Here is a 72,089-nt window from a genome sequence, read left to right as displayed (position 1 = left end):
TTATCTACAATAGACCTCTCCCCTTTTCTAAGAAGTCTGTAAGGGGCGTGCATAAGTGCACTTATGTGTCTAATGTCCCTGTCCTACTGTCTTATTATCCTTTCTATTACTACGTTCTACTTATGTTATGTTAATATGTACTATAATACTAAACTTGTTTGACAAATAAATAAATAAATAAATAAATAAATAAATAAATAAATAAATAAATAAATAAATAAAAAACTCCCAGAATTATCCAGCCAGCATCCCCACAGTACATAAATTGCAACCTGGGCACTTGGAAACTGGCTTGCACTTATGACAGTTGCAGCATCTTGCAGTCACATGATCATCATGTGTGACCTTTCCAATGGAGGAGGGGGGCAATAAGCAAAGTCAAGGGGGAAGCTGTTAAATATTCATGACGAAGGTTCCAGAGTTCAGAATCTGCATGGAGCCTCCTGAGCCATCCTGATTGGTTGCTTCGTTTGGCAGGAGACTTGTTACCATGTCAGATAGAGTTTGTTACATGGGATCCCTCTAAATACAAAAGCTGCCGCACTTTTTTTAGAGCGATTTTAACTGTAACCCGTTTGCGTTAACCCTGTCAGCTCTAGCCGAATAAACAACTGCTAATTTTACCAGTTAACTCTCCGAGTATTTTTCAGAAGCCATTAGGGAAGACTGGAAGCCGTGGGTGTGTAACTGTTCTGCCCCAGCTATAGACCAAAGAAAATGTAGCGCATCACCTCATGGTCTCATCACAGACGGGATCCGCTACCAGCTGCACAGGCTGCTGGCAGGTCACAGTACTAACGTCTCGCTTAACAATCATGGCAAAAGTATATATATATTATATATTGTAAAATTGGGACCAATCATGTGGTGCCCCACTTAATGACCACAAACTTAACAATGGATTTCCCAGTCCCAGTAGCGGTCATAAATCAACCTATACCAGTGATGGCAAATCTTTTTTGGTTTCCATGCCAAAAGGGTGTGTGTGCATGTGTTAGCCCATGCTCATGTGCCCGCACCCATTCCCTCCCCCACACGCACCCACGCTGCCACTGCTCACGCACACAATCTCCCCCCCCCCCCCCATCCATGTATAAATGCCTCACTTAAACCTGGGGCGATGAGAAAAACGGACAAATGGGGAAACCAGAAGTTCAGAAAAACAGACTTCCTGTTTTCCTGTTTTTTTATCCCGGTAGGAGTTGGGCCGCTTAGAAATCTAACAACAAACATACATACATACATACATACATACATACGTACATACATACATAAAGTCCCTTTTTTCAGTAACTCTGAATGGTCACTAATTAAACTGTTGTAAGTCAAGTCCTTGACTACCTATATAACCATAAGGGTATTAATCATTCAGATGATTCCATGTCTTAGGTAATTTGAGCGGTTGCAAATCTCCACTGCTCCGTTGATTTTTTTTTAAATTGTTTTAATTGTTAGTCACACAAGAGTCACTATGTATGCTCCATATACTGTACTAGTAATAACAACAACAACAACAATAACAGAGTTGGAAGGGACCTTGGAGGTCTTCTAGTCCAACCCCTTGCTTAGGCAGGAAACCCTGCACCACTTCAGACAAATGGTTATCCAACATCAAGATACATACATACATACATACATACATACATACATACATACATACATACATAAAGATAACTTCCAGTGTTGGAGCATTCACAATTTCTGGAGGCAAGCTGTTCCATTGATTAATTGTTCTAATTGTCAGGAAATTTCTCCTTAGTTCTAAGTTGCTTCTCTCCTTGTTCAGTTTCCACCCATTGTTTCTTGTTCTATAGTCAGGTGCTTTGGAAAATAGCTTGACTCCTTCAATAAATATCCTAACTTCAATAAATAGCCCAAATAACCAAATTTGGAGCTCTTGCCTCACAATCAGGAAGTTGTGAGTTTGATCCTAGGCAGAGGCAGATGTAAGGGTTTTCTGCTTGGGCAGGGGGTTGGACTAGATGACCTGCAAGATCCTTTTCCAATTCTGTTAATCTATAGAGCGCTGGTGAGACCACATTTGGAATACTGTGTTCAGTTCTGGAGACCTCACCTACAAAAAGATATTGATAAAATTTAAATATATGAGCACAAGAACAAGGGGCCACAATCTGAGGTTAGGGGTTAAGGGGCGCACATAAGTGCACCAGAGTGCCTACCGTCCCCTGTCCTATTGTCTCTCCTATATCTCCTATACCTTCTCTTCTAAACCTATATCTTTTCCTGCTATTCTCTCATAGTTATATTTAACTCCTTTATTTTCTCCTCTATTCCCCCTTTAATACATTCTACCTGATTATATCCTCTATTGTGTATTATTGTGTATTGGACAAAACAAATAAACAAATAAACAAACAAACAAATAAATAAATAGTTGGGGGAAAGATCAGAAGCAACGAGACAAAATATTATTTTACTGAAAAAGTAGTAGATGCTTGGAACAAACTTCCAGCAGACGTAGTTGGAAAATCCACAGTAACTGAATTTAAACATGCCTGGGATAAACATATAGCCATCCTAAAATAAAATACAGGAAATGGTATAAGGGCAGACTAGATGGACCATGAGGTCTTTTTCTGCCGTCAATCTTCTATGAGGCAGCGAAGATAATAAGTATATATTTAATAAATAATATAATAAATAAATAAATATTAAAAACTGCCTTTGTCGAATACCTTCAATTCTTTATCCTTTACGTTTATCCTCCTTTTTTCATTTTAATTCTTAATTTCTCCCAACACTACAGCAATTAAAACAAAACAAAACCTGATTTTGCATTCACGCAAGAGCCTCACTGCGGAGACGAAGGCATTGCAGGCGACAGGCTCCGCCTCCCGGTCCTGCCCTCTGAATGTCGGGAGAGCCATTGAGCGACCTCGGCGCATCCAACCAATGAGAGGAAGGAGAGAAAAAATTCGGGGCCCGGGCGCGCATTCCCGGCAGGCTTTGCGCGAGCGCATGTGAGCTCGACGGCGCAGAGTGGCGGAAGGCTGGCTGTGTCCGTCGGTATCGCCTCGAGTGGCACGCGTCTGGGGCTCGGCGGGCAGGCGAAGCGTCGGGACGGGCGTTTGAGGGGAAGGCGAGTGCCGGGCTTCTCCGAAAAGCCTGTCCGCGCGGGAGGCTCGTTCAGCCGGTAGACCCGCCGGCGCTTCCCCCTCCCGCAGTCCGTGCAATGCGCCGGCTGTCTGGGAGAAAGCGGTGAAACCAGCCGGGTAAGCTCCGTCCGCGTCGGCTGCCCCCGATGTGTGGAGGGGGGGCAAGCGGGGGGGATTCCCATCCATGTTTGGTGAGAAGCTGTCCTGGATCTCTGGCGGGGGATGATGGGATCGGTAGTTCAGCGCCTTGCATAGAATAGCAATAGAATAAAAATAGCAATAATTTGCAATATAATAGAAATAGCAATAACAGCAATAGAATATTGCTTTTATTGTAAGATGGCCTGAATCAGTTGAGAAAGGCAGCATAGAAATATAAATAAATAATAGCTATAGAATAGAAATAGCAATAATTTGCAATAGAATAGAAATAGCAATAATAGCAATAGAATATTGCTTTTATTGTAAGCTGGCCCGAATCAGTTGAGAAGAGCAGCATAGAAATATAAATAAATAATAGCAATAGAATAGAAATAGCGATAATAGCAATAGAATAGAAATAATAGCAATAGAATAAAAATACTAATAGAATTGCAATAGTAATAGAATAGAAATATAATATTGCTTTTATTATAAGCTGCCCTGAATCAGTTGAGAAGGGCAGTATAGAAATCTAAATAAATAAAGAGCAATATAATAGAAATAGAAATAATAGTAATAGAATAACATTCTTTATTGGCCAAGTGTGATTGGACACACAAGGAATTTGTCTTGGTGCAGATGCTCTCAGTGTACATAAAAAGATACATTTGTCAAGAATCATGAGGTACAACACTTAATAATTGTCATAGGGGGTCAAATAAGCAATCAGGAAACAATATTAATGAAAATCCTAAGGATACAAGCAACAAGATACAGCCATAAGTGGGAGGAGGTGGGTGAGAGGAATGATGAGAAAAACTAGAGGCCAAATATGGGATAAAGAGAACAAAATGATGATTACTGAGTTTACTGGGGCGGGGGGGGGGTGTTCCCTTGGGAGGTGGCTTTGCTGTCACCCGATGTCCCCTCTGCATTGTGGCATGGGATATTCAAAAAGGTCTGGAGATGGACTTTGGAGTAGTTTATTTTTTAGGCAATGACCAAACATGAGGACCCAGATTGTGGGGGCAACAGGCAGGCTCTGTTAAAAAGTGGTATTGCTAACATGTTGTAAGCCGCCCTGAGTCTAAGGAGAAGGGTAGCATAAAAATTGAATTATTAATAATAATAATAATAATAATGAATAGGTCTTGCAAACATACCTAGATTTTTTTGGGGGGGAGGGGCTTCCCACGGCAAGGAAGAACACACGTGCTCCTGATGTCCTTGCAACTCTGGAAAAGACTCTTGTCTCAAATATGTGAAATAGCAGATGAACAGAGTGTGAAGGGACCTTGTAGGTCATCTAGTCCAGCCCCCCTGCCCAAGCAGGAAATCCTTAACACCAGGGGTAGGCAAAGTTGGCTCTTTTACGACTTGTGGACTTCTGGTCAGCTTAAGGACTTCATTTTATCACCTGATTAGGACTGAAAAAAACATTTCTTTAATGAGGGAATAGCAATGAAAAGGAGCCTGCAAAGTCTTAGGGCTAGGGGGAAAAAAACCTTTGGTATAGCAATGATTAGGGCTGGAAAAAAATCTTCAAAAAAGCTACATTCAGAGTATAAGATGCACCCAAATTTTCTTTTAGGGAGGAAAAAGATGCATCTTACAGTCTGAAAATCCCTCCCCGTTTCCCAACTTGAATAAGTTGGCAAACGGAACACTTAGAAAGGATGTGAAGCCTGGAGGAGTAAAAAAAAAAACCCGGAACTTCTGGTTCAACTAGGCTACGGGTAGGCAAAGTTGGCTCTTCTGGGACTTGTGGACTTCAACTCCCAGAATTCCTGAGCCAATCATGCTACCTCAGGAATTCTGGGAGTTGAAGTCCACAAGTCATAGAAGAGCCAACTTTGCCTACTGTTTTTGGCCTTCAGAGGGTTCTGCGGGGAGTAGGCCGTTTTCGGGGGGGGCGACCCCTCAGAGGCTCCTAGAAAGCCTGGGGGAGCAAGACCAAAAATGGAACTTCTGGTTCAGTGGGAACTTGGCAAACAGGCCATTTGGGGCCTCCGGGGTTTTTGCCCTCCCCAGGCTCCTCTGAAGCGAGTGAAAAACGGGCGTGCCAGGAGCAAGTGTGTATGTCAGTGTTTCCCAACCTTGGCCACTTGAAGATATCTGGACTTCAACTCCCAGAATTCCCCAGCCAGAATTCTGAGAGTTGAAGTCCAAATATCTTCAAGTGACCAAGGTTGGGAAACACTGGTGTATGTTATGCATGTATGCGCGGGGAGGCCTGCATGGAATTATGGGTGTGGGTACACACACGCCACACACCCCTTTTGGCACACGAACCAAAAATGGTTCACCATTACTGGTATATATAGGAAGGTTATAGAGATAACTTTATACAAATGTACTTCACAACCACATATTTATAGGAGAGACATTTTGGGCGTTTGCCTTCATTGTAGCCTTGGCAACCGTAATTTAACAAGACTGGGGAGTTTGAGTTTACCCAAGATTTTTGTTGTGTTGTGTATGCTTTGATTTGTGGAAATGTTTTTTAAATTCCAGGTTGTCCTTTTGGTAACTGGAGTAGGCTCTTTTTAGAAGCTATTCACAGAAAACGAATCTTGATATGGAAAGTGCTGTCAATGTATAGCTGGGTTTCCTTTTGTTATCCAAGTGTGAGGTTAGAAGGCCCTTGAGAGCACATGATACTGAATTTTTTTAAAAAAAAAAATTGTGTGTGTGTGGCCAAAAGTGACAGGCCATTCCGTCGAGCTATATTAAGAATAAAATGGAGGGTTTGGTTTATAGCTGTGATCTAGCACAGAGGTCTCCAAACTTGGGAACTTTAAGACTTGTAGACTTCAACTCCCAGAATTTGCTGGCTGAGGAATTCTGGAAGTTGAAGTCCACAAGTTGCCAAGGTTGGAGATCTCTGATCATCTAGCAGGTCGTTTCATGACTGTCTACCCTACATTTAGGCGCTTCCCAGAAGCACCTGAGGACTTTCAGATAGTCATTGACTTACACACAGGGTGTCCAGAAAAACTGAAAAACAGGGAAATCAGGGAATCATCACGGAAATCAGCGGTTTGGGAACTATCGGAATTATCAGGGAATTCGTGAAAAAAACAGAATAAATCAGGGGGGGAAACTGTAGTAAAATATTTAAAAGTTGGGGGGGAAATCATGTTTAAAAAGCACAGATCGCGCTGCCTGGCAGAGTCAAGCAAAAATGACCATAACTGGCTACCGATATTTCTCCACGGCTTAGCTGTTTGGCATGACATCATCTACGACCACGCCTTAACTAGATTGCAAGTTGCAGGGAAATGTCAGGGAAATATCCGAGAATTTCAAAATGCTTTCCCCCTGGACACCCTGCTTACAACAGTTCATTTAGTGACTGTTTTTCAGCTACAACAGCATTTAAAAAGAGGGATTTGTGATGCTTTTTCACACTTATGACCATGGCAGCATCGCCATGGTCACGTGATTTACATTTGGATGCTTGACAACTAGTTCATATTTATGACAGTTGCTGTGTCCCGGAGTTATGCGGTCGCCTTTTGTGACCTGACAAGTAAAGTCAATGGGGAAGCTAAGTTCCCTTAACAAAGGTTGCTGAGGTAACAACTTCAGTAAATTCACTTAAGAGCTTTGGCAATAAAGTTTGTAAAGTGGGCCAGACTAACTTAACAACCGTCTCACTTAGCAACATAAATTTTGATCTCAATTGTGGCAAGTTGACCAATTCAGGAATTCCGGAAGGTTCCTAAATTTTGTTATCAGTTCTCAGGCAGATTAAAAATAAGGTATTTGTGTCATGATACAAATACCTCTAATATGGATCGCAAAACTGCAGATAGTTCTCAATGTATGACCACAATTGAGCCCAAAGTTTATGTTGCTAAGCAGACAGTTGAGTCATGCTCCATTTTATGGACTTTATTGCCATAATTCTTTTGTGAATCCTTGCGGTTGGTTAAGTTAGTAACAGGGTTGTTAAGCGAATCTCACTTCCCCACTGACTTTGCTTGTCGGAAGGACACAAAATGGCCGGCTGGGGAATTCTGGGAATTGAAGTCTGCACACCTTAAAGCTGCCAATCTAGAGAAACAACAATACAAAGGCTCTGGCATACTATATGGCAGAGGTATCAAACTTGATTTCATTGAGGGCAAGCATCAGAATTGCATTTGACCTTGGGGATGGGGGCTGAGGGGGTGTGGTCATGGTAGGCGTGGCCAGCTTGACATCACATCTCAGGGGAGCCTGTGGTGGCCTGGGTACTCTGCCAGCAAAAACGGGCTCCCGAGCTCCATTTTTGGCTGCGACGGCCTCCTGCAATCTTCTGCCATGAAAACAGAGTTTGGTAGGGCTTCATGCAGCCCTCTGGAGCTCCATTTTCTCTAGCAGACGCGCTGCAGGCCGGTCCTTTGCTGTTTCCTGGGCGGCCCCTGTGGGCCAAATTTAAGCACCCTAGGGGCCACATTCGGCCCCCAGGCCTTGAGTTTGACACCCCTGCTACATAACATTGTAAAATTGAAATCTGTTAGGAAGGAAGAGTGAATTTGTTCGGTTTCTGACATTTTGGTACTACATTTAATTTACCTCAGAGTGACCTTATTTATTTGTTTGTTCGTTTGTTTATCCTACTTCTATGCCGCCCAACTCCTAAAGGACTCTGGGCAGCTTACAACAGAGGAAAAACAGCATTTAAAAACAATTAAAATACATTAATTAAAACCCTAATAAAAACATACATATCTCTCAATATCATAAATACTAATAACTCTGAAGCAAATCAGTTGCCAGCCCACCGTGTTTCCCCGAAAATAAGACACTGTCTTATTTATTTATTATTATTTATTTATTATTTAGATTTGTATGCCGCCCCTCTCCGAAGACTTATATTAATTTTTGCTCCAAAAGTTGTGCTACGTCTTATTTTCGGGGGGGTGCCTCATATTTCTCAAATAAGGCAAATTCACAGGCAGAAAAGCTGACACCCCCAAAGAAAGTGTACCGTAGTGTGCACTGATTACGGTACGGTACCTGTCAGTATGGCACCCACACACACAAACGACAGCACTTATATGGTACAACAGTATACTCCCGCTATTGCAGCTTCCGGCCACCAGAGGAACTATAGTCTACGCACTGTAGTGGAGACTGTAATGGCGGTGAGACAGCAGCAGACTGTGTCTGCTGTACTGGACAGTACAAAGCGATGGAAGGGACCAGCAGGGGACGCCACATTATTACGGTACCGCTATGAACAGCTTTGAATGGTACCGTATCTTTTTCCACCGTACCGTATGTAAACTTGACTACGCCTTATTTTTGGGGGGGTGCCTTATATTAGCAAATTCTGCAAAACCTCTGACATGCCTTACTTTTGGGGTACGTCTTATTTTCGGGGAAACAGAGTATCCGGAACTTAGCACTTCCTGCTACGTCGAGTCCAAGCTATGAGCTTTAACCAGAACTTGAATGCAATGGGTCGCTACCTCAAATCCCTCTTAACCCAAATTGGCCGGTGCTTCTCATGAGCCGGCTAAGGGCCGGGGGTCAAAATGATGGGGAAACCTACGGCTGGGGTTACTTTTTTTTTGCCACCGTGACTTCGGTATACACTAACCCCAACATGGCAGTGGGCGCGACTTTCCTTCCCTCTCTGCTGACATGTTCTCTTTTCTTCTTCCTGTCCTGTCCAAATGTTCTTCTGGTTTCCGTGCCGCCACCCCTGGGGAACTCATGCCTTTTGCTTCTCCCCCAGCCGTCCAAGGACCTGCTTCAGAAACGTCTCTGCTTTGTGTAGCCTAAATGTCCCTCACGCCCAGCCCTGCCGATACCCTACAGGCAAGCTTCTCAATGTGATACTCCTTGCACTCCACCTCCTGGGAATGTTCGGGCCCTGTCGGAGCATTTCATGCGCATGGCTCTTTGTCTCTCCTTTCGCAGCGCCCACTCCTGTCCGAACGAACGCCTCTTGCCTCCTTTCATTTATTTATTTTCGGTGGTCGTACATGTGTTGGTTGCGCTCGCCATCAAGCGATAAGCTTCTCCCATGCTGTGCCACCCTTCCTTCCTGGCCAAATCAATTCTCTTTGCGCATCCTCTGGTTTTCCGTCCTGTTTGGGAGCGCTCGGGAAAGTCCAAATGAAAGTTGCCCCCTTGCCTTTCCCTGCGCCTCAGTCCGCACAAGTAAACAGATGTCATCGCTCGTGGGCTGCATGCAAAACGATGGTGCTCTCTACACGAGAATATTTTGACGATTGGAATGGGGTAAGTGACGTCCTTAGTTGTCCATACCAGGGCAACTTTAAGCCTGGTTGCACGAATCCCAGCAACCGATTTGGTCCCACAAAGTGGGCCTTCTCCGGGTCCCGTCAACTAAACAATGTCGGTTGGCGGGCCCCAGGGGAAGAGCCTTCTCTGTGGTGGCCCCAACTCTCTGGAACCAGTTCCCCCCAGAGATTAGAACTGCCCCTACCCTCCTTGCCTTTCGTAAACTCCTCAAAACCCACCTTTGTCGTCAGGCATGGGGGAACTGGGATATCTCCCCTGGGCCTATACAATTTATGTATGGTATGCTTGTATGTATGTATGCTTAATAATGGGTTTTTTTAAATATTTTAAATTGTAAATTATTAGATTTGTCATGAACTGTTTTTATTGTGTTGTGAGCCGCCCCAAGTCTAAGGAGAGGGGCGACATACAAATCTAATTAATTAATTAATAAATAAATAAAATAAATTCCCAGAATTCCCCAACCAGCAAAGCCAGGAGTTTGAAAGTCCACAAGCCTTAAAGCAGTGGTTCTCAACCTAGGGGTCGAATGACCGTTTCACAGGGGTCGCCTAAGACCCTGGGAAAAGACAAATTTCCCATGGTATTAGGAATTAATTCTATTCTGGCGCCTTGGAACATATTTTTACAATCCGACCAATCAGGCGTTTACATTGGGGGTGTTCCTCTGACCTTCCTGCCAATCAGCTTAAAGCTCTGTTGGGAGAATTGGCGCTAGACTTATGGTTGGGGGTCACCGCAACAAGAGGAACTGTAGGGGTCGCGACATTAGAAAGGTTGAGAACCACTGCCTTAAAGTGTTGGTAATGATCTATAAAGCCCTACATGGCATCGGACCTGATTACTTGCAGGACCGCTTTCTGCCATATGAGTCCCAGCGACCGCTTAGGTCCCACAGAGTTGGCCTTCTCCAGGTCCCGTCAACTAGACAATGTCGCTTGGTGGGGCCTAGGGGAAGAGTCTTCTCTGTGGGGGCCCCGGTCCTCCGGAATCAGCTCCCCCTCGGAGATTCACACTGCCCCCATCCTCCTTGCCTTCTGTAAGAGTCTTAAGACTCATTTATGCCGCCAGGTTTGGCGCGATTAGACTCTAGCCCCCTGGCCAACTAATGTTACGTACAGTGTTTCCTCTAATTTTTTGGGGGGGTGGGGGGGTGGCGGAAAAGTATAGTGTCTGAGCGGCAGTCCCTTCGGGACTGGGCAGCACAGAAATAATAATAAAATTTCCCTCGGCTTCTGGGCAGATTTGGAAAACTCTGAATTGATGATGATTTTTAAGTGAGCGATTGCTCACTGCTCAGCTTAGAGGGAACTATGGTTACATATGTTTATTGTTTGATGGGAATGATTGGACTTTTAATGTAACTGGGGTTTTTAGATTAGTTAATCTAAATTAATTGGATTTAGCATACTTGTATTAGATTTTGGCCCCCTGGCCGACAAATGTTTTGTATGATTGCTGTTTGAGTGGATACAATAGATTTTTAATGCTATTGGGGATTTTAGATTAGTTGCTTAGTTTAATTAATTGGATTTAGACACTGTATTTTATTGTCCTTTTTATACGCTGTAAAGCAGCCCCGAGACCTCGGAGAGGGGCGGCATTACAAATCTAATAAATAAATAAATCCAATTAATAAATAAAGTGGCCAAGGTTAGAGACCCCTGGTCTACACTGTTGATCTCTAATAAGACCAGTGCCAAGGTTCCAGGTAACATCCAAATGAAATCAGAGTCTGAGTCAAAGTGCTCCTCTAAGTGCTCCTCAAAAGCAAGATGAGAAAATATTATTTTACTGAAAGAGTGGTAGATGCTTGGAACAAACTTCCAGCAGACGTGGTTGGTAAATCCACAGTAACTGAATTTAAACATGCCTGGGATAAACATAGATCCATCCTAAGATAAAATACAAAAAATAGTTTAAGGGCAGACTAGATGGATCATGAGGTCTTTTTCTGCCGTCAGTCTTCTATGTTTCTAAGTTCCAATTTATTGCCGGAGCTATCCTGGCACCCACACCGGGAAACCTGAATCGGAATTTTCCACTCAAGGTTCACACCCCTTGTCCCCCACCCACCCACAAACTTGTCACGTTGCCCACTCAGATTGTGCCAGCGTGGCAAGTCCTTCCTCCGCTTCCCCCCAGGTGGGTGGGCATAGGATGTCCTTGAACCACTGGAAATAATGCTTTTTGGCTACATCTGCTCCCTCATGAAAATCACCCCTCCCTTAAATATCAGGCCTTCCATCAGGCTGTTAATTTATCACCAATTTCTGCACCGGCTTGATAACCAGAAGAAGAAAAAGTCTCAAGAAATTTTACGGTTATTATGCACACCAGGGTCTAGCAACCGAAGGGGTGCTTCCTCAGAAGTAAGTCCGGTTGATCTAAATGGGGCTCCTTTGCTTGTAAGCATGGCTTGGAGGGCAACCTCAGTCTTGTGTCCAAAGCAGAGTTCCTTCTTCTCGTTTTTTTCCTTCTGCTCAGGTGCGACACCCGTCGTGGGGGCCTTGTCGTTTTGAAATACAGTGCTAGGAGGTGCTGCCTGAGTCTTCCGGAAAGGTAATAATGTTTCTCCTAAGATAGCGATGCGCGGGTAGTCCTCAACTTACAGTGGTTCATTTAGTGACCGTTCAAAATGGCATTAGAAAAGAAAAAAATGACTGGCGGCAGTTTTTCTATTTAAATATTTTTATTAATTTTCCACTTTTGAAAAAGAAAACACAATAGTAAGTACAGAGGAATGTTCTTAAATAGTAAGTATAGAATGGGGCCTCTAGCTGGCCCCATTCTGTACTTACTGTTATGGGCCCAGCTAGAGATGGTATTTGCCGGTTCTTCAAACTACTCAAAATTTCCGCTAGCGGTTCTCCAGAATTTCACCTCTGAGTTAGACATTTTGAAGCAGAAAATATCGTTAGCGAGATTTGGTAGCAAATTATTGTTGGAGTAACGTTTTGCAGAAGCTAGCCCACCCAGATAGCCAGAACAGCTAAGCAGCCTGCCTCACACCAGGATATCAGGAACCTTTATCTTGAAGATAATTGAAGAACGTACTGCAGAGTTTCTTAGGAAAATATTTACTTCTTTTGTAGAAAACCTACACTAACTATTTACACTGTAGCTCCCTAGTAGCTCATATACAAAGTACTCACAATTCTCTACCTACTTATCTCAGTTATATTTAGCTACAATTCTTCATCCACAGTATATTTAGATACAATTTAGTATATTTAGATACAATTCTTCATCCATCACAAGCCACCTAATCTACAAGCCATACTAAGCCACAATACCTTCAAGCCAAGCCACACCAACACCTATGCAAAGGTGCATTGTGTACTTTTGTCAGCCAATCAGGTTACATTACAATTTGCATATTCACAGTGACTGGGCAGTTTGCAATTTTGAATATTCTCTCAGGTAGGCCTGATCCTGACAATTACCTCCATACAAAGGCGTGCTTTTACTTCCCGTGTAGAGGCACGTAAGAAAAGGAGGCAGATTACACGGAATAAGAGACAAGGGCACTGCTGGTTTTTGGACCCCGTGCTATGATCTTCAGTCCTACATGAGATCGGAGTTGATGGGATGGGAAAGTGAACAAGGAATCCTCGAGTTACAACCCATAAGGCAGAGTGCCATGGTGGTTGTAAAATAAGTGAGCCATGTGACCAGTCTAGTTTTACCACCGCTGTGCAGTCACTGTTAAGCAAATCATTAGTTTACTGTGGGCTCAGTTTTGCCAAAAACCTATAAATGAGTGCCAAACCTTTGTAAAACAGTCATGCGGGACTCTACAAACAGTTGCAAATGCAGTTCATGTTGCCAAGTGCCTGAACTTCAGTCATGTGACCACCAGGGGGCTCCCCGACGCGCTGAGCTGCACATCTGTATAGTAAATAGCCCCATGGTAGATCCATCATAATTTTGAACAATTGTTATGCGACCAGTTGTAAGTCTACAGACTACCTGTATTCTCTGATACTCAGTCCCTTCTACAGAAGTCTTCTCAGACTGTCCACTTTCTCTGGACAAAAATTTCCCCAAAAAATACATCCCATCCTAAGTACAGTGGTACCTCTACTTACGAACTTAATTCGTTCTGTGACCAGGTTCATGAGTAGAAAAGTTTGTAAGAAGCAGCAATTTTTCCCATAGGAATAAATGTAAAAGCAAATAATGGCTGCGATTGGGGAAACCACAGGGAGGGTGGAGGCCCTGTTTCCTCCCAGGAGATTCCTAGAGAGGCCCCACAGAGCCTTCTCCATGCCTTTTCCGGCCGTTTTCTCCCAGGAGATTCCTAGAGAGGCCCTATGGAGGCTTCTCCCCACCTTTTCCGGCCCTGTTTCCCCCCCAGGGGATTCCTAGAGAGGTCCCACGGAGGCTTCTCCCTGCCTTTTCCGGTTACAGTTTCGGAGGCTCGGGTTTGTAAGTGGAAAATGGTTCTTGAGAAGAGGGGGGGGGGAAATCTTGAACACCCCGTTCTTATCTAGAAAAGTTCGTAAATAGAGGTGTTCTTAGGTAGAGATACCACTGTATATGGGTAGAAGTAAATCCCATGTTTTGAACCTTTACATACTGGAAGGTTGGCCTATGGACTGATAAGGGTTTACACAATTTACATTACTTTTTTTTATTCTGAAAATGCCTTATTTTTCTTTCTTCCACCTCTTGGGCAGGTCTTCTCTCCCAGATGGCACTGTAATCCCAGGATTCCTTAGCCCGAAGAACAGAAATGTGACTCCGAAGAGCTAATTCAGTAGGTCTTCTTAAGATGCAAAACCTTGCCCTCTTGATTATTACCGAGGATATATTTGTATGTGTTTAAAAAAGAAAAGGCAGCTAGAAAAATGTTTTCTGCTTGGTTGGTTTTAAAATCCATCAGTCTGCTCACGTGTTGAATCTTGAATGTAGATCTTTTCCAAAAATGAAGCGGGGGGGGGGGGGGGATCCACAGAAATATTTATCCTCCAAGCTGTGGACTTTATGATGATTAATATTAGAGATTGGAAGGGGAGATGAAGAATAAAAAATAGTGCTTCTGTTATGCTGGTACAGATCAAGCTTTCCAACAAGCTCCTGGGAGTTTGGACTACGATGACCATTGTCCCCAGTTTGAGATCCTGTATATAGGGTATGATAGGAATAGTAGTCCAGCATAGTTGTTCTGTCGGGGTCTCTGGAAGACTCCTCCCAAAAATTCACAGGTACAAATTTCAGACACACACACGTTTGAAAAGTCAAAGCAATGTTCTTTATAATGAAAATTCACTTAAACCAAGCCCTCTTTTGGTATAGCAAAGAGCACTGGTCTCCAAACAAACTGGTAATTTGTACAAGTCCCTTATCAGTTCTGTGATACTTAGCTTACAGCTGTGAGGCAATTCACAGTCCTTCTTTCACAAAGTGAAACACACTTTGCCCTGGTTTAGTTTCAAAGCGGGGGGGAAAATCAGCACACAAAAGGTCAAAGTCAGTAAACCAGTCACGAAACACAAAGATCAGATAATCCTCCACAATGGCCAAACCCACAGGCTGCTATTTATAGCAGCCTCACTAATTACCACAGCCCCACCCAACCACAGGTGGCCTCATTTTCTTTGATAATAATCTCTCAGCTGTTGTTATTGCCTATGCATCGCTCTCCGCATGCGTGGCTGTATCATTAACTCTTGTTCTGAATCCAAGGAGGAGCTAGATAATTTATCTCCTTCTGAGCTGTCTGCCACACTCTCCTCCTCCCTGTCACTCATGTCTTCTTGGTCAGAGGAGCCTTCATCAGCAGATTCCACCGGGGGCAAAACAGGCCTGCAGCATGTGGATGTCTCCCTCACATCCACAGTTCTTGGGGCAGGAGCTGGGCCAGAGCCAACCACAACAATAGTGAGATTGCCAGTGGTTGGTTTGGTACATTGAAGTGAGCAAGACTTAAAATTCGGGGGTCCTTGTGAAGATTATAGGAAAGGTCCAAATGTTTGAGGTTGGTAAAGTTAGCAAAAAAAAAAAAAAAAAGTTTATTTGTTTATTTATTTATTTATTTGTTTTGGCAAGCTAAGCCATTTTTTGTACATGAACAAAACAAATTAAAAACATTTAAATTCTGCCAGCAGTCGTTTGACCAGTTATTTTGAATCTCTCTTTTTAATCCTTATCATTTCCCGCAATAAGCATACATCATGGTGGGTCTCTATCATGGTGTGAATTCCAACCTGGCTGGATAATTCTGGGAGTTGAAGTCCACACATCTTAAATGTTGCCAAGATTGGGAAACGCTGGCCTAGAATGTCCTGGGCTTTGCAAATGTTCTCTCTCTTCATTTACAATGGATGTTGAGTCTACAGAGAGGGGCGGCATACAAATCTAATAAATAATAATAATGTTGTAACCTTTAGCATTCTGATCTTTTCCATCTTTCAAGAATACGTGGAAAATGTGGTATGACATCACAGCAGGTTGTCCGAGCAAGGACTGTCCGCAGATCTGTTCTAATAACTAATGACTGAAAAGTTTGCAATTGTAGCCTCCCACAAAGGCGTGCCTATTATATGTTATGTGAATGGGCACGTAAGAAATGGAGGCAGAAGAACTGGACTGGCGACGTTACACAAAATAGACAACTTTCTTTGCTATTTGTAGATCTCCAGTCCTACATGTCTTGTAGAGCAGAGGTCTTCAACCGTGGCAACTTTTATTTGTGGACTTCAACTCCCAGAATTCTCCAGCCAGCATAGCAGGATGGAGAATTCTGGGAGTTGAAGTACATAAGTCTTAAAAGTTGCCAAATTTGGGGACCCCTTCTGTAAAGAATGTAAAGGATTTAGATCCCTGTTTGATTAAAAATGAATTTAGACCTACTTGTTTAATTAAAAATGTTCTAATATCTTATTTGAAGACTTTACATTTTGAGAGCAATAGGACAGCTGGTTGTTGCTTTTTTTTTGTTGTTTAAAGATAGCTCCACAGTTAGTTCTTTCATAAATCAATTTCATGAAGCTGTGTGTTTTTTCCCCCAACAGTTGCTGTTTTTGTTGCGGGTGACTGAATTACATTAAACCATAAATAATACTTCAACATGGTTCTTGATTATTATTTTTTTGGTTAGTTTAAGAATTGTTTTCTACAGTCTACCCAGTCAGGGGATAGTAAGGAAAAACCAGGATGAAAGACAATGATAAATCAAGCACATACAAATATCCACAAGACGCGTGTTATTTGTTACACAGAGGACCAAGATTGTTGGGGGCAATAGGTTGACTCTAAAGCGCTTAGAGGGGCCGTAAAGCACTGTGAAGCTGTATATAAGTGCTATTGCTGTGTGGAACCGCAGGACATCCATGCCAGTGATGCCAAACGGAGCCATATCTGCTGGCACGTAAGCCATTGCCCTAGCTCAGCTCCAACATGCACTTCCCTTATGAAACCAGGTTGCAACGCCTTGGTCTCTTCCGCCTTGAAAGACGGCATTTAAGGGGTGACTTGATCGAAGTATATGAAATCATGCATGGGATAGAAAAGGGGGATAGAGAAAAAATATTTTCTCTATCACACAATACTAGGGCGAGGGGGCACTCCCTGAAGCTCGTAGGTAAGTGAGGACATATAAAGGGAAATATTTCTTCACCCAGAGGGTCCTTGGTTTAAGGAATTCACTTCCAGAAGAGGTCGTGACAGCTGTCAGCCTTCATAGCTTCAATACAGGATTAGACAGATTCACGGATGCCAAGTGTATCGGTGGTTATTGAAACGGATGTCCATGTGCCGCCTCTTTGTTGGTTGAGGCAGGCAGGATTCCCTTGAGTACCATTTGTTGGGGGTCAAGGGAAAGGGAGTGTCTTGCCTTCTCTTTCTGCTCAAGATCAATTGGTGGGACACAGAATGCTGGACTCGATGAGCTTTGGCCTGATTCAGCGTGGTTCTCCTTATGTTCTTATGTTTGTGCTGGACAGCTGATTTTTGGCTCACACAGAGGCTCTGGGAGGGCGTTTGTGGCTTCCAGAGAGCATGAGAGGGGATGGGGAACGGCATTTTTACCCTCCCTGGGCTCCAGGGAAGCCTTTGGAACCCGAGGAGGGCGAAACACGAAACAGGCTGTTTCCAGCCTCCATAGAACCTCCGGGGGGCTGAAAGAAGCTGTTTTCGCCCTTCAGGTATTGAATTATGAGTGTGGGCACTCACACATGCACGATAGCGCGCACACCCGCTCTTTCGCCACCCAAGGAAAAAAAGGTTTGCCATCACTGTCCTATGTATTCCATCCTAAAGACCACACACACATACACACCTCCTGATCACATCAACCTAAAGCATCTATTGAGGATTTGGAAAGGCAGAAAATGAAATTCCCCCAACCGAAGCCTGAAATAAGTAAAAAATGGGAGATTTAAAGAATTTTGGCTCCAGATTTTTGTTCTATACCAGTCATCCAATGCTGCAGCTCATAAATGCACCCCCAAGATTCAAGAGACTTCTTCAGCTGGGTGAGAAATGCTTGTCCTTGCTGAAATTTAAACAGCTGGCATCAGAAATTTTTTGCCAATCTGCTAAAAATCAATAAAAAGGCTCAACGCTTATCAAGGCAAGATTGTGCTAGAAGCTGTGGTTTAATGTAGTGATTATCTCAGATCCAAAGAAATAAGCGACTTGGTCCATGGTTTTACCGGAATCTAACACAACTGACAGGGAAACCTTTACCTTAAGTCCTATTTTATTTTATTTTTACAAAATTACAAATAAAGCTTTTTTTAAAAAAAACAAAACTCTTCTGTGTTCTTTTTTAGGCATTGCACCCCAATTCTGCCCACTATTTTTTTTTAAAATTCAGTCTTTGACAGGCTATTTCAAGGTTGTAGCAGCTTTGAAGCTGACTTAACTGCCCATTTTATGGGCACATATGTTTATTTTGGCATTGTGATTCCAGTGGGTCACTCTTAACAAAAAAAAAAAAGACATAGAAACCGCTGCCCCAAGGGGTTATCTTTAGTTCCTATAATTATATATCAGAAAGGGGGGGGGGGCTGATGTCTAAATAAAACCAATTAAATTTTAAGTTTCTAAAACTAAATTAAACCTTTTAAACCAGGGATGTCCAACCTTGGTCATTTTAAGACCATTTTATGACCTGTGGACTTCCAATTCCCAGAATTGCCCAGAATCTTGGGAGTTGGAACTCCACAGGTTTGAAAGCTACCAGGGTTGGGTTGCCCAACTTAAATCTAAGTTTCAAAACAGAAAATTAAAACATTCCTGATTTCGAAGGCTTTTTCCTCCACTTAGCACCCAGTCCAACTGCTAAGACCCCATTCCAAAATCATCAGCCTTTTCATACCATTTATTGGCAGCAGGAAACAAAAAAAACCCCATATATACAATTTTAAGGCACTTCTGCCCTTGGTTTTTTGGCGGGGGAATCAGCGTCGTCTCTTAGCTGTGCTGGGCGGAGCTGATGCCATCTCCGTGGCTGCCCGCCTCTTGCTGGTTCTGGTAGAGGGAGCAAGGGGGCTGGAAGCAGGAGACGAATCCGCACTTCCCTCCAGGCGGTGAGCCTCCAAGTCCACCCTCTGCTGCAGAATACCCGACAGGATGAACTCCGCGTTGGTGATGGGGACTCCCGCCTCCTGAGCTGGTTTGCAGCGCGACAGGTCCTCGGGGCAGGACACTACTATACGTTTCTCCTGAAATCGGTTACAAAAAAAAATGGTCAGATTGTCCCCTTTCCCCGTTTCTAGACCGGAGTCACATGTTTCTTGCATCTCAGTTTGCCTGTCTGCTGGAAAAACCCTATATCCTATTTTTCAGAGTATAACACGCACTTTAGTTTTTGGGGAGGAAAATATAGTGGTACCTCCGCTTACGAACTTAATTCATTCTGTGACCAGGTTCTTAAGTAGAAAGGTTTGTAAGAAGAAGCAATTTTTCCCATAGGAATCGGGAAAGGTTGTAAAGTGGTCCAAAACTCACTTAATAACTCTCGCTTAGCAACAATTGGGTTCAATTGTGGATATAAGTCGAGGATTGCCTATAATTTAGTTAACCGGGGTCATGGTAAAAGTGTTGGATCAGGAATAGAGAGACCCAGTTGCAGTCCTTAGACGTGAAAGTTCCCTGCTAGGCTCTGGGCCAGCCGCCTTCTCTTTCAGCCCAATGTATAAACTCGGTGTAGTAATAAACAAAAAATCAACAAAATAACAGCCTCCGACTCACTTTAAAGGCCCGCGGCATTCTTGGTAATAAGGTCCCACCGCTGCATTTAACAATGTCTTTCATGTGTTCTGGTTCCGGCTTCACGTTAGGAGTGACATGGATCTCATAGCCCTGGAAAGAAAGACAAGACTCTGGGTTACTACCACAAGATGTCCTCACTTAATGACCAGTCACAAAGCACCAATTTGAAGTTACAACACACACCCCAACCATGGTAGTTAAATACCCCGATTTTGAAATTCTGATGGCCGTAACACTTTTGGTCATGTGATCATGGGGGGGGGGGCCCTATTTGCAGCGTCCTACAGTCACGTGACCACTATTTTTTTTTCTTTTTTAACTTCCAGTTAAACCCCAAACATGTCTGATACATTGGATTTTCTTGAGGAATCGCCCCGAGTTCTCAGCATATAAATAATAAATAGATCGATAGATAGATCGAGAGAGAGACAGACAGATAGATTGAGAGATATGGATGGATGGATAGAAAGAAAGAAAAAGATAGGTGGGTGGGTAGGTAGGTAGGTAGGTAGGTAGATAGATAGATAGATAGATAGATAGATAGATAGATAGATAGATAGATAGATAGATAGATAGATAGATAGATAGAAAGAAAGATAGATAGATAGATAGAAAGATAGAAAGATATAGATAGATAGATAGATAGATAGATAGATAGGAGAGATTGAGAGATATGGATGGATGGATGGATAGATAGAAAGAAAAAGAGAGAGAGAGAGAGAGAAATGGATGGATAGAAAGAAAGAAAAAGATAGATAGATAGATAGATAGATAGATAGATAGATAGATAGATAGATAGATAGATAGATAGATAGATAGATAGTGTTCTGTCTGGGTGCCCCCAGACTTCAACACCAACTGGAAAAAGCAGCCAGACACGCCTGGTAAAAGCAAAAGCACTTTATAGTTTGAAAAATAAACACAGGCAGGCTATGAGGCTTCACAGCAAAGTCCTGGCGGCCAGACAATACAGCAGACTTCTTGCTGGCACACACACCACTGTAGAGAATAAGCCCCCACGCCTTTTTCCCCAAGGTTTCAGCCTTCAAGGCCACAAGTCAGAATCAGAGACGCCAAAGATCACAGCCAGGTCCCAGGACTCCCAAAGATACTACAGTACTCCACAAGACAGGAAGGGTGGGTCTGCCTTTTCAGCCTTTCTGGGGAGAACCACACCCAAACCCAGCTGTTACCTATTTAGGACTGGAAGTACCTGGCTAATTGTCCCCTTCGTTGTTCTGCTCTTCTCTGCTTGTGATCAATGATGGCTTGAGCATTTTCATCTAAGGACTCCAGGCTGCTTGCTGGGGAGAGCTCCACCCCGGGGGACTCTGGCTGTTCTCCCTCTCCCTTGGCCTGATATTCCTCCTCCCCTTCTGCCTGGGCCTCCTCCTCCTCCTCCTGTTCCTCATCCTCCCCCTCTGAGCTGGGAGCCGGCAGAGGTTCAGCCGTTCCCTGAGGAGCCTCAGACGGAATCACGACAGACAGACAGACAGACAGACAGACAGACAGACAGACAGACAGACAGACAGACAGACAGATAGATAGATAGATAGATAGATAGATAGAGAGAAATGGATGGATAGAAAGAAAGAAAAAGAGAGAGAAATGGATGGATAGAAAGAAAGAAAAAGATAGATAGATAGATAGATAGATAGATAGATAGATAGATAGATAGAGAGAAATGGATGGATAGAAAGAAAGAAAAAGAGAGAGAGAGAGAGAAATGGATGGATAGAAAGAAAGAAAAAGATAGAGAGAGAGATGGATGGATGGATAGATAGAAAGAAAAAGATAGATAAATAGATAGAGATAGATAGACAGACAGACAGAGAGATATGGATGGATGGATAGAAAGAAAGAAAAAGATAGATGATAGATAGATTATCTATAGATAGATATAGATAGATAATTTATATCTATCTATCATATATCTATCTATCTATCCATCTATCTACTGTATATAGATAGATAGATTTGCTTAATGATCACTGCCTTTGGCTTAACAACCACATTTACTCAATGGTGCTCATTTGTTTAATAAACTGCCACCACGTACAATCAGGTGTGTATGAGCCACTTAAGGACCACGACGATTTAACTATAACTGCAGTCTCAATTACAGTCATAAATCAAGGACTACCAATGTTTTGCCAGGAATGGGGGCAAAAAATAAAGAAAGGAAAGGAACATCCTATCGCAGGAAGCTTGGCAGCTGATGGGCCTAAGACCAAATCTGCAGTTTTCATACAGCCTGGTTCCCTTTCCCCTTTTACAGGCGTGTGGACTCAAATCACATCCTCCACAATCCCCAAATACCCTGTTCATAGATGTGTGTGTGTGTGTGTGTGTGTGTGTGTGTGTGTGTGTGTTGACTTGTGATTGCAAAATTGTATTTTTATTATTGGTTTTTTTTTATTGTTGTACGCCGCCCTGAGTGTATTTGGAGAAGCGTGGCCTTTAAATTTAATTAAATAAAATAAATAAATTATGGTGCTTCATGGGCTTTGGGCCTGGAGGCCACTAAACCAGGATGAAATGGTTTAGAACAGAGGTAAGGAACGATGGAACTTTTGTGACTGGAGGACTTCAACTCCCAGAATTCCTGTGAGGCTCAGGAATTATGGGAGTTGAAGTCCACCACTCATTAACAGCGCCATCGTTCCCCATCTCGGCTTTAGAACATGAGAAATTGAAACGGGTGCTGCTTTATTTTTGCACCTGGATCATCTCAGCATGGGGGGGGGGGGGGTTTAGTACAAATGTGGGGGAGGATACCTCTCCCTCACGGTAGTCTGGATTGATGATACTCAACTTTACATCTCCACCCTGTGTCAACTCAGGCACCGGACCAGATTACCTACGGGACCGTCTTCTGCCTCACGTATCCCAGCGACTGGTCAGGTCCCACAGAGTTGGCCTTCTCCAGGTCCCATCAGCCAGACAAGGTCGAATGGCGGGACCTAGAGGAAGAGCCTTCTCTGTGGTGGCCCCGGCCCTCTGGAACGAACTCCCTCCAAAGATTCTTACTGCTCCCACTCTCCCTGCTTTCTGTAATGTCCTAAATACCCACTTTTGCCGACAGGCTTGGGGACACTGAGGTTCTAATATCTAGCCCCGGCCAATGATTGAATATATGTATGCATGGATGTGATTGATTAATTTTAAGCCTTAGGGTTTTAAGACAGCATTTTTAATGCAGATTTTACATTTCTAATATGTCTTGCATAAATTGCTGTAAGCCGCCCTGAGTCTCAGGAGAAGGGTGGCAAAGAAATTGAATGAATGAATGAAAGAATGAATGAATGTATGTATGAAAGAATGAATGAATGAATGAATGAATGAATGAATGTATGTATGTATGTATGAATGAATGAAAGAATGAATGAATGTATGAATGAAAGAATGAGTGAATGAATAAATGAATGAATGAATGTATGAATGTATGTATGTATGTATGAATGAAAGAATGAATGAGTGTATGAATGAATGAATGAATGAATGTATGAATGAATGAAAGAATGAATGTATGAATGAATGAATGTATGAATGAATGAATGAAAGAATGTATGAATGAATGAATGAATGTATGAATGAATGAATGTATGAATGAAAGAATGAGTGAGTGAATGAGTGAATGAATGAGTGAATGAATGAATGAATGAATGAATGGCCTGGGCCCAAGACAGTAAACAATGGGCTCACCTGAAACAGGGCTCCCTCCTGCTGTGCCTTCTGCAGCGAGTTGGAGAGGCTAAACCCCAATTTTTTCTCCTGCTCAGGGTCTTGGATGAGGAAATTGTTTGGTGCCAGGAAAAAACCATTCCGTTTGCTCTGTGAGGGGAGTAGAACAGAATTATAGCATTCACATTTAGACTTATATATATACCGCTTCATAGTGCTTTTACAGCCCTCTCTAAGCGGTTTACAGAATCAGCCTATCACCCCCAACAACCTGGCTCCTCATTTTACCCACCTCGGAAGGATGGAAGGCTGAGTCAACTTTGAGATGGTGGCGAGATTTGAACTGCTGAACTACAGCTAGCAGTCAGATGAAGTAGCCAGCAGTGCTGTACCCTAACCACTGCGCCACCCTGGCTCGTGGAAGTTTGAATAAAAGGGAAATCAACCCCACACCGGAAAGTCTTCCTTTCCTCCCTGAGTCGCCTCATTCCTGGAGCCATTAAATCAAACCATCAACTACTTTTGATAGGAAGAGGCTGCCGTAAGAGGCACTTCCTACTACAGCAGGGGACTCAAACCCAGGCCGCTTTAAGACTTGTGGACTTCAACTCCCAGAATTCCTCAGCCACCAATGCTCAACACCTCACCTCAGCAAAGCTGGCTGAGGAATTGTGGGAGATGAAGTCCACAAGTCTCCAAGTGGCCCGGGTTTGAGAGCTCTGTACTACAGTGATGGCGAACCTTGTTTTCCTCAGGTGCTGGAAAAAAGCATGCGCGAGTGCCCACACCCATAATTCAATATCTTGGGAGGGCGAAAACAGCTTCCCCCACCCCATGGAGGCCCTCTGGAGGCCAGAAATAGAAACATAGAAGACTGACGGCAGAAAAAGACCTCATGATCCATCTAGTCTGCCCTTATACTATTTCCTGTATTTTTATCTTAGGATGGATATACACTGTTCCCTCGCTTTTCGCGGGGGATGCGTTCCGAGACCGCCCGCGAAAGCCGAATTTCCGCGAAGTAGAGATGCAGAAGTAATTACACTATTTTTGGCTATGAACAGTATCACAAAACTTCCCTTAACACTTTAAACCCCTAAATTGCAATTTTCCATTCCCTTAGCAGCCATTTAGATTATTACTCACCATGTTTATTTATTAAAGTTTATTAAAAAAAATATTTATTAAAAGCAGACGAAAGTTTGGCAATGACATATGACGTCATTGGGTGGGAAAAACCGTGGTATAGGGAAAAAACCCGCAAAGTATTTTTTAATTAATATATTTTGAAAAACCGTGGTATAGACCTTTTGCGAAGTTCGAACCCGTGAAAATCGAGGGAGCACTGTATGTTTATCCCAGGCATGTTTAAATTCAGTTACTGTGGATTTATCAACCACGTCTGCTGGAAGTTTGTTCCAAGCATCTACTATTATTTCAGTAAAATAATATTTTCGCACGTTGCTTCTGATCTTTCCCCCAACTAACCTCAGATTGTGTCCCCTTGTTCTTGTGTTCACTTTCCTATTAAAAACACTTCCCTCCTGGACCTTATTTAACCCTTTAACATATTTAAATGTTTCGATCATGTCCCCCCTTTTCCTTCTGTCCTCCAGAATGGCCTCTGAGAGCCTCTGGGTGAGCCCAAAATCACCTGAGCAGCACACACATGCACCTTTGAGCTGAGCTAGAACAACACCTGTGGCACCTGTGTCATAGGTTCGCCATCACTGCCCTACTACAATGCATGGGAGGCTCATTAAAGCAGCTGCGCCTCTGTATAGGCTGGTGATTTCTCAGCACGTCGCCCTTCGGCAGGACATGTGACCGACACAGATGTTTTTTTAAGGACTCATTTCTGGGTTTTGACAAAACTGAGGCCACAGGCAAACTATTGATTTGCATAACGGTGACACACACACACAAAAAAGGGGGTAAAATTGGACTGGTCACATGGTTCACCCATTTTACAACCGTCATGGTAGTCTCCCTTATGGGGAGTAATTCAAGGACTACTTGTTCACTTTCCCATCCCATCATCTTGTCCGATCTTGTGTAGGACTAAAGACCGCAGCACACGGGGTCCAGAAACCATCAGTGCTCTTGTTGCGTCTTATTCCGTGTAATCTGCCTCCTTTTCTTACGTGCCTCTACACGGGAAGTAAAAGCACGCCTTTGTAGGAGGTAATTTGCTACCAGATCCCAACTAATGATATTTTCTGCTTCAAAACATCTAACTCTAATAAATAAATATAATAATAATAATAATAATAACAACAACAACAATAACAATAATGACAAACTGCTACTACTACTACTACTACTACTACTATTACTACTACTACTCAGGGGTAAAATCCAGCAGATTCTGACAGGCTCTGGGAAACCGGTAGCAGAAATTTTTAGTAGTTCGGAGAACTGGCAAGTACCACCTCTGGCTGGCACCCAAGTTGGGTAGGAATAGGGATTTTGCAGTATCCTTCCCCTGCCACGCCCACCAAGCCACGCACATAGAAACAGTAGTTGAAAAAAATTGGATTTCACCACTGGGCCAATCCATGATTCAATTTATTTCTCACAAAAATCTACCGGCAGCTGCCTTGCAGATCATTAAGCTGAAGTTTGGATTGCATCAATCTGGCTTCTAGAGATTCTCAGTCTTTCTTTCTTTCTTTCTTTCTTTCTTTCTTCCTTTTTCTTTCTTCCTTCTTTCTCTTTCTTTCTTTCTTCCTTCCTTCTTTCTCTTTCTTTCTTCCTTCCTTCCTTCTTCCTTTCTTTCTTTCTTCCTTCCTTCTTTCTCTTTCTTTCTTCCTGCCTCCTTCTTTCTTCCTTCTTTCTTTCTTCCTTTCTTTCATTCATTCATTTAGACTTCTATGCCACCCAACCCCAAAGGACTCGGGACGGCCCATCCAGGACAAGGTGTTTTTTAATAGGGCAACTGGACTACATGAACCAATTGCACTATCCAGGTGACCCCGAGGACAGAGATAAACCTCCAAGTGCCTCAAGGACCCTCTGTAACAGTGGTTCTCAACCTGGGACTCGGGACAGGGGTCGCCTAGGACCAAGGGAAAAGACAAATTTCCCATGGTGTTAGGAACAAAGTTTCTATCCTGGCGCCTTGGAACATTATTTTTACAATCCAACCAATCAGGCATTTACAGTGTGGGTGTCCTTCTGACCTTCCTGGCAATCAACTTAAAGCTCTGTTTGGGAGAATTGGCGCTAGACTTGTGGTTGGGGGTCACCACAACATGAGGAACTGTATTAAGGAGTCGTGGCATTAGAGAGGTTGAGAACCACTGCTCTAAAAGGATGCAGATTACCAGCTGTTTGAAAGGAGTGTAAATCCTTCCATTCCCCACTATCCTGTCAGAGCTGAAGAAGCTTCTTGGGTGAGAAGCGAAATATTTTCAAAAGAAAAAAAACAGGAAAGTCCAATTGCCTCCCGGGGGAAAAAAACCCAACTCCTTTGGGATGATTGAGGAAGTTCAGGTAGTACTTGGCTTACAACCAGTCATTTAGTGACTGAAGTTAAGACAACCTCCCCAGGGCTACTTATGACCCAGATTCAAAGTTCAAACAGCTCCTCTACCCTGCAGCCATATAACTATTTCAGGGCAAACAGCCTGTACTTTGGCCATTGTTAACATCCCGCAGTCACATGTCCACAATTGACAATGTTTTTTGCTGAAAATCACAGTTTCTGGCAAAAAAAACAAAAAACAACCCTGCTCATTGTGGATGAGAGATTCATTTCACAACTGCAGTGTTCACTTTATGACTGCCACATCTGCTTAACAACCTTCATGCAAAAGAACGTGGTAAAACTGGGCACAGACATGTGCCACAGCCCTAGTGGCGCAGTGGTTAGAATGCAGAATTGCAGGCCGACTCTGCCCACAGTCTGGAGTTCGATCCCGACCAGCTCAAGGTTGTCTCAGCAGCTTTCCCTTCTTCCGAGGTTGGTAAAATGAGGACTTATAGATAGTTGGGAACAATATGCTGACATTGTAAACCCACTTAAGAAAGTGTTGTAAAGCACAGTGAAGTGGTTTAGAAGTCTTAAGCGCTATTGCTTTTTTGGGGGTAGGGGTATAAAATTTGCTTTATTTTTCTCAAACATGGAATAAAAAACAACATATGCAATAAAAGACAGTAATAATCTTTCGTTACATTAAACATTCAAAAAGAAAGTCTAGATATCTTAAATTACACTTTTTACTAAAGTGATTTGCTCTTCCCTGCTAAATTAATTAAAATTAACTACTCATCAAACATATATCCTCCACAAATAATGATATTATAAAATCTATTCCCTTGTATCCCTTTTTCTATCTATATCAAGACATAGATATCTTTACTCAATATCTAATTTCATCCTTTCCCCCCTGTGTTAAATCCTTATCCATTGCTGCTACCAATCCTTATTTCGTCATCCGGGTCTTTTAATAGATTGGAATTAAAATATCATATATTTCTTTAAAAGTGATTTAAAAATAATTATTTCTCGGTTATTTTTACTTTCCAATCATTCATAGAACTTGCCCCAGATTTTATAATAACCACACTCTTTTTTTATCTTTTGGCTTAAAGGTAAATCTATTCATTTCAGCACAGCCTAAAATGTTACATAGTATTTCTCTTTCGTTTGGACTTTGATTCAACTTCCAATTCTGTGCATGTGCTATTCTAGCTGCTGTAACAATATGTACAATCAAGTATATTTCTTCTTTGTTTAAATTTTCTGATAAAATACCTAATAAGAATACAGTGGAACCTCGGTTAGTGAACGCCTGGGTTAGTGAACAATTCAGTTAGTGACCAAAAATTTTGCTAAAAGTTTGCACCGATTAATGAACAAAATTTCAGATTGTGAACAGCTGATGTCACCCCCACGCATGCTGGAGACACAGTTACGTCCGTTCGGTCGTGATAATGTGATGTCGTATTACCGCAAAGTGTTACAAAAAAGGCAGAAGCAACAGACACTGGACAAGTTTTTTCCTTCAATCTCAAAGCGACAGAGAAGGGAATTCACAATGCCAGTTATTCTCATGGAGTGGGATTTCCCCTCCAAGCAATAATTCCACCCCTTCCACCCCACAACTCCATCCAGTAACGCCATCAAATGGCAGTCAAAAAGGTAAGTTTTCTTATGTTTAGTTAAATGTTGTCTTATGTTTAAATGCTTTCTTTAATGTTTTTATGTTTGTTTAACTCTTTATGTACTGTTTTATAGCTGTTCTCATTAAAAAAAAATCATACCTATATAACCTATAAAGCTCTTCATGGCATCGGACCAGAATATCTCCAGGACCACCTTCTGCCGCACGAATCCCAGTGACCGGTTAGGTCCCACAGAGTTGGCCTTCTTTGGGTCCCGTCAACTAACCAATGTCGTTTGGCGGGACCCAGGGGAAGAGCCTTCTCTGTGATGGCCCCGACCCTCTGGAACCAGCTCCCCCCCGGAGATTAGAACTGCCCCCACCCTCCTTGCCTTTCGTAACCTCCTTAAAACCCACCTCTGCCATCAGGCATGGGGGAACTGAGACATCTCCCCCAGGCCTATACAGTTTATGCATGATATATTTGTGTGTATGTTTGCTTTTAATAAGGGGTTTTTAGTGTTTTTTTTAATTATTAGATTTGTTGTACATTGTTTTACTGATGCTGTGAGCCGCCCCGAGTCTGCGGAGAGGGGCGGCATACAAATCTAATTATTATTATTATTATTATTATTAATAATAATAATAATAATAATAATAATAATAGTGAGTCAACAGGGGCTGGGAACCAATTATTTCTATTCCCTTTATTTCTTATGGGGAAAATTATTTCGGATAGTGAACATTTTGGATTGGAACCATCTTTCCGGAAAGGATTGTGTTCACTAACCGAGGTTGCACTGTATTCTTATTAAGCGTTACTGCTTTTAACAATTGGCATGGCATACGACCATAATTCTGGGTTATCAGAAAAGTGAATTACCTTCTCCAGCCAATCGAGCGTCACGATGGGGATTCCCCGAGCCAGAGCGCACAAGAACTTGACGGTGCGACGTACGCGGTCTGTCACGAGGAGAGTGCAGTCATAGACAGATTCCGCCAGTGAGCCCCCCAACTCGACCACTACACGCTCTCCTTCCTCATCGATCACACCTGTGAACAGCACCTGGAAGGAGAAGAGGCAGGAGATTTGAAAAACTCTCATGTTAACAACAGGGGCCGTCTTCCCTTGTCCAGCTCCATCCATCCCCTCCTTTGCTATGCTAATAATGCAGGCGTCGTACCTTGGGGGCAGGGCTGCCAGTTCCGGTGAAACGCCGGGTGCGAGTGTCCGATGAAGCCTTTTGAGTTGCCGTTTTGGTCTCTGGGGTGTGAGACCGCAACCTCCTTCCTGAAGACGGAGTGGGTTCTGCTTGGGCCTAATCGGATCGGAACAAAGGAGCACCCATTCACAGAAAGTTCAAACCAAACACATCATAGAAACAAAGAAACATAGAAGTCTGACGGCAGAAAAAGACCTCATGGTCCATCTAGTCTGCCCTTATACTATTTCCTGTATTTTATCTTAGGATGGATCCATGTTTATCCCAGGCATGTTTAAATTCAGTTATTGTGGATTTACCAACCACGTCTGCTGGAAGTTTGTTCCAAGGATCTACTACTCTTTCAGTCAAATAATATTTTCTCATGTTGCTTTTGATCTTTCCCCCAACTAACTGCAGATTGTGTCCCCTTGTTCTTGTGTTCACTTTTTTATTAAAAACACTTCCCTCCTGGACCTTATTTAACCCTTTAACATATTTAAATGTTTTGATCATGTCCCCCCTTTTCCTTCTTCCTCCAGACTATACAGATTGAGTTCATTAAGTCTTTCCTGATACATATATTTAAAAATGCTATATTTAAAAATGATGTGTACAAAACAAGGCTTTTAGTCCATGTTGGCAGCATTCCCAGTCAAATTATCTAATACGGGGGTAGGCAAAATTGGCTCTTCTATGACTTGTGGACTTCAACTCCCAGAATTCCTGAGCCAATCATGATAGCTCAGGAATTCTGGAAGTTGAAGTCCACATTTCATAGACGAGCCAACTTTGCCTATCCCCCTGGTCTAAGGAGAGGGCTGCAGCTGGGAGCCAAATCCAATTTAGGCATTCTTCAATGCTGTATTGTCCTTCAAACACACACACACTCACGAATCTTCAGGTTTGCCTCAGACAGCTGCATGTTTGCACGATGAACTTAAAGGGATAACAGCAGTTTACCAACGAAGCATTTCTGGAACTCCAGATCTAGGACCTCCACCATTACAAACGTTGAATCTCCACACCTCTTTTCCCATAAATCCTCACTTATATATTGTCTGGGTGGGGTCAACTGTTTCCTAGAGATATTCAAAGTCTAAACTTTCTTTCATAGAGATATTCACCTTCTAGAACTTTTTTCCATAAAGATATTCCTGTCTACTTCGTTACTTTCTGACCCTGGCATCTAATAGAGGCTCCTGGTCCCCAGCATCCTCCTCCTCCGAGTCAGACATTACCATAATTGCGGTTTCTACAGTCTCTGGTGGTTCCTCGGGTTTTTCAAGTTCCAATTCTCCCTCACACTCACTCTCAGACTCCGCTTTCAAGAACACTGGCCTAGAGTACCAAGATGGACCCGGTTCATCCTCCTCAGAATCTGTGACTACTGCTAACATACTGTTATGCCCTTTGTAAATAAACGTAAAAAAAAAAAAAACACTTACTTGGGCCGTGTTTCACTTAGCAATATAAATTTTGGGCTCAATTGTGGTCGTAACAACTCTGTTGTTATCGTTATCATTGTTGTTATTATTATTATTATCATTTTTTATTATCATTTATTATTATTATTATTATTATTATTATTATTATTATCATCATTTTTTATTATCATTATTTATTTTCTATTATTGTTATTATTGTTGTTGTTATTATTATTACTATTATTACTATTACTATTATTATTATTATTATTATTATTATTATTATTATTATTATTATTATTATTGGTCCGTTGCCCTGAAAGAGAGGGGGGATAGAGAGCTTAGGGCAGTTTCTTCTTCCTCTTCTCCGATACTCACCTGCCGAGGCTTGGCCCCTTTCCCAGAATCCTTTGGGCTTGGGGTGCTCACGGAAGTGCTGCTGTTGCTGCTGGCCCGAGTCCTCGGACGCTCTGTCTGCTCTTCTAACCCAAGGTACGGAGGAGGAGCCTTCCAGGCCCGTTTTGTGGATTGCCTGGTCCCGGAACTGCCGCTAGAGACGGCTCTAGCTACTTCTGTAACTTTGCTGGAAGCCCTGGAAGCCCTCTGGGAGCTCCTCGTTAGGCCTTGAGGAACGGGAGCAGCATTCCTGGCCTTCTTCTTCGGCACTTCATCTCCGGGCTGTTCTGGCCTCTTCTTCACTTCCCTCACTGGCTGAGTTGCGTTGGCGAGCCGCCGTAACCCCCTACGCCTGGTCTCTGGGGCAACCGGGGTGCTGTGTGCAACGATGGCCCCAGATCCGCGATGGCGCAGGCTTCGTCTTTCTGGGACAGGAGTGGGTGAAGCGGAAGTGGTTGACAATCGCAGACTGCGCCGCAGCTCGCAGGCGGGGGGCGTTGCTGAAGGCGGATCCTCCTGGGTTGGCGCCGACACCTAAGGATATCAAATGGAGGTCAGGCATCACAGCAAACCATGATTCGGTTTAACCAGGTTGTTGGGGACGGGGGCAGGTTTCCAGTTCAGTTATCATCTCAACCCACAGTTTACAAATCACAGTTACCTTGTTCTACTTCATGAGGTATAACAACTGTGAAGGTTAGCTTTACCAGATCACTCTATATATAGTATATCAGATATATATATATATAGTGTGTGTGTTTGTGTGTATATGTATATATGTATGTATATGTACATGTATATATAGAATGGTACCTCTACCTAAGAACGCCTCTACTTACAAACTTTTCTAGATAAGAACCAGGCATTCAAGATTTTTTTTTTTGCCTCTTCTCAAGAAACATTTTCCACTTACAAATTCGAGCCTCCAAAACTGTAACCGGAAAAGGCAGGGAGAAGCCTCCGTGGGGCCTCTTTACGAATCTCCTGGGAGGAAACAGAGCCGGAAAAGGCAGGGGGAAGTCTCCATGGGGCCTCTCTAGGAATCTCCTGGGAGGAAACAGGGCCAGAAAAGGCGGGGAGAGGCCTCCATGGAGCCTCCCTAGGAATCTCCTGAGAGGAAACAGAACCTCCACCCTCCCTGTAGTTTCCCCAATTGCTTTTAAATTGATTCCTCTGGGAAAAAATTGCTTCTTCTTACAAACTTTTCTACTTAAGAACCTGGTCACGGAACGAATTAAGTTCGTAAGTAGAGGCACCACTGTATATAGAAACATAGAAACATAGAAGACTGACGGCAAAAAAATACCTCATGGTCCATCTATTTCCTGTATTTTATCTTAGGATGGATATATGTTTATCCCAGGCATGTTTAAATTCAGTTACTGTGGATTTACCAACCACGTCTGCTGGAAGTTTGTTCCAAGGATCTACTACTCTTTCAGTGAAATAATATTTCCTCACGTTGCTTTTGATCTTTCCCCCAACTAACTTCAGATTGTGTTCCCTTATGTAAATACATATACATGCAAATGTATATGTATTTTTCTGTCAAGTCATCCGGCATACGTAAATATAGGAGGGAGCTCATTGCTCCCTTTTGTCTTTCAGCCCCACTCCAGGGACCATCCAGACATCAAAACCATATTTTGCCAGCTTGCAAAGAACTGATAAAGAAATAAAGGGAAACTAGTATAGATGAATTTCAAGTTTTTTAGCTTTTGTCAGCCAGCCATACCCTTCTAGGATTCGAACCTGAGCTGCTTATGCCTTGCTGGGCAGTGATTATTCCTCTAAGCCACAGGCTCTACTCCAGTGATGGCGAACCTTTTTTCTCTTGGATGCCAAAACAGCATAAGCGTGCACTAGTGAGCGTGCATAAGTACCTACGCGTATAATTCAGTACCTGGGGAGAGCGAAAACAGCTTCCCCCAGCCCCCGGAGGCCCCATGAAGGCCAGAAACGGCCTATTTCCCAACTTCTGGTGGGCCCAGTAGGCTTGTGTTTTTCCCTCCCCAGGCTCCAAAGGCTTCCCTGGAGCGAGGGGAGGGTAAAAACCCCTTCCACCATCCCTCTGGAGGCTCTCTGCAAGCCAAAGATGCTCTCCCACAGCCTCTGTGTGAGCCGAAAATCAGCTGGTCGGCACATACATGCACATTGGACCTGAGCTAGGGCAACGGCTCGCGTGCCAGCGGATATTGTTGTACTCTTGATCAGCTGGAGGATGATGAAGATATTGAGGACTCAGATTCAGATAGTGTTTATGAAGTAGTGTGGGGCCCGGGTTACAGGTAGTAGAACAGGTGGGAGGCCAGCCACAGGATGGGGCTATGAGTTCAGGATCTAGTGAGGAAGAATCAGACGCTCGCTGGGTTAATCCTAAATTCAGAAGGATTCAGAAACGTAGAGAGCAAAGGTCTGGAAGAAGATATTAAGGAGAGGAATGGGTTAAATATTGTAGTGAGGTATTTGGCACGTCAGGGGGCTGGTGGAGAAGAAGGGTGGAGTTTCAACATTGCTGAAAATAAATATGGAGGTGTTTTCGCCACGCTAAAGTAAGCCAAGTATTTTGTATTGTAATTAGTCAGTGCTGCTGTCTTTTATACAGCTAAGTAGTTAGGAAATAAATCTTGTCTAAGTGAAGCAGGAAAAGGAATGTGAGAAATGTGGCTAAGAGAGAGATAACGGACCGAGTGATGTCTGGAATGTGTTGAAAATACAGGAGAGCAGAGAAATAAATGGAGTTGCTTTATTCATGAAATGATGCATTTAATGAGAGTTATTTGGAATTACTAAACTTCTACCAGAAACCAGAACAGATATGGCTCCACGTGCCACCTGTGGCGCTTGTGCCACAGGTTCGCCATCACTGCTCTACTCCCTTTTATCAGTTGAGCCAGTTCTTTGCAAATGTATGTGTATATATGCGTGTGTATTACTTTATGTAACAACAAATAACTGTCATTTGTATTTAATATAATGTTTTATATTTTGTATATATATTTATTATTTATAAAAATAATAAAGACAGGATATTAAATAAATAAAGGTGAATCTGATGCTTACCTTCTTAGGAGTCTTTGTTTCTCTTACTAATTCCGAGTTTTCTTCCACTCGGTCCTCCACAGGAGCTAGAAAAAGCCAAAAAATGAAACAGCCTGGATTGAAAAACACTGTTTCATTTTTTTTCCTACCACCAGGGGGCAGAGCAGAAATACAGACCGCCATTTCCCATACGTTTTCCCCACCTCACATAAACCAAAGGGAAATGGAACGCTATTCCGCACCAATGTGCTATAATCCTGGCTTCCTGCCAGAGTTTTCGGCTATACAGATGATTGGCTTATGACTGCTTGCTTAGCAACCATTCAAAAATCAAAGTTACAATGGACCCAAAAGCTACTTTGGACAAGGTGCTGAAGTTACGATAATCACCTTCCCCTACTGTCATGACCCCATTTTGAGCCCCAGGCAACCTGCCTGTATTTACAAAGTATTTTTCCTCCCAGTTTCCATCCCATAGCAAACAATGGATTCACTTAACGACCAGATCCTTAACAATTGTGGCGTTCACTTTACCACTTTGGCCTTTGCTTATGACTACTACAGTGGTACCTCTACTTAAGAACTTTTCTAGATAAGAACCGGGTGTTCAAAAAAAAATTGCCTCTTCTTAAGAACCATTTTCTACTTAAGAACCCGAGCCCGGAAAAATTTCCCAGGAAATTTGAGAGCGGCACGAAGGCCCAGCCAGTTTCCTGACATTCCCCCTTTAATCCTGGCCATCTCGGGCTTTTCTGGACTGCCAGAGGAGCCTTTTGATGGCGCTTAAAGAGGTTTTGGCAGTCCAGAGTGAACGAAGCATTTTCCTTTCTCTGGGTGCTTGGAGAGGGAATAAACCTCTGCCAGCACCCAGAGAAAAGAAACTCCCCCTTCGCTCTGGGCAGCGACTGTCCTCTTCCTCTTCTTCCTCCTCCTCCTCCTCCCACCCAAATTCCGAGCTTTTATTTCTTTCCTAATGAGTTTGCACGCATTATTTGGTTTTACATTGATTCCTATGGGAAAAATTGCTTCTACTTACAAACTTTTCTACTTAAGAACCTGGTCATGGAACAAATTAAGTTCTGAAGTAGAGGTACCACTGTACTGCCAAAAATAAGAGAGTAATAAAATCGAGTCCAGTCACATCATCCTGACTCTGTCCAGTCAGGTTCAACAATTTAATTTAATTTGTTACGTTTATAAGGGCGGCGTCTGACAAAATTAGGACAATATAAAACAATTTAAAAATCCCTATAAAACATTCATCACTTTTAGATGCTGTTGCTCAATGACCCCAGACCTGCCTGCAAAGTCAGGCTTTTTAAAGCTTTCCAGAAAGGTAGGAAGGAGGGGCGGTACAGATCTAAACGTTGTTTAAACAAAAATTGTTCTAGACAACAAAATGAAGACTATTTTTAAAATAAATGCTTGATCTGAAGAGGCCCAGTGATATCGTATGTTCTTTTAAATAGAAGAGAATAACTACACTTCCAGAAAGTCACATCAATTTTAACAGCATCTGTACAAGTATAGTCTGAAATATAGCAGTGTCCTGTTTTAGTATTAAGATAAGGCAGCTGAGTTAAACCTTGACTTAGTCATGTATGTAGTTGATCTATTTAAATAATTGGGAGGAGTTACTGTGACTACATTTCAGAGAACTTTCTGGCAGTAATATACTGCCATAATATACATTTCTCCAATTCTTTGCTATTTCCATGAGTCGGGCACACTTGTAAACACTGTACTGTATATCATCTGTACAGTTTGCTGGGAGGCAGAGGCAGAATTTTTCCCCTTGTTATCCTCCCCCAAAACGAAACTGTCTCTTATACTCCAAAAATACGGTGAATGAGTGAGTAAATATAAACATAAATGAATTGTGCAGCCTCCACAATTGCAATGCAGCAGTGAGAACCACAATCCTTTCATTCCTCTTATGAGAATGTTTTACATGCTGCCACTCACTTGCCTCACTCTGTCTCGGTACCACCTCTGAAGAAGGGCTTCCACTTTCCGGGACCTCCTCCACTGTCTTCTCTTCCTCCTGTGGAGTCAAGGATGCCTTACCGCCCACAAGGGGAATTTGCACAGAGGGGACAGGTTGAGTTTCCTCTTCAGGGGCGCCCTCTGGTGCCTGCGAGGAGGACTGCACGGAGGGCAACTCTACAGCCTGAGGTGGAGCATTGCCCCCTGGAAGACTGGATGTGGTTCCTTCTCCTGGAGAGGCTGCAGCTGAGACGTCAGGTTGAGGCACCTGCTCAAAACACTTGTCCCCTTCAGGTTGGTTCTGAACAGGCTGCTCTGGGTCCAGCTTCCCTTTGCCAACCAAGACCTCACAAGGCTCTGCTGAGAATTGCTTGGGCTCCTCACAGTATGGCTGGGTAGCTTCCAGCATGTCATCTTCCTGGTCAGAAGTGATGTCTTTCAAAGGTGAGCTGATTACTGGGACGACAAGTAGAGACATTGTTTGTCTTCATTTGTTCTTAAGCAGAGGTCCTCAAACATGTAAGACTTGTGTCTTCAACTCCCAGAATTCCCCAGCCAGCATAGCACCAAGTTTAAAGTAGCCCCTGGTCTAAACTAAACTAATCCCAGCGGCTGATGAGGTCTCACAGAGTTTGTTTGTTTGTTTGTTTGTTGATTGATTGATTGATTGATTGATTGATTGATTGGATTTGTATGCCTCCCCTCTCCGCAGACTCGGCCTTCTCCAGGTCCTGTCAACTACACAGTGTTGTCTGACGGGCCCCAGGGGAACAGCCTTCTCTGTGGCGGCCCCAGCCCTCTGGAACCAGCTCCCCCCAGAGATCAGAACTGCCCCCACCCTCCTTGTCTTTCGCAAACTACTTAAGACCCACCTATATCGCCAGGCATGGGGGAATTGAGACATCTCCCCCAGGCTTTTATAGTTTTATGTATGGTATGCGTGTGTTGCATGGTTTTTAAATGATGGGTTTTTAGATGCTTTTTAAAAAAATATTAGATTTGTTTACACTGTCACACTGTTTTATTATTGTTGTGAGCTGCCCCGAGTCTTTGGAGAGGGGCGGCATACAAATCTAATAAATAATAATAATAATAATAATAATGATATTATTATTATTATTATTATTATTATTATTATTATTATTATTATTATTATATAATACAAATAATTTCTCCCCAATTCTGACCCAATTCTGGTCTTCTGACTTCTTCTTCAGCACAGGAACCCAAGAACACTGAAACAGAGGAATGCTGGTCCTTCAGTCTGGCCTAGTCTGGCTACTTTATAAATAAGGGGTTTTAGCTGTTTTATTATTGGATTGTCACATGATGTTTTTATCATTGTTCTTAGCCGCCCTGAGTCTACAGAGAGGGGCTGCATACAAATCCAATAACAATAACATAGTAATTTTGGTCTCTCTTTATCGAATTCCTATACTGTTCTTGCGGATTTAGATAGTAAGGATGTTGGAGATATTAGCAAGGCCCCTCAGGCAGAGAATGAGGGGATATTCAAAGGGGAAGTTGTTGTAAATGTCACCAAACCATCAAGTGCAGTTAGTAGAAATATAAAGAGGACACATTTTCTTGTGGGTGATTCGACTGTTAGAGGTGTTGATTTGGGACAGAGTAAGGACGTGGTGAAGGTGCTGAGGTGTCTCCCAGGGGCCACTGCCAGTAGGGACAGGAGGAGGATTACAAACATTGTCAAGGCTGTGAGTAAAGGTAATAACATTGATGTGGTGGTGCATCTTGGCACAAATGATTTGTCCCAGAGAAATGTCAATGTAGTAAAAAGAGATTTTCAATGTCTAAGTGTGGAGCTGGGTAAAATAGCAGATTCAGTGACTTTCTCAGAGGTGTTACCGGTTTGTGGCCAAGAGGATAAAACAACGTGTATCATAGAGTTTAATGTGTGGTTAAAGCAGTGGTGTAAAGCTGAAGGTTTTGGCTATGTAAGTCATGATGTCAGTAGGTGGTCTAATAGGGAGTTGTTTAAGAGGGATGGTTTGCATCCATCATACAGAGGTACCCAGGTACTCGGTGAGGAATTCAGAACTTTTTTGGACAGGCATTTAAACTAGGTAAAGGGGACAGAGATGTAACTGATGTGGGTGATTTCTGTCCCCGACCAATGAGGATAAAGCAGTTTTTGGAAGCTTATGAAAAGGGAGCTGCAAATAAAATAGATGTAGTTGTTGATGATAAGGGGCAAACTAATAATGAAAATAATGTTCTTCGTGTAATGTGCACGAATGCTCGAAGCTTGAGCAACAAGCTCTATGAATTAATGGCCATAATATCTAGAGATAATTTGGACCTGGTTGCCATAACTGAGACATGGTTTAAGGATTCTAATGAATGGGAAATATCCATACCAGGATATACACTGTATAGGAAGGATAGAATAGAGAGAAGGGGAGGTGGAGTAGCCATTTATGTTAAAGAAACTCTAAAAACAACACTAATTCAAAATACATGTCAAGATCTAGAGACCCTCTGGATTTGCATGCAAAATAAAGACGGTTCTGTCATTAGAATTGGGGTGATCTATAGGCCTCCAGGGCAATCTGAGGAATATGACAACAAGATGGTGGATGAAATTACCCAAATGGCAGTAAAGGGAGATATTGTGGTTATGGGTGATTTCAACATGCCTGATGTTGACTGGAATATCCCCAGTGCCCTTACATGCAAAAGTAAGAATATAGTAGAGGCCTTTACAGGAGCAGCTCTGGCACAGCTGGTTAAGACACCAACTAGAGGGGAGAATATTCTAGATTTAGTTTTTACAAATGGGAATTGGGTTTCAGATGTCAAGGTGGGAGAAAATTTAGGTTGCAGTGACCATCTATGTTTGTGGTTTGATGTAAAAACTCATTGTGAGCAATCCTATAATGCAACCAAAGTATTGGATTTCAGAAAAACAAATTTTAATGCAATGGGGGAATATTTAGATAATGAATTAAAGGGGAGGGATAAAATGGCAGGAGCGAGCACCCAGTGGACTGTATTTAAAAAGGCCATCTTAAAAGCCACTGGACTGTATGTAAGACAAATAACTAAAGGTAAAAGGAAGAAGAAACCGCTATGGTTTAGCAATGATGTAAGGACTATAGTCAATGAAAAAAAGGCTGCCTATAGGAGGTATAAAGAGTCTGGAAGTATAGCTGATAGGGAGGTGTATAAAATGAGACAGAAGGAGGCGAAGCAGATAATATATGCTGCTAAAGCCTCAAAAGAGGAAGAAATTGCCAAATCTCTAAAGAAGGGAGATAAAACCTTCTTCAGATATATTAGTGATAAGAAGAAGAAAAACTGCGGCATCACGAAGCTTAGTACCGGGAAAAATACATGCATTAATGGGAATAAGGAGATCGCTGACCATTTCAATAGCTACTTCTGTTCAGTTTTCTCAAAAGACACCTTACAAAATAATACTATAGAGGGATATAGCATTGCTTCCAACTGTACGGATTCAGCTCCAGTGATCTTAGAAGCCGATGTCTTAGAAGAACTTGAACGATTAAAGATAAATAAGGCAATGGGTCCAGATGGCATCCACCCCAGAGTTCTTAAAGAACTCAGATCTGTCATTGCTACCCCCCTGACTGATTTGGAGATGTTCCTGAGGATTGGAGAATGGCAAGTGTTGTGCCTATCCACAAGAAGGGCAGTAGAGAAGAAGCTGGTAACTACAGGCCAGTTAGCTTGACATCAGTTGTCGTTAAAATGATGGAGACTCTACTGAAAAAGAGGATAAATCAGCACCTAAAAAACAATAACTTATTGGACCCAAATCAGCATGGCTTTACTGAAGGCAAATCATGTCAGACTAATCTCATTGATTTCTTTGACTATGTCACAAAGGTGTTGGATGAAGGTGGTGCCGTGGATATTGCCTACCTGGACTTCAGCAAAGCCTTTGATACGGTTCCACATAAAGAGCTGATAGATAAATTAGTGAAGATTGGACTTAATCCCTGGATAGTTCAATGGATTTGCAGCTGGCTGAAGCATAGACACCAGAGGGTTGTTGTGAATGGCGAGTATTCTGAGCAGAGTCAGGTTACAAGCGGTGTGCCACAAGGGTCTGTTCTGGGTCCTATTCTTTTTAATATGTTTGTGAGTGACATAGGGGAAGGTCTGGTAGGGAAGGTTTGCCTATTTGCCGATGACTCTAAAGTGTGCAATAGGGTTGATATTCCTGGAGGCGTCGGCAATATGGTAAATGATTTAGCTTTACTAGATAAATGGTCAAAGCAATGGAAACTGCAGTTTAATGTTTCCAAATGTAAAATAATGCACTTGGGGAAAAGAAATCCTCAATCTGACTATTGTATTGGCAGTTCTGTGTTAGCAAATACTTCAAAAGAAAAGGATTTAGGCGTAGTGATTTCTGACAGTCTCAAAATGGGTGAACAGTGCAGTCAGGCAGTAGGGAAAGCAAGTAGGATGCTTGGCTGCATAGCTAGAGGTATAACAAGCAGGAAGAGGGAGATTATGATCCCGCTATATAGAATGCTGGTGAGACCACATTTGGAATACTGTGTTCAGTTCTGGAGACCTCACCTACAAAAAGATATTGACAAAATTGAACGGGTCCAAAGACGGGCTACAAGAATGGTGGAAGGTCTTAAGTATAAAACGTATCAGGAAAGACTTAATGAACTCAATCTGTATAGTCTGGAGGACAGAAGGAAAAGGGGGGACATGATCGAAACATTTAAATATATTAAAGGGTTAAATAAGGTCCAGGAGGGAAGTGTTTTTAATAGGAAAGTGAACACAAGAACAAGGGGACACAATCTGAGGTTAGTTGGGGGAAAGATCAAAAGCAACATGAGAAAATATTATTTTACTGAAAGAGTAGTAGATCCTTGGAACAAACTTCCAGCAGACGTGGTAGATAAATCCACAGTAACTGAATTTAAACATGCCTGGGATAAACATATATCCATCCTAAGATAAAATACAGAAAATAGTATAAGGGCAGACTAGATGGACCATGGGGTCTTTTTCTGCCGTCAGACTTCTATGTTTCTATGTTTCTATTATTGTTATTGTTGTTGTTGTTGTTGTTGTTGTTGTTGTTATTATTATTATTATTATTATTATTATTATTATTATTATTATCATTACAGTACTTTAGATTACTGGACTGGTATTAATCAGGTAACTGGTCTCGTAACTGAGCCTAATCTTGGCTATATTTAGCCCATAACCTATTGGGAGAGCTTTGTGCATGCAGAAGGTAACCCACCAACTAGCCACAGTTAACCACTATACCTAATTGAAGTCTTCAATAAAAAACACTGCAGCAGGCTTTTTTTTTGTAAAAATATTTTTACTTTTCTTCTTATCAAAATGCTACTCTAAATAAACTATCACCTTTACATTTAACCACCATAATAAACTATCCACAATACTAGTATATAACTCTTATTACATCCACCACTGCAACCACTAAGTACTAACCACTAACTACAAATCACTCTATAACAAACCACTCTATATCAAACCATACCCATGCAAGGGTGTTACACCTATTATATAGGTTACAGCCAATCAGGTTGCAGCACATTTAGCAAACCCATGATTACAGGCTGATTATGGCTTACATCAGCCTTCCCTATGGTTACAAACCATTTAAAGTAGTACCTCTAGATACGAGCTGCTCCACATGCGAGTATTCCAAGTTACGAGCCACGATGCGAGCGAAATTTCTGTTCGACACCCGAGCTCAAATTCGGGATATGAGCCGAGCTTCCACTAGGTGGCGCAAGAATCCTTGCTTCTGGTTATCTCGGCGCGGAAAAACAAAGTCTAAAGGCATTCGTTCAAGATGCGAGTTGATCGACATACGAGCTCAGGTCTGGAACGAATTAAACTCGTATCTAGAGGTACTACTGTAGTTGCATTGTACTATTACCTTCAGAAATAAACTTATTTCTGACATCCCCTTCTAGAAAAGATTTGTCAGATAGCTGCTTTTAGAATACAAGCAGTCCTTGACTTACAACAGCTCATTTAGTGACCAAAGTTACAATGGCACTGAAAAAAGTGACTAATGATCCCCCCCCCCACACACTAATTAGTCTATTACTAATTTCACAACTGCAATGATTCACTTAATGGCTGTGGTGAGAAAGGCGGTAAACTTGTAGCAAAACTCGCTTTAATAACAGTCTGTCTTGGCAAAAAGAAATTCTGGGCTCAATTGTGTAAGGACTACCTACTTGAGAAAACGTGATCCAAGATCCTAAAAAGCTATTCAGGCATTTTCAGGTGCAATCAATGAAAAGAAGATAAGCAAACGAGAAATTTGGGGCAATGGCAAAGAGATTAAATTGATTTTTTTTAAAAACAGATCATGACCCAAATTCAATGCAAGGAGCGTATCAAGCCTAAACACATAACTACAATACAAAGAGATTACAGAGAAAATGCAGAGCAAACCTAACAGTCAGTAGTCAAAGAGAAACAGAAAAGATGACTCAGAGAAATAAGCTATGAACTCTAACTCCCTCTTGTGGCATTCTGCAACACCTGCAGCCGATATATTACCAACCCAAAAGTTATGGACTGTTTAACAGTGCAATCTAAAAGAATGTACAGTGGTACCTCTATCTACAAACACCTCTACTTACAAACTTTTCTAGATAAGAACTGGGTGTTCAAGATGTTTTTGCCTCTTCTCAAGAACTATTTTCCACTTACAAACCCGAGCCTCCAAAACTGTTATCGGAAAAGGCAGGGAGAAGCCTCCGTGGGGCCTCTCTAGGAATCTCCTGGGAGGAAACAAGGGTGGAAAAGGCAGGGAGAAACCTCCGTGGGGCTTCTGTAGGAATCTCCTGAGAGGAAGCAGGGCCGGAAAAGGCAGGGAGAAGCCTCCGTGGGGCTTCTGTAGGAATCTCCTGGGAGGAAACAGGGCCGGAAAAGCCTCCGTGGGGGCCCTGTAGGAATCTCCTGGGAGGAAACAGGGCCGGAAAAGGCAGGGAGAAGCCTCTGTGGGGCCTCTCTAGGAATCTCCTGGGAGGAAACAAGGCCAGAAAATGCAGGGAGAAGCCTCTGTGGGGCCTCTCTAGGAATCTCCTGGAAGGCAACAGGGCCGGAAAAGGCAAGGAGAAGCCTCTGTGAGGCCTCTCTAGGAATCTCCTGGGAGGAAACAGGGCCTCCACCCTCCCTGTGGTTTCCCCAATCGCACACATTATTTGCTTTTACATTGATTCCTATGGGAAAAATTGCTTCTTCTTACAAACTTTTCTACTTAAGAACCTGGTCACGGAACGAATTAAGTTCGTAAGTAGAGGTACCACTGTACATTCCCTCTTTTCACCCTGTCATCCATTCAACCACAAATTCCATCATGGGGAAAAAATCTCTCCTCATTGGAAAAAGAGAGACTCACCATTCCTGAATTGACGTCTGGTGGGTAAAAAGGATGGGCTGAAGTCAAATGCCTGAGTGGGCTCCTCTTCTAGAGCACAACTGGAATCTGACACTAAGTGAGTGAAAGAAAGAAATCCACATTATATAATAAGTCACAGAAAAGAAAGAACGGTTCTGGAGCAGGGGTGTCAAACTCAATGCTGGGAAGCCAGATCTGGCCTGTGGTGGAGAAAATAATTTTTTTTATTTATTTATTCATTCATTCATTCATTTATTAGATTTGTATGCCGCCCCTCTCCGTAGACTCGGGGCGGCTCACAGCAATAATAAACAATATACAGTGATACCTCGTCTTACAAACGCCTCGTCATACAATCTTTTCGAGATACAAACCTGGGGTTTAAGATTTTTTTGCCTCTTCTTACAAACTATTTTCACCTTACAAACCCACCGCCACCGCTGGGATGCCCCGCCTCCGGACTTCCGTTGCCACCGAAGCACCCATTTTTGCGCTGCTGGGATTCTCCCGAGGCTCCCCTCCATGGGAAACCCCACCTCCGGACTTCCGTGTTTTTGTGATGCTGCAGGGGAAACCCAGCAGCGCAAAAATGGGCACTTCGGTGACAACGGAAGTCCGGAGGTGGGGTTTCCCAGCGAGGGGAGCCTCAGGGAAATCCCAGCAGTGCAAAAACAGGCGCTTCGGCTGGCAAAAGGGGTGAATTTTGGGCTTGCACGCATTAATCGCTTTTCCATTGATTCCTATGGGAAACATTGTTTCGTCTTACAAACTTTTCACCTTAAGAACCTCGTCCCGAAACCAATTAAGTTTGTAAGACAAGGTATCACTGTATAACAAAGCTAATAATTTAAAAGAAACACTAAAAGCCCCATTATTAAAAGCAAACATACACACAAGCATACCATACATAACTGTATAGGCCCGGGGGAGATGTTTCAATTCCCCCATGCCTGATGGCAAAGGTGGGTTTTAAGGAGTTTACGACAATGAATCCTACATAAGCAGACCATAATCTGCTCAGAGCCTTAAACTGCAGCTGTCATGCTCCTGATCAGTTCTTATGCCAACCCAACCCAAACTTCCTGGCTTTTGTCCCCCTAGATGTCTTCTTCTATTCCAGGTGATCCAGAAGTTCAGCAATGTTTCTTACCTGTAGCTGCGATATCTCCAGCTTTGCCAGGCTCAGGTGATGTGATTTCAGTTGGCAGGTAACACTGTGTAGCCTGCAGGGACACATCAAGCTCATCTGGAAGAAGGGAAACAGTAAGGGGAAATGTACATGGATGGTGTGTTGAGTAAAGATGGACAAATGGTCCAAACAGCATTTCCTGCATACCAGACAACTAGCAGAAAAACAGCAGTTGAAGAATGAAATGGCTCTTTAAAATATCTCTAGAGCCTGACAATCTTTAAATGAGACTCTGTTCACCAGAGCAAATGATCTGGGCATATTTTTTTTCTGAAGTTGTTTTGTGCACAATATTTAATTTACATTAACTGGTTGCATTTCTAAGCCGCCCAATTCCTATCGGACTCTGGGCGGAGTATAACAAAATTAAAACAATATAAAACAATTAAAACAGAAATCGAATAAACTAGAAGAAGAGTATAGATTCTTAGAAGAAAACTTACAATTATATCCCCCCAAAAAAGAATTTAAACAAAAAATGTCACAAATAAAACATGAGTTAAACTTAATAGATCAACTAAACCTAGCACAACAAATTAAAAGTAGCAATCAATATAATTTTGAAAATGCCAACAAACCTAGCAAATGGTTAGCCAATAAACTCAAAAAACAAAAAGAAAAGAAACTCATAAACTGTCTTAAGACAACAAACGGGGAAATATGTCATGACTTGGAAAGAAAAAAACAGATTGCTAGTGACTTTTATAGTAAGCTTTATGACAATCCCGAAAATACACCTAATATCGAACATGACCAAAAAATACAAGAAATTTTAGAACAGGCTAATCTTCCTAAAGTACCTCTAGAAATGAAAGATATAATAAATAAGCCAATCACTGTCATAGAATTAAAAGAAGCAATCAAAGGGCAAAAAAATTACAAAGCCCCGGGCCCTGATGGTATCCCATCTGAATTCTACAAAGACCTCCCCAAAGAAATGGAAAAGGCCCTGCTTGAAGCCTTAAACGAGGCCCTAGATAGAGGCATAATTCCAACATCCTGGACAGAAGCAAACCTAGCGCTAATATCGAAAAAAGATACGGACCCTACAGATATAGCTAACTACCGTCCTATCTCTCTTTTAAACGCCGACTACAAAATATTTAGCTCCATTCTAGCTAGTAGAATTAAAGGATTTCTAAACCAATTCATACATTCGGATCAAAACGGCTTCCTCCCTGGAAGACAGCTAAAGAATAATATTAGAATAGTACTGGACACCCTGGAGTACTACGAAGCCCACAGTGAAAAACAAGTGGCATTAATTTTTCTTGACGCCCAGAAGGCTTTTGACAACGTGTCCTGGAAATTTATATTCAAACAACTTGAATATATGGAATTTGGCCCTAAATTCCTAAACGCAATAAAAGCCATATACACCGATCAATCAGCATATATCATCCTTAATGGAGATATATCAACAAAAATTTCCCTTCACAAAGGAACGAGACAAGGGTGTCCATTGTCCCCACTACTGTTTATCCTAACATTAGAAGTACTAACTAGAATTATTAGAAAAAAGGAAGATATAAAAGGGCTAAAGTGCAAAAATGAAATTTATAAGCTACAAGCTTTTGCGGACGACCTGGTATTTATTATAGAAGACCCTTTAGAATCAGGACCTAAACTACTGACCGTCCTAGAAGAATATGGCACAGTGGCAGGCCTTAAAATAAATAAAACAAAAATCAAATCTTAACCAAAAATATGAGAGAACCGCAGAAAGCCATCTTAACAGCCAAACTTGATATCCAAATAGTTCAAAAAATCAAATACCTTGGCATTAATTTGACGAATAAAGTGTCTAGCCTAAAAGAAAACAATTACAATAAACTAATAGATAAAATACAATCTGACTTGTTGAAATGGAAAAATCTACAACTCTCCTTACTAGGGAAGATTGCGGCTATAAAACTTAACATCTTGCCTAAAATACTGTTCCTATTCCAAACAATCCCAATTCAATTGAAACAGGAATTCTTTATAAAATTGAACAAAATTACCAGTAACTTCATCTGGCAGAACAAGCGTCCTCGAATTCGCTTAAAATATTTACAAGATAGAAAAGAAGAAGGAGGTCTGGCACTCCCAATTTGGAAAGACTATTACATTGCCGCATCCCTAACTTGGATGAGAGAATGGATGATCTTATCTAACATCAGATTACTTAGCTTAGAAGGTCACGACCTCCACTCAGGATGGCACTACTATCTTTGGGATGAGAAGTCGAGGACCCATAAATATTTTACTAACCATCTGATTAGGAAATCTTTAATAAATACCTGGAAAAAAATTAAGTCTAAACTTTACAAAGGAATCCCCACATGGTATGCCCCACTAGAAGCATATGTGCATCCTAATTTTCATTAAAAAAAACAATATAATAAGGTACAAGGATATACTAAATTCCAATGGTGAAATTAGATCAAGAATAGAATTAGAAAATCTTGGTCAAAAAACAGAATGGTGGGATTACTTACAGATACAAACTAAATTCAACAAAGATAAAAGTAATCCTGGAATAATTAAAAATGCCCCACTAGACAAACTTTGTACAGACTCCCAGGAACAATTAATTAAAAAATTCTATTGTTACTTAAACTATAACGAATTGGACAATATTAACACAAAAATTAATGTAAAACAATGGAATCTGGACCTCAAAAAAGAGATCAAAGAAGAGGAATGGCAAATACTTTGGAGCAGAAATTATAAATTGACTATTGCCAATTTATAATTTCTATTAACTAAAGAGAATTTAGTTAAAATGTTTTACAGGTGGCATATTACCCCGATTAAATTAACAAAACTAAATAATAAACTTTCACCTTATTGTTGGAAGTGTCACCAAGAAATAGGCACCTATTTCCATTTATGGTGGCAATGCACAAAAGCTAAAATCTATTGGAATAAAATCGGAACCTGGATTGACGAAATCCTTAATTTGACAATAGAAAAAAACCCTGAATGTTTTCTTCTGGGCATTATTAGACAAAAACTACCTAAATCCCAAATACATCTAATTGTCCATTTAACAACAGCAGCCAGATTAACTTTTGCGCAGTGGTGGAAGAACGAGGAGATACCTCCGAATGACGCAATAATAAAAAAAATTACATACTGTGCAGAGATGACAAAATTAACTATATTAGTAAGAAACGAAACTATGGCTACATTCAATAACTGTTGGGATCCTTTCTACAACTGGTTAGGAAAAAAGAGTGAGAATAACACGTCATAATATTGATACGTTGGAAATAAGCACGACCAGTTACAAATCTGGTATATAGCCATTTTATATTTTAGATAGTATTAAGAGACTTTATATATACAGTATACTGATAGTATCCTTACTACTACTCCCTAAAATCTCTATAACTTGAGTAACTCAACACTTGCATCTACCAATCTAGATAAACAAACCGAACCATGGTAACGAGCTAATGAAATAGGAATCAGTTCTCGTTTTCCGTACAGCTCCCCCGGACATTCGCCAATCTTTTATTCTTTCTATTCTTTTTACGTTCTCTGTCCTTTCTATCTTTTTCCCTCCTCCTCTCTACCCCTTCCCTACCTACTTCTTTCCCTCCCTCTTTCTAGCTTTTAAGTTTGTACTTTGTTAATTGATTGATATGTTATTTGACTGCTCTCTATTGTTACGACCTTTATTTCATGTCTTGTATACTATGCTGTATTTTGTATTATATGTATAATTTAAAAAAAAAAATCCCCAATAAAATAATTCATCACATTTTAGGTCGGAGCTCGATGCTGTTGCTCAATGACCCCAGGCCTGTTGGCAAAGCCCAGTTTTTAAGGCTTTCCGGAAAGCCAGGAGGGAAGGGAGCGGTATGAATCTCCAGGGGAAGCAGCTGGTTCCAGAGAGCTGGAGCCACCACAGAGAAGGCCCTCCCACGCCCCAGTTCACATTGTCTGGCCGATGGGAATATAAATTTCCAAACATTTTTTTCCCCTTTCCTTTCCCCTCTTTTTTCTTTTTAAAGTTAATCTTAAATCACAAAAGAACTCACTGTGTAATCTGAGTTCAGATTACATAATTTGTTACTTTTTTCACATCAAAAGATTGTGACATTTGTCATCATTAACACATTAATGTGTTGCTGTCGCTACATGAAATGTATAAATATATAAATGTATACGCGATAAACGCTGCTCAAAAAACCCAAAGGGAACACTTAAACAACACAATATAACTCCAAATAAATCAAACTTCTGTGAAATCAAACTGTCCACTTAGGAAGCAACACTGATTGACAATCAATTTCACATGCTGTTGTGTGCACATTCAACTTTGTACAGAACAAAGGATTCAATGAGAATATTTCATTCATTCAGATCTAGGATGTGTTCTTGGAGTGTTCCCTTTATTTTTTTTGAGCAGTATATTATCTGGTTGTTTATTAAAGAACTGAATCGGTTTGATTCGTCTCCCAATGAATTCCGAAACTGCATCTGTTTGACATTAAATAAAACAATAAAAGCTTAATAAAAAGAGCCAGGGTGGTGCAGTGGTTTGAGTGCAGCACTGCATGCTACTTCAACCAACTGCTAACTGTTGTTCAGCAGTTCAAATCTCACGACCGGCTCAAGGTTGACTCAGCCTTCCATCCTTCTGAGGTGGGTAAAATGAGGACCCAGATTGTTGGGGGCAATACGCTAACTCTGTAAAAACCCCTACTGTAGAGAGGGCGGTAAAAGCACTATCAGGAGTATATAAGTCTAAATACTAAATGCTATCTGGGAGGGCAGGGAGGGAAACCCTCCAGGATCAATAATGATTTTATAATGTGCACCTCTGCCTTTCTAACTATGGGTAGTCCTCGAGTTGCAACCGCAACTGAAGCAAGCCAAGAATAATAATAATAATAATAATAATAATAATAATAATAATAATAATAATAATAATAATAATAATAATAATAGCAAAACTACTGTGGGACTTCCGACTTCAGACTGACTGAATTCTGAAGCATAACACACCAGACATTGTGATCGTGGAGAAAAAGAAAGTATGGATCATCGACATCGCAATCCCAGGAGAAAGCAGAATTGAGGAGAAGCAGCTAGAGAAATTAGTGAAATACGAAGATCTAAAAATCGAGCTGCAAAGACTCTGGCATAAGCCCATGAAAGTGGTCCCAGTGGTACTTGGCACGCTGGGCGCAGTGCCAAAGGATCTCAGCGGACATTTGAAAACCATCGGAATTGACAAAATCTCCATCTGTCAATTGCAAAAGGCCACTTTACTGGGATCGGCAAACATAATTCACCGCTACATCACGCAGTCCTAGGTGCTTGGGAAGCGCCCGACTGGTGATGAAATACGAAATCCAGCATAGTGATCTCGTTTGCTGTGTTGTACTGACATAATAATAATAATAATAATAATAATAATAATAATAATAATAATTATTATTATTATTATTATTATTATTATTATTATTAGATTTATTTATTTATTTATTTATTTATTATTTGGATTTGTATGCCGCCCCTCTCCGAAGACTCGGGGCGGCTCACAACAAGTGGAACAAATCATAAATAATCCGACTAAATTTAAAATATTTGAAGATTTAAAAAAAAACCCATATACTAACAGACACGCACACAAGCATACCATGTATAAATTAAACATGCCCAGGGAGAGATGTTTCAGTTCCCCCATGCCTAATGGCAAAGGTGGGTTTTAAGGAGTTTATGGAAGGCAGGAAGAGTAGGGGCAGTTCTAATCTCCGGGGGGAGTTGGTTCCAGAGAGTCGGGGCCGCCACAGAGAAGGCTCTCCCCCTGGGGTCCGCCAACCAACATTGTTTAGTTGACGGGACCCGGAGAAGGCCCACTCTGTGGGACCTAATCGGTCGCTGGGATTCGTGCGGCAGGAGGCGGTCTCGGAGATATTCTGATCCAATGCCATGAAGGGCTTTAAAGGTCATAACCAGATTTGTATGCCGCCCCTCTCCAAAGACTCGGGAGAAGAAACTTCTTCAGTTCTACCTTGCTCGGAACTGCCCTGGTTTTGCCCTGGCTTGCCAGAACTGGAGAAGCTTTTTGGATGAGAAGTGAAACGTTTTCAATGGGGAGAGAAATAATAATAATAATAATAATAATAATAATAATAATAATAATAATAATAATAATTTATTAGATTTCTATGCTGCCCCTCTCCGCAGACTCGGAGCGGCTCACAAAAATAATAATAACAATACAGTATACAGTACAATGTAACAAATCAAATATTAAAAGAAAATATCTAAAAACCCATCATTTAAAAAACATACAACACACGCATACCATACATACATAAACTCTATAAGCCTGGGGGAGATGTCTCAATTCCCCCGTGCCTGGCGATATAGGTGGGTCTTAAGCAATTTACGAAAGGCAAGGAGGGTGGGGGCAGTTCTGATCTCTGGGGGGAGTTGATTCCAGAGGGCCGGGGCAACCACAGAGAAGGCTCTTCCCCTGGGGCCCGCCAGATGAAATTAAGTCTACGGAACCCGGAGAAGGCCAACTCTGTGGGACTTTATCGGCCGCTAGGATTTGTACGGCAGAAGACGGTCCCGGAGATATTCTGGTCCGATGCCAAGAAAGTCAGACAGAAGGAAGTCCAGTTTTCTTTCAAAAAAAGCATCTTTGGGACAACCATGACCTAGATCAGTGATGGCGAACCTTTTTTCCCTCGGGTGCCAAAAGAGCATGCGTGCATATGTGCTATTGCGCATGTGCGAGTGCCCATACCCATAATTCATTGCCTGGGGAGGGCAGAAACGGCCTGTTTCCCAACTTGTGGTGAGGCCAGTAGGCTCGTGTTTTGCCCTCCCCATGCTCCAAAGGCTTCCCTAGAGCCAGGGGAGGGTAAAAATGCCCTCCCCCATCCCTCCGGAGGCTCTCTGAAAGCCAAACCCCTCCCCCCCCACAGCCTCTGTGTGAGCCAAAAATCAGCTGGTTGTTACACCCATGCACATTGGAGCTGAGCTAGGGCAATGGCTCGGGTGCCAGCAGATACGGCTCTGCATACCACCTGTGGCACCCGTGCCATAGGTTCACAATCACTGACCTAGATGATCAGGAATCTCCATAGACAGATGGAGACAACAATACTTAAATTTTCTCTTTCTCGTTTTCTCTTTCCTCCCTTTCCCAGTCAACGAAGCAGTGGAAGTGATGTGCTGGTGCCTAGAGGCTGTTGGGGACTGGATGGGTGTCAACAGACTCAAGCTCAACCCTGATAAGACGGAGTGGCTGTGGGTTTTGCTTCCCAAGGACAATCCCATCTGTCCATCCATCACCCTGGGGGGGGGGGGGAATTTGTGACCCCCTCGGAGAGGTCCACAACTTGGGCGTCCTCCTCGATCCACAGCTCACATTAGAGAACCATCTTTCAGCTGTGGCGAGGGGGATGTTTGCCCAGGTTCGCCTGGTGCACCAGTTGCGGCCCTATCTGGACCGGGACTCAGTGCTCACAGTCACTCATGCCCTCATCACCTCGAGGTTCGACTACTGTAATGCTCTCTACGTGGGGCTACCTTTGAAAAGTGTTCGGAAACTTCAGATTGTGCAGAATGCAGCTAGGAGAGCAATCATGGGCTTTCCCAGATATGCCCATTTCACACCAACACTCCGCAGTCTGCATTGGTTGCCGATCACTTTCCGGTCAAAATTCAAAGTGTTGGTTATGACCTATAAAGCCCTTCATGGCACTGGATCAGAATATCTCCGGGACCGACTTCTGCCGCACAAATCCCAGCAACCTGTTTGGTCCCACAGAGTTGGCCTTCTCCAGGTCCTGTCAACGAAACAATGTCGTCTGGTGGGACCCAGGGGAAGAGCCTTCTCTGTGGCAACCCCGACCCTCTGGAACCAACTCCCCCCGGAGATTAGGACTGCCCCCACCCTCCTTGCCTTTCGCAAACTTTTTAAAACCCACCTCTGTCGTCAGGCATGGGGAAATTGATTCCCCTGGGCCCTCTCCGCTTTATGTATGGTTTGTATGAGATGTATGATTACTTTTTATATTAAGGGTTTTTAAATTGTCTTTTTTAACTATTGGATTTGTATTGTTTTGTTTTTTGTGAGCCGCTCCAAGTCTCCGGAGAGGGGCAGCATACATATCTAATAAATAATAATAATAATAATAATAATAATAATAATAATAATAATAATAATAATAATAGTAGTAGTAGTAGTAGTAATAATAATAATTATTATTATTATTATTATTATTATTATTTCTCCTTACCGTCGGTGTTGCTCTCATCTGCCGAACAGGACTCCCCTCTCTCTGCATCCATGTCTTCGTTGTCTTCACGAGATTTGAAGGACCCTCCAATTTCGGCTGCGGAAGAAGACATCTGTTCTCCTTCTGCCTCAGATGCCACTGAGATTATTATCCGGGCGCTTCCCTCGTTCAGGCGTTTTCTTAGTAAAGATAGAGGGACGTGTTCCGTGTCCATATTGCTGTCCTGAGCCACGGATTTATCGTGATCCACAGATGTCACTTCCGCATCGGTATCGCTGTCCTCGTCTAGTACAGGGGAAGGTTTTTCCCGAGATCCAATGCCTGGATCCCCCAAACGCCTCCCTCTACTTCCTTTGCTGGACTCTGCACCAGAGACTTGTGGGGTCTCCTTGGATTCCACATCTGGATTTCCTTCCTCCTCTTCCCCATCTGTGTCACTACCTAGAAAGAGTATGGGCAGGTTGTGTCGCTCAGGATTTGGTGAGTCCCCAGGAGATTTGTCATCAACTTCATAACTCATCCCAAGTTCAGGGTCAGAATTTTTTGTCATTCCAACCAAATCACTGTGTCCCTCACCGACGCTATGAACCTCTGGCACAATCCTCTTGAGGGGGACCTCTTCCATTTCTTTGCTGCTGTCCTTACTACTTGGAGAACAGGTCCTCTGAGCAGAGGTATCTCCTGGCTTCTCCAGCTGGGGTTTAATTGCTTCTTCCTTGGTATCATCACCATTACTGTGTCCATCAACTCCACAATTCTTGGTCCTGCTTGGAGTCTTTCCCTTAACAGACGAGTCTTCCACATCTGTGTCAACATCTACACCGTCATTGTGTCCACCAGCTACGTGGTTCTTGGTCCTACTTGGAGTCTTTCCCTTGGCAGATGAGTCTTCCACATCTGTGTCAACATCTTCACCGCCATCGTGTCCACCAGCTACATGGTTCTTGGTCCTACTTGGAGTCTTTCCCTTGGCAGATGAGTCTTCCACATCTGTGTCAACATCTTCACCGTCATCATGTCCACCAGCTACCTGGTTCTTGGTCCTGCTTGGAGTCTTTCCCTTAACAGATAAGTCTTCCACATCTGTGTCAACATCTTCACCATCATCGTGTCCACCAGCTACGTGGTTCTTGGTCCTACTTGGAGTCTTTCCCTTGACAGATGAGTCTCCCACATCTGTGTCAACATCTTCACCGTCATCGTGTCCACCAGCTACATGGTTCTTGGTCCTACTTGGAGTCTTTCCCTTGGCAGATGAGTCTTCCACATCTGCGTCAACATCTTCACCGTCATCATGTCCACCAGCTACCTGGTTCTTGGTCCTGCTTGGAGTCTTTCCCTTAACAGATAAGTCTTCCACATCTGTGTCAACATCTTCACCATCATCGTGTCCACCAGCTACGTGGTTCTTGGTCCTACTTGGAGTCTTTCCCTTGACAGATGAGTCTCCCACATCTGTGTCAACATCTTCACCGTCATCGTGTCCACCAGCTACATGGTTCTTGGTCCTACTTGGAGTCTTTCCCTTGGCAGATGAGTCTTCCACATCTGTGTCAACATCTTCATAGGCAGTGGGAGGCAGGGTAATCACACCGCTTTCTGGATTATACAAATCTTCCTCCACATCTGTATTATCATCATCATTCTTTCTCACATCAAGCTGGACATTGTCTACATTGTCGTCCAACTGTTTACCATCACCTTCTTTTGCGGGAACAGGCTCCTGTTTTCCTGGACAAACGACACTTGGATTTTCTGCTTCCACATCGGTGTCAACCTCTTCTTTTTCCATAGAAGTAGAGGGGAGATTTAATCTGAAGAGTGCTGGGTTTTCCAAGTTCTCCTCCATATTTGTATCACTGCCCAGCTCCATTGAGGTCTGGGGACAATGGGTTGAAGCCATCACCGACGACTCATTTAGATCAGTGTCAGGGTCCACTTCACTTTTTTTCGGGCCCAATGATGCTGGCGCTTCAGAGATGCAACCCATGTGGTTTTCATCCTCGATGTCCGTATCGCTGTCCAAATGAAAGTCTTCCGCCAGGCCACGTTCCGCGGAAGATCCCTCCTCTTCAGCTGTGGGCTCCCCACAGTCTTCTCTGTCGGAGGAAGAACTGCCACCATTCTCTACGCTGCTCTGTTCAGCCTCCTGGCTCTCAAAGGAAAGGCACAGGGCAGGGGAGGGCGGGCCACTGACGGAAAGGTCTCCACTTTCATCATCGCTTGAGAAACAAACAGAAAAGCAGAACAATTTAAGCTCGCGGTGTTTCCCTGGAGCCGTCTACATTGCTATCCAGAACTATTCTTCTAATTAGAAAAATACAGGTAACCCTCAACTTATAGCAATAACGTACTTAGACCTACATACAGCTTCACGGTGCTTTACAGCCCTCTCTAAGTGTTTTACAAAGTCAGCATATTGCCCCCCAACAATCAGGGTCCTCATTTTATCCACTCGGAAGGATGGAAGGATGGAAGGCTGAGTCAACCTTGAACCGCTCATGATTGAACTGCTGGCAATACCACATTCTAACCACTTCGCCATCACGGCCCCTCTGATGTCCATACTGCTCCAACACTATTGGCTTTCCGTTAGGCCACAAAGACCTGGCTTTGCCAGCAGGCCATGAATCAACAACTATCATGGCCAAATTGTATAAATGTCATGAATTCATGTTGATGGGTTAGTCTATTATGGCTTTTAATTAAGGTTTTACAGTTTAGATTCTATATTTGACTACTTTTTATTGTTTTTGTAATTTATACTGTTGTAAGCCGCCCTGAGTCCTGATAGATAGATATAGATAGATAAGATAGATAGGTAGATATAGATAGACAGACAGACAGACAAAGACATAGATAAAGAGATATATATATATAGATCTATCCTAGTCTCCCTTAATTTTCAAATTCAGCTTAAACATGTGACATATATATATATATATATATATAGATAGATAGATAGATAGATAGATAGATAGATAGATAGATAGATAGATAGATATAGATAGATAGATAAAGAGATAAAGAGATAGATCGATAGATCGATAGATAGATCGATAGATAGATCGATAGATAGATAGATAGATAGATGGGTGGGTGGGTGGGTGGGTAGATTGTGGGTGGGTGGATTGTGGGTGGGTGGAGGGAGGGAGGGAGGGAGGGATGGATGGCCTGTTTGTTCCAAGCATCTACTACTCTTTCAGTAAAATTTTGAAGACATTTCACCTCATCCAAGGTGTAGGTCAGTGATGGCAAACATTTTTTTTGTTCACGTGTGTGTGTGTGTGTGTGCCATCATGTGTGCATGTGCCCATAACTGTTCCCTCCCCACACACACACACACGTGCATCCCCCACGCTGTCCCCTGCGCATGCGCACAGGCCTTTCTGAAGCCTGGTAGGTAAAAAAAATGCCCAAATGGGTAAACCGGAAGTTCGGAAAAATGCACTTCCGGTTTGCCATTGTGCTGTTTTTTTGCACTCCGTGGCTTCAGGAAGCTTCCCTGAACCCTCCGGTGTACAAAAAAACCAGCACAATGGCAAACTGGAAGTGCATTTTTTGCCCGTTGGGGGATTTTTTTTGCCTCTGGGGCTTCAGGGAAGGTTCCCTAAAGTGTCCGGAGGACAAAGCATGCGAAAGGGGTGGGGCACGTGGGGGGGGAATTGAATTATGGGTATTGGCACACATGTACACAAACTTTCAATACCTGAGGAAAAAATGGTTCACCATCATTGTGCTAGAAACAGGGGTTCCCAAACTTTTTACACAGGGGGTCAGTTCACTGTCCCTCGGACTGTTGGAGGGCCGGACTATAAAAAAAAACCTATGAACAAATCCCTATGCACACTGCACATACCTTGTTTTAAAGTAAAAAACAAAATGGGAACATACTATTTAGAGGGGGGAGAAGATCTGAAATTCATATATGTTTATGTTTTGTTTTTAATTTTCTTTTGTTAACATCTGATTGGCTATACAAGGTTTTCTTGGCTTATGAAAAATGTATAAAGAAAGAAGGAAGCACTTTGGCATAATGGTTAATAAGTTAGAAATATAATTGGTGTTGCACTTTTTGAAGGAACATTAAGGAGGGAATTTAATTAAAAGAAAATGAATGTAACTGGATGACAAAATTAGAAGAAAAAAAACCTTTTGCAACTTTTTTGATGATTGATATTAGTTACTAACAAAATACCACATTTTATTCATGGAAAATTAGGTGGTACACTGTGTTGTTTGAATGTATGTTGAGAGAAAAATTTTAAAAAATTACCCCCCCCCCACCAAAACAGTCCTTCCTTCCTCTGTCCCTCCATTTCATTCTTCCTTCCTTCCTTTCTTCCTTGTTCCCTCCATTTCTCCTTCTTTCCTTCCTTCCTTCCCTCTCTTTTCCTTTTCTTTCTTTCTTTCTCTCTCTCTTTTCCCTGTGCTCTTGTCACTCACTGGTGGGCTGGATAAATGGCCTCAATGGGCCGCATGTGGCCCGCGGGCCGTAGTTTGGGGACCACTTTGCTAGATGGTCAGGAGAAGCTAGGGCAAAAACAAGGCGTCACCCCATCAGCCATTGGCTCTTAGACTCGTGCTGTCATATTCCCAGCAGACAAGCTCTGCATCTTTAATTGCCTTTGATTGTCTTGAATTGACTTTAATCACTGAAATCTCACGCTCTCCCTCCTCCACCAATACAATAAAGTAGAATAAGCTTATCTGGCCATGTTTCCTGCCTGGCTACCTGGTCAGGTTGACACCATCTGGCTGCACCGAGGATGCTCACAAGCCGCGTTGACCAGAGGACAAAATTTCCCATCTGTTGTTGCTACCTAGCAACTACCTTAAAAGACTGTCTCCCTCTAGCTCAGGAGGCTGGAAAGAGCCATAAATAAGCCACTGATAACTTAGTCATCCCTCCTCTTTAAAAGGAAGCTGAATTGGCTGCCACCATCACAACTCCTACCAGCAAAGTCTACAGCTAGCTCAGCACTATAGATGCCCAATCTCCCTGCATTTAGCCATCAGTTAAATGTCATAGAAACATAGAAGATTGACGGCAGAAAAAGACCTCATGGTCCATCTAGTCTGCCCTTATACTATTTTCTGTATTTTATCTTAGGATGGATATATGTTTATCCCAGGCATGTTTAAATTCAGTTACTGTGGATTTACCAACCACGTCTGCTGGAAGTTTGTTCCAAGTATCTGTTACTCTTTCAGTAAAATAATATTTTCTCATGTTGCTTCTGATCTTTCCCCAACTAACCTCAGATTGTGGCCCCTTTTTCTTGTGTTCACTTTCCTATTAAAAACACTTCCCTCCTGAGCCTTATTTAACCCTTTAACATATTTAAATGTTTTGATCATGTCCCCCCTTTTCCTTCTGTCCTCCAGACTCTACAGATTGAGTTCATTAAGTCTTTCCTGATACGTTTTATGCTTAAGACCTTCCACCATTCTTGTAGCCCGTTTTTGGACGTGTTCAATTTTATCAATATTTTTTGTAGGTGAGGTCTCCAGAACTAAACATAGTATAGTGGTACCTCGACATACGAGTTTAATTCGTGCCAGAGCTGACCTCGTATGTCGATCATCTCGTATCTCGAACAAATGCATTTAGATTTGGCTTTTCACGTGGAGATAACTGGAAAAAATGGAATTGTTGCGCCACCTAGTGGACGCTCGGCTCGTATCCCGAATTTGAGCTTGTGTGTCGAACAGAAATTTTGCTCGCGTCACAGCTCGTAACTTGAAATACTCGCATGTGGAGCAGCTCGTATCTAGAGGTACTACTGTATTCCAAATGTGGTCTCACCAGCACTCTACGCAGCGGGATCACAGTCTCCCATTTAGTTATCCATGGTTTTATTGACCTACGAGGCACCCGCGACCCACTGAGTAATTATTTACGAGGTATTTCCTTACCAGATTCTTCAAATGAGTGCTTTCCACAACAGCAGAGATTCTAATATACAGGCAGTCCTCGACTTACACTTCACAATTGAAAATTTGTACCCGCTCACCGAACCAGCAGCGATGGCCACCTGTCCATGCCCCCGAACTGGTTCTCCATTCACCGCGGCTGGCAAAGAACCCTCAGTGCATGCGGGTTAAGAGTGCAGTACTGCAGGCTACTTCTGCTGTTCACTGGCTGCCAGCAGTTTGAATCTCATCAGGCTCAAGGTTGACTCAGCCTACCATCCTTCCAAGGTCGGTAAAATGAGGACCCAGATTGTTAGGGGCAATATGCTTGCTTTCTGTAAACCACTTGGAGAGGGCTGTAAAGCACTGTGAAGCAGCATATAAGTCTAAATGCTATTGCTATTGCTATTCTGCGCATGCGCAGAGGGTCATTTGCACAACATGATGGGGCGCTCATGCAAGCGAAATGAGAAAGCACAGAATGTTCTTTGTTCAAATGCATTGTGTGAACCCAACCAGTCACTATTTAGTCTCTAAGTCAGTGTTTCCCAACCTTGGCAACTTGGAGATATCTGGACTTCAATTCCCAGAATTCCCCAGCCAGCATTCGCTGGCTGGGGAATTCTGGGAGTTGAAGTCCAAATATCTTCAAGTTGCCAAGGTTGGGAAACACTGCTCTAAGTAATGGTTTTTAACAAACTATAATTTAATATAATGCATGATTCTTGCCTTACACTCCTTTAGAAAAATATTACAGGTTTTAACCCCAAAGAATTTTGTCACATGATGACTTACCTTTCAGGCACCACAGTAGCTGAAGCAGGGGAGGCCGCAAAGGAAGCCAAACTCGCTTGTCCTTTTCCTGTGCCGTTTTTGTTAGACTCTGTTGGATAAAGAAAGGTGGAAATACGAAATATTAGCATTAAGGTATTTTCTATTCTTTTCACTTTAACTGAGTTCAGTGCAGTGACAGTGGGGATGGAGGGGGAATGCAGGAAAATGTTGTAAGGGAAAATTTCATCACACATCACACATTTCTTAAATGTATTGGGAAAACACAGATTAATTGGTCTAAATAGCATCTTCTCTGGTTAAAAGATTAATTTCAGTCAATCTGCCATATTTTTGGAGTATAAGACACACTTCTCACCCTCTTTAAAAGAGGCTAGAAATTTTGGTGTGTCTTATATACCGAATACAGTGTTCCCTCGATTTCCGCGGGGGATGCGTTCCGAGACCGCCCACGAAAGTTGAATTTCCGCAAAGTAGAGATGCGGAAGTAAATACAGTGGAACCCCGACATAAGAGCTGCTCTACTTAAGAGCAACTCGAGATAAGAGCTGGGAGGGGAGAGATATTTTTGTTCTACTTACAAGCCCAAATTCGAGATACAAGCGCCAAGGAGCTGTCTCCTGAAGCCAAACGCTAACTTCCGCGTTCAGCTTCAGGAGACAGCTGCGAAGCGGCGCGCGTGTTTTAAAAGGTTGCAGCCGGCCTGGGGGGCTCGGGGGGGTGCTTGCAGCTTTCTTTCTTGCTCTTTTTCTTTCTCTCTTTTACCTTCCCTTCCTCTATTTCTTCTTTTCTCTCTCCTTCCCACCTTCTTCCCTCCCTCCCTCCTTTCACTCATTCCTCTCTTACTCTCCCCTTTCATAAGTTTCCTTGCTTCCTTCCTCTGTTCCTGTCCCTTCCCCCTTTCTTTCTTTCTTTCTTTCTTTCTTGCTCTTTTTCTTTCTCTCTTTTACCTTCCCTTCCTCTATTTCTTCTTTTCTTTCTCCTTCCCACCTTCTTCCCTCCCTCCTTCCCTTCACTCATTCCTCTCTTACTCTCCCCTTTCATAAGTTTCCTTGCTTCCTTCCTCTGTTCCTGTCCCTTCCCTCTTTCCTTCCTTCCTTTCCACCCTCCGTCCATTCATTCACCCATTCCTCTCTTGATCGCTTAAAGCCGGTCCCTGGTGCAAAAAGGGTTGGGGACCTCTGTCCTACAGGATTGGGTGGCAGAGAAGTTGAACATATGTAAATTTAAAAGTTTAAGAAAGTTTACAAGTTAAGTGAAAGAAACTTCATTATTCATTTATATGTACATGTACATTTCTTCATTAAAAACATGTCTTTCTGCATAATTTAGACAAACTTTGTGAGTTTTTTGAGGGCTGGAACCAATTAAAATTATTTACATTAATTCCTATGGGGAAAAGTCGTTCGAGATAAGAGCTGCTCGACTTAAGAGCCCAGGTCCGGAACGAATTAAACTCGTATCTCGAGGTACCACTGTACACCATTTTTGGCTATGAACAGTATCACAAGCCTTCCCTTAACACTTTAAAGCCCTAAATTACCATTTCCCATTCCCTTAACAACCATTTACTCACCATTATTACTGGTACTCACCATTGAATAAGACACTTAGTGATCCTGATATTTATAAACATCATTATTTATTAACAATAATTATTTTTTTTGTTATTTATTTGCAAAAAATATTAGTTTGGCGATGATATATGACATCATTGGGTGGGAAAAACCGTGGTATAGGAAAAAAAACGCAAAGTATTTTTTAATTAATATTTTTTTAAAAACCGTGGTATAGGCTATTCGCGAAGTTCGAACCCGCAAAAATCGAGGGAACACTGTACAGTCATTTTTAGCCTCCCAAAGCCCTGCTGAGTGTATTTTTCACAAAAGCGGGGTATACAGTAGGTTTGGATGGCCTGCAGAAGGTTCTCAACCTTTCTAATGCCGCAACCCCTTAATACAGTTCCTTGTGTTGTGGTGATCCCCAACCATAAGTCTAGAGCCAATTTAGAGATTTAAGCTGATTGGCAGGAGGTCAGAGGGACACCCCCACTATAAACGCCTGATTGGTCGGATTGTAAAAATATGTTCCAAGGCACCAGAACAGAAGTTTTAGTTCCTAACACCTTAAGAAACTTGACTTTTCCCATGGACTTAGACAACCCCTGTGAAACAGTCATTCAACCCCCAAAGGGGTCCCGACCCCCAAGTTGAGAACCACTCTTATAGGGGCTGGGGGAAGGCAAAGATGCCCCCATTTTTGCCTTCCCCAAACCCCCAGGAGCACCTTCCGTATGCCCCATTTTTGCAAAAAATGGGTGAAAACCAGGGTGTGCAGAGGGTTTGGGAGGCCTGCAGAATGCTTCTAGGAGCTGAGGGAAAGCCAAAACTTTATTTTCCTACTTACTACGGGCACACAAACACACATACAAATGGGGGACACTGCAACCGTCATAGAAACATAGAAGACTGATGGCAGAAAAAGACCTCATGGTCCATCTAGTCTGCCCTTATACTATTTCCTATATTTTATCTTAGAGTGGATATATGTTTATCCCAGGCATGTTTAAATTCAGTTACTGTGGATTTACCAACCACGTCTGCTGGAAGTTTGTTCCAAGCATCTAGTACTCTTTCAGTCAAATAATATTTTCTCACGTTGCTTTTGATCTTTCCGCCAACTAACCTCAGATTGTGCCCCCTTGTTCCTGTGTTCACTTTCCTATTAAAAACACTTCCCTCCTGAACCTTATTTAACCCTTTAACATATTTAAATGTTTCGATCATGTCCCCCCTTTTCCTTCTGTCCTCCAGACTATACAGATTGAGTTCATTAAGTCTTTCCTGATACGTTTTATGCTTAAGACCTTCCACCATTCTTGTAGCCCGTCTTTGGACCTGTTCAATTTTGTCAAAATTTTTTTTGTAGGTGAGGTCTCCAGAACTGAACACAGTATTCCAAATGTGGTCTCACCGGTGCTCTATATTAGGGGATCACAATCTCCCTAAATACGAACCGGTTGTCACAAACATCCAAATGTCAATGATGTGACCAAGTGTGGAGAAAAAGTTGCAGGTCACTGTTTTCAGTGCTGTTGTCATTAAATGAAGAGTTGTGAGTCAAGGAATAACCATAGTACAGATCCTGCAGCTACTTAGAGCAGGGGTAGGCAAAGTTGGCTCTTCTATGACATGTGGACTTCAACTCCCAGAATTCCTGAGCTAGCATGATTGGCTCAGGAATTCTGGGAGTTGCAGTTCACAAGTCATGGAAGAGCCATCTTTGCCTACCCTTGTGCTGGTGCAAAGGCCCCAGTCTGAGCTTACCATCTTTTGACGCATGGTGCAGGTAGCTTCCTGCCCCATTGATCACTTCCTCTTCTTCCTCTTCCTTGTCAGAATCCTGGACCAAAACTTGCCCGAAGCCTATCCTCCTGCCCGGCGCAGGCGTTTCCTCAATGGCCAAAGCATTGGCCTCCACGCTTTCCTGGGTTGGTGGCACCGCCATGGATTCATCCTGGGAGTCACAATCAGCATTCGGATCCAGGATGAAGTACTGGCATCCCACGTCCCCAAAGAGCATGGTGTCCCTATCCTGGAGGGTGTAGCGGACTTGTGGGATCAAGTTCACCCGCTTACGCCGAGTCCGGTTCAAGCTACCCTGATCGTACAAAAGGTGGGGCCCACGGGAGGAAGGCACCTCAATCACCGCGTGCATTTTGGAAACACATTTGGCAGGCAAGCAGATGTCACAGGTTTCTAGGCGGCCAATGGTGTTCTCGCCGGGGTAGATCCAGTAATCTAGAAAGAGAGAATATTATGTGAAAAAAAATCTACTTTGGGGTGGCTTCTGTTTTATTTCTGTGCAGGAGTGCCAAACCAAAAAAAAAAAAATCAAGATGGCAGCCACAACCATGTGACTGAAGGCCCGCCCCTTTTAAAACTGCATCACAATTATCATAAATAGAGGGCTGGGCTTTGATTTGGGGGTGGCTGCCATCTTGGTTTTATTGATTCCCCTCAATACTGATTTCCTACTTTCATGTTTGCCCCAAAATCATAGTTTTAGTTAAGCTCATGGTTTAAATCAAGTGATCAACCCTGGAAAATCCATGATATCCAAAGAAATAGCAATAGCATTTAGACTTATAACTTAGACTTTAATCTTTTTTTCCAAGATGGGGGCACATATATATGCAGCGCAGTGATGGGCTCCTACGGGTATGGTCAGGTTACGCAGTACCAGCAGCAAACTTTTGGTCAGGTACACAGTACCGGTAGCAAAATTTTGATTTTGTTTTCTTTTTTTCCCTTCTGGGCTCTGGGTATGTTTTTCCTATCGCAGTAAATGAGGTTGAATGCGTATAATTTTAGAAGAGCTGTGCGTATGTGTGTATACATACACTTTATATAGTAGTCTGCATTGGTTGCCGATCGGTTTCCGGTCACAATTCAAAGTGTTGGTTATGATCTATAAAGCCCTTCATGGCATCGGACCAGAATACCTCCGGGACCGCCTTCTGCCGCACGAATCCCAGCGACCAGTTAGGTCCCACACAGTTGGCCTTCTCCGGGTCCCGTCGACTAAACAATGCCGTTTGGCGGGACCCAGGGGAAGGGCCTTCTCTCTGTCGGCCCCGGCCCTCTGGAACCAACTCCCCCCAGATATCAGAGTTGCCCCCCACCCTCCTTGCCTTTCGTAAGCTCCTTAAAACCCACCTCTGTCGTCAGGCATGGGGGAATTGAGATATTCCCTTCCCCTAGGCTTATAAAAAAATTATGCATGGTATGTCTGCATGTATGATTGGTCTCTTAAATTGGAGTTTCTTTTTAAAATTAACTTAAATATCAGATTTGTTTATATTGTTTTATTACTGTTGTTAGCCGCCCCGAGTCTGCGGAGTGGAGCGGCATACAAATTTGATTAATCAGGGGTGGCGACTGCTCGGATGTGGGGGAACGCAGTGGGGTAGCGAAAATGGAGCTCCATCCCAGAACACCGAATTTGCACTAAAAGATGTTGAAACAAAATGCATAAGCCATGCCCAGTGTGGTAGTAAAAATTTTGATAGCCCATCACTGATGCAGCGGCCTGACGCTCCAGAGACCAGTATCTTTTAATGATCAGTATCTTTCTCATAGAAACATAGAAGACTGCCAGCAGAAAAAGACCTCATGGTCCATCTAGTCTGCCCTTATACTATTTTCTGTATTTTATCTTAGGATGGATATATGTTTATCCCAGGCATGTTTAAATTCAGTTACTGTGGATTTACCAACCACGTCTGCTGGAAGTTTGTTCCAAGGATCTACTACTCTTTCAGTAAAATAATATTTTCTCATGTTGCCTTTGATCTTTCCCCCAACTAACTTCAGATTGTGTCCCCTTGTTCTTGTGTTCACTTTGTCATATGAATTTTGTTGCATGGGTACACTGTGTATATGCATGCAATGACAATAAAGTATTTATTTATTATTTATTTGTTTTATATACCTCTTCGTAGTGTTTTCACAGCCCTCTCTAAGTGGTTTACAGAGTCAGCATATTGCCCCCAACTATCTGGGTCCTCATTTTACCCACCGCGGAAGGATGGAAGGCTGAGTCAACCATGAGCCGGTGGTGAGATTTGAACGGCTAAGCTACAGCTAGCACAAATATTAAAATATAGTATTTTCAATTTTAATGACTTTTTATATTCTGAAGGTAGTTTTTATGTATTTGTTGTTCTGTTTGGATATCCTATTCAAATATGATATTCCATGCTATTTGAGTATACCACCCAGAGTCACATTTTTGGGGAAAGGATGGCTACATAAAAGTGATTAATAAGGCCAAGTCAAACTCAGGCTCAGGCTTGAAATGGGGGGAATTTTGGTGCTATCTGAGTGAGGGTTTTTTTTCTTGCAGACATTTCATTACCTGGACTACATAACATTACCCCATCTAAAAAAAAACAGTCAAGGAAGAAATAATGCCCTACATCAAGGCTGGTAGGGAAAGCTACCACATGTAAACAACCTACAACTACCCCACCACACTTTGATGAAGTTATACAGCCTGGTAATGAAACATCTGCAGGAAGTGAAGCAGGCACAAAGAATACCAAGAACCCATCATGCCTGCATAGAAACATAGAAGTCTGACGGCAGAAAAAGACCTCATAGTCCATCTAGTCTGCCCTTATACTATTTTCTGTATTTTATCTTAGGATGGATATATGTTTATCCCAGGCATGTTTAAATTCAGTTACTGTGGATTTACCAACCACGTCTGCTGGAAGTTTGTTCCAAGGATCTACTACTCTTTCAGTAAAATAATATTTTCTCATGTTGCTTCCGATCTTTCCCCCAACTAACTTCAGATTGTGTCCCCTTGTTCTTGTGTTCACTTTCCTATTAAAAACACTTCCCTCCTGGACCTTATTTAACCCTTTAACATATTTAAATGTTTCAATCATGTCTCCCCTTTTCCTTCTGTCCTACAGACTATACAGATTGAGTTCATTAAATTCTGCAAAATAGCAACAAACAAACATGTCGCACAGCAACATTGTAACATATCTTACTAAAGGCAGTGACTTAGGAAGGGAGCACACAACTCGACAGCAAAATACACTTCAGTTGTTAATCATTATTATTATTATTATTATTATTATTATTATTATTAATTAGATTTGCATGCCGCCCCTCTCCGTAGAAATATGAAGCTGGGATGATCAACCGATCAGAACAGAGCCAGAAGAGACCTTGAGGTCTTCTAGCCCAACCCGGCTACTCAAGCAGATGTTATACCATTTCAGACAAATCAAGGGGTGATTGAAGTGTATAAAATCATCCATGGGATAGAAAAGGTGGATAGAGAGAAATTATTTTCTCTATCACACCATACTAGGACAAGGAGACACTCCCTAAAGGTAAGAAAGTGAGGACAAATCAATGGAAATATTTCTTCACCCAGAGGGTCATTGGTTTATGGAATTCACTTCCACAAGAGGTTGTGACAGCTATCACCCTTGATAGCTTCAAGGCAGCATTAGACAGATTCGTGGATGCCAAGTGTATCGGTGATTATTGAAACAGATGTCCATGTGCCACCTCTATGTTGGTTGAGGCAGGCAGGATTCCCTTGGGTACCATTTGTTGGGGGTCAGGGGAAAGGGAGGGTCTTGCCTTCTCTTTCTGCTCAAGATCCCTATGAACAATTGTTGGGCCATTGTGTGACACAGAATGCTGGACTCATTGGGCTTTGGCCTGATTCAGCATGGCTCTTCTTATGTTCTTAAATGGTTGTTCAGTCTTTTCTTTAAAAAAAACCCAGCGATGAAAAACCCACCACTTTTGAAGGCTAAGCCATTGCACCAGATGGTGCAATGGCTAGGAAGGTTTCTCCTGTATTCCAGGTTGCTCCTCTCCTTTCCTTGATCTAGGTTTACGTCCATCCTTTCTTTAGTCTTGCCTTTCAGGTGCTTTGGAGAACCTGGGATATTGTTGTGTGTATGCTTTGTATTTTCAATATTTTTTTATCAGTCATGAACAGGAGTGAAATCAGAAAAAAAGTTTTTAATGTTCCTGAGACATTTGCCACCCTTCCCAGGAAAACTTTCCAACTCAATTTTTCAAATGTAATTCACAAATATTAGGAACTTCTTGCATTTTCCCAAAGGATGGAATGACAAAATGAAAGCCTAGATTCTCACTAAGGTGATTTATGAGCCAATCATACTCTCTCTCTCTCTCTCTATTATATATTATATACATATGTGTGATTTTTTTTGGTTCAAATCCCAGTAAGGATGTGGCTACCTGATGAGGGCAAATAAACCCGAAATAGATCTATAGTAGCCTCCCTTCCTTTTCATTATCAGCTAGTCATATATATATATATATATATATATATATATATATATATATATATATATATATATATATATATCTCACATGTTTTTTTGCTGAATTTGAAAATTAAGGGAGACTAGGATAGATCTATTTTGGCCTTATCAGCTAGCCATACCCACTGGGACTTGAACCTGCAACCTTTGTCTTGTAAGGCAGAGAATTATCCTCTGGGCTACAGTATCCAATCCCTTCAGCCTGTATATATATCCAATGCTCAAAAAAATAAAGGGAACACTTAAACAACAACATTTAAAGAACTGAGCCCCAAATTTCTGCTACTAAGCAAGACAGTTGTTAAGTGAACTTTGCCCCATTTTACCACCTTTCTTGCCGGAGTTGTTAAGCAAATCTCCAGAGTTGCTAAGTTAGTAACATGATCATTAAACAAACTTCTTGCATTTTTCTAAAGGATGGAGTGACAAAATGAAAGCCTAGATTCTCACAAAGGTGATTTATGAGTCAACCATACATTGTCTGTGTGTTGTTATTCTAAACCTGGGATTTATAATGCCACAAACCTGGAAGCCATCGCGCCACCTGTAGCTCTAAGGAAGGAGACGCAGCCTCCCAGGTGGTCTTACCTTTCTCAGGGCCATACTTGCTGCTCAGCAGATGCAGGAGCCCCACGGCCTTAGGGGTCTCTCTTGTACCCTCGGACCCATCCGTGGAGTCGCCTTCTCCATCCCACTCCAGCAACTGGGTTTGTTCCATCCTGCAATTCAAGAAAGGACTTTTAATGCTCTGCAGAGTGGAAAACCGCCCCGCTCAGCCTTATTAGATCCGAACCGCCGTTCCCCTTCCTTGCTGTACTCCTTTTCCCCAATCTTGGAAATCTCCCCCCGCCTCAAATCCTAGTCTCCCCCAAACTTACATAGCAGCCAACTTTTTTTTTAAAGCGGCATAGCCCTTTAAGCCTTAAAGCCGCAGCAGTCAGGGGGTACTCAGCCAAAACTAGCAAAGCCCCTTGCACCCCTCCTCCGGGAACCCTAAAAGCGAAGGAGGACAGCCGCTCTTTCTGGGCGCGTCCCACCCTCTCTCGGCAAGGAAGAGTTTTAACTCGCTCACTCCGCTGCCGTTTAAAAGCTTTCCCTCTCTTTGATTGGACCATTCGAGTCCTGGATGACGGGAGAATTAAACGGTCCTCGCGTGCCCCAGAACCAATGATAGACCCGGGGGGGGGGGGGAATCATAGAGAGGGGAAGCGCTAGGCTAGAGAGTCGTCATGCGTTCCCCTCCGAGACAACCATAGAGTTGCTTTGCTCAAGTCTAGCCTATCTGAGTTTTCTACCGTCTGTATTTGCGCCGCAGAGCGGAAGTCGATGCCGTTCATAGGAAATAATATTGTTTGATATGGCGCGAAATGCAGCGATCTACTGCCACCCTGAAAGTAAAATTGCCATGTTTGGGCTGCAAAATCCGAACGACCGGTGGGTGGCAGCAGAGATGCTAAGTACTTTGCTTGTTTTTTCCAGCCCAGAAGCAAAAAGACGTACTTTTGAAATTTGCTTGCAAAAAATCATTTAATTTTCTAATTTAAATCCTTTTGAGAGGGAAGACCCGAGACTTCCTTAAATGAAATAATGGAGACTTTGTATTTCTCCCCTAGTTTTGTCCACCCGTTTGTTTCCACTTTTAGTTGCTTCCAGTTGTGTAGATGTAGACGACAAAGTCATATAGAATACACTACAAGTTCCCTCTTTTCCCCTGATAATAAGCCCAAGGAAGCTTTTGAGTGCACGGCAATAAGGCCAAGCACTTATTTCAGGGTTCAGAATAATATAAGACATGGTCTTATTTTAGGGGAAACATGGTAATAGTCCTCTACTTACTGAAAGCATATGCACCAATGACAAATTCCTTGTGAGTCCAGTCACACTTGGCCAATAAAGAATTCTATTCGACAACAAGTTTTTTTACTTATTATTTTTTAGTTATTCAAAGTTACAATGGCGCTGAAAAAAGTGACATGACTCTTTCTCACATGACTGGTCACATGATCAAAATTTAGGTGCCTGCTTCATATTTATGACAGTTGCAGCATCCTGGGGTCATCCTGATGCCCTTTAGACCTGGGGTCTATAACCTTGGCCACTTTAAGTCTGGTGGACTTCAACTCCCAGAATTCCTAAGCCAGTCAATTCTTCTTCACGCTCGCTGAGGAATTCTGGGAGTTGAAGTCCCCAAGTCTTAAAGGAAGCAAGGTTGGAGCCCCCTGCTTTAGTCAACCTTCTGACAAGCAAAGTCAATGGAGAAGCCAGATGGACTTGATCACTGTGTTACCAACTGCAGTTAATATCAAATATGAACCCTTTTGAATCTGTGAGGGAAGCAGCAGTATTTCTATGCCTTTTTGGTGTCTTTTAGAAACATAGAAATCTGACGGCAGAAAAAGACCTCATGGTCCATCTAGTCTACCCTTATACTATTTTCTGTATTTTATCTTAGGATGGATATATGTTTATCCCAGGCATGTTTAAATTCAGTTACTGTGGATTTATCTACCACGTCTGCTGGAAGTTTGTTCCAAGGATCTACTACTCTTTCAGTAAAATAATATTTTCTCATGTTGCTCTTGATCTTTCCCCCAACTAACTTCAGATTGTGTCCCCTTGTTCTTGTGTTCACTTTCCTATTAAAAACACTTCCCTCCTGGACCTTATTTAATATATTTAAATGTTTCGATCATGTCCCCCCTTTTCCTTCTGTCCTCCAGACTATACAGATTGAGTTCATGAAGTCTTTCCTGATACGTTTGATGCTTAAGACCTTCCACCATTCTTGTAGCCCGTCTTTGGACCCGTTCAATTTTGTCAATATCTTTTTTTAATGAAAAAAGGAAATAAAATGAAATCCACAAGAATTTATCTCTCACATGTCAATCAAAACTGGTCTTATTTTATATTATATTTATCTTATATAAAATACAATTGTATATTACTGCGTTTCCCCCCAAATAAGACCCTGTCTTAGATTTTTTTGAACCCTGAAATAATAAATAAGCCTTATTGCCATGCAATCAAAATCTTGATTGGTCTTATTATCAGGGGATGTCTTATTTTGAGGGAAACAGTATATGCTACATTTCATTTGTTGCAGTCATAAGAGTGAAAAATGGTCATGAGTTCCTTGTCTCAGTGCCATTGTACTTTTGAAAGGTCACCAAATGAATCTCCCTGCTTTAAGTGTTTTCAGAAACCACCTTTAACAGCCTTAATGGTTCTAGCCCATACTTTCTCTCCGCAGCTGAGCTTCTTTGCAATTTCCCCTCCCTTCCCACACACAGTTTTCTTGTGGTACTTTTATTCCTGAGGCTTGAACAGCTGTTTACAGAAGGGTTGGCATAGCCATTGAAGAAATGGCTGAGAGGCAGGATTATTATTATTATTATTATTATTATTATTATTATTATTATTATTTATTGGATTTGTATGCCGCCCCTCTCCGCAGACTCGGGGCGGCTAACAACAGTGGTAAAACAACATGAACAATCCAATTAATAAAAACAACTCAAAAACCCTTATTATAAAAAACCAAACATACACACAAACATACCATGCATAACTTGTAATAGCCTAGGGGGAAAGGATAACTTAACTCCCCCATGCCTGGCGACAAAGGTGGGTCTTAAGTAATTTGCGAAAGACAAGGAGGGTGGGGGCCGTTCTAATCTCTGGGGGGAGTTGGTTCCAGAGGGCCAGGGCCGCCACAGAGAAGGCTCTTCCCCTGGGGCCTGCCAAACGACATTGTTTGGTCGACGGGACCCAGAGAAGGCCAACTCTGTGGGACCTTATCAGCTGCTGGGATTCGTGCGGTAGAAGGCGGTTCCGGATGAATTCTGGCCCAATGCCATATAGGGCTTTAAAGGTCATTACCAACACTTTGAATTGTGACCGGAAACCAATCGGCAGCCAGTGCAGGCCACGGAGTGTTGCAGAAACGTGGGCGAATCTAGGAAGCCCCACGATGGCTCTCGCGGCCGCATTCTGCACAATCTGAAGTTTCCGAACACTTTTCAAAGGTAGCCCCATGTAGAATGCA

At 42.4% G+C, this 72,089-nt stretch overlaps 1 protein-coding gene and 1 non-coding gene across 3 annotated transcripts; one reads left to right on the top strand and one right to left on the bottom strand.

Annotated features, from left to right (window-relative positions):
- Nucleotides 1-16,043: 16,043 nt before the first annotated feature.
- Nucleotides 16,044-16,178, top strand: LOC139163276 (small nucleolar RNA SNORA38). The gene has a single exon (XR_011558442.1). It is a non-coding gene; the product is annotated as a small nucleolar RNA SNORA38 (small nucleolar RNA).
- Nucleotides 16,179-18,210: 2,032 nt separating this feature from the next.
- On the bottom strand, nucleotides 18,211-69,089 carry MDC1 (mediator of DNA damage checkpoint 1). Of its 2 annotated transcripts, XM_070737733.1 has the most exons (15): nucleotides 68,923-69,089; nucleotides 68,633-68,763; nucleotides 63,483-63,956; nucleotides 60,160-60,247; nucleotides 53,449-55,670; nucleotides 45,152-45,247; nucleotides 44,002-44,094; nucleotides 36,570-37,046; nucleotides 34,626-34,690; nucleotides 31,545-32,096; nucleotides 29,722-29,856; nucleotides 29,421-29,603; nucleotides 23,451-23,579; nucleotides 19,725-19,835; nucleotides 18,211-19,195 (listed from the first exon to the last, which is right to left on the bottom strand). In XM_070737733.1, coding segments are annotated over exons 1-15 (5,022 nt in total). In that variant the 5' UTR covers nucleotides 68,925-69,089; the 3' UTR covers nucleotides 18,211-18,931. The 2 variants fall into 2 exon arrangements, with proteins under 2 accessions (XP_070593834.1, XP_070593836.1); XM_070737735.1 differs by lacking the exon at nucleotides 36,570-37,046.
- Between the last annotated feature and the right edge of the window lie 3,000 nt (nucleotides 69,090-72,089).

The sequence above is a fragment of the Erythrolamprus reginae genome, chromosome 2 (assembly GCF_031021105.1).
Source record: "Erythrolamprus reginae isolate rEryReg1 chromosome 2, rEryReg1.hap1, whole genome shotgun sequence".
NCBI lineage: Eukaryota > Metazoa > Chordata > Lepidosauria > Squamata > Dipsadidae > Erythrolamprus > Erythrolamprus reginae.
This window is presented reverse-complemented; position numbering and strand designations above follow the sequence as displayed.

Excerpts from the sequence above, each read along its gene's own strand:
- MDC1 (XM_070737733.1), bottom strand. Across the intron at positions 60,248-63,482 it reads GCACCATGCGTCAAAAGATG|AGTCTAACAAAAACGGCACA; the intron begins GTAAGCTCAGAC and ends TTTATCCAACAG. Across the intron at positions 34,691-36,569 it reads ACCGAGACAGAGTGAGGCAA|CTCCTGTGGAGGACCGAGTG; the intron begins GTGAGTGGCAGC and ends GGCTTTTTCTAG.